Below are 55,614 nucleotides of genomic sequence, written 5' to 3'. Positions count from 1 at the left end.
TTGGTAAAATAAAGGTTTTTTATAAAAACGTTTTGAAATGATCTCTGGTAGCGTCGGCCCGATCTTTTCACATTGACGTCATATCCCAGTCAACCTTTGTAAGTGTCTCTTATCTTGGCTGTGTTCGAAAACACAAGAGAGAAAAGAACTCCACTCAAAACACAGGCTGTTGCAACGTGAACGGGCAGCTGTAGGCTGCACTATGTCCCAAACACGGTTTATGTCAGTGTACACATGAACATTTGGGTAACTGTTTGTGAAAAGTAATAATCATTCAAAACATACATGAAGACTTGCCTACAATATTTAAAAAGCTGTTTTATTTACATTTGTTATGAATATGGATTCCCTCTCTCTTTTCAGAAGTTAATACTTGAAATAAGTTTACATTAAACATAAGCATACATATTTATACATAAATTGCAATGCATGGGGCTAATTTCGTTCCCTCAAATACACTCACTTTGCACCTTATTAGGAACACTATACTAATACTGGGTAGGGCCTCCCTTTGCTCTCAAAACAGCCTCAATTCTTCGTGGCATTGATTCCACAAGATGTTGGAAACACTCCTTTGAGATTCTGGTCTATGATGACATGATTGCATCACGCAATTCCTGCAGATTTTTCAGGTCCACTTTCAAGCTGTGAATCTCCCGTTCTACCACATCCCAAAGGTGTTCTATTGGATGCATCTGGTGACTAGGAAGGCCAGTGAAGAACACTGTACTCATTGTCATGCTCAAGAAACCAGTTTGAGACAACTTTTGCTTTGTGACCTGGTGCATTATCATGCTGGAAGTAGCCATTAGAAGATGGGTAAATTGTGGCCATGAAGGGATGCACAACAATACTATTGGCTGTGGCATTCAAGCGATGATTGATTGGTAGTAACGGGCACAAAGTGTGCCAAGAAAACATTCCCCACACCATTACACCACCTACATTTACATATTACATTTATGGCATTTAGCAGACACCTTTATCCAAAGCAACTTACAACAAATACAGTTGTTTAAGTAAGTGAATCATCTATCTATCAGTCATCATAAGAAAAAGTAATCAATGCTCACACCAGCAGCCAAAGGCAGTCACAATGCTTGAAAAAGGAATTTTCTTTTTTCTTTTTTTATTAACAGGAGAGAAATTTGTACGTGGGGAAGTGGGGGTGAAGAGGTCTTTAGGAGAAGGTGTACAGGTGTTCTTAATAACGTGCTCGGTGAGTGTATATTGCGCGTTCAGCAGGTGAAGGATAAGAAGTTAAATTATTGTACATGAGAAGGTGTACAGGTGTTCTTAATAAAATGCTCAGTGAGTGTATATTACACGTTCAGCAAGTGAAGGATAAGAAGTTAAATCATTCTCAAAGTCAAACAGACTGTGCAGAAACATACTTATTGTCTCATGTGACTTTTGAAATAATTATAATTAGGCCTAAGAATATGCAATGTGAAAAGTGTCAAAATGTTTGAAGCTCGCAGGTCAAAGTGTAGAACGAGACTAGTAAAACAGTAACAGGTTTCAATCCAGCTGTTACATCATTCATTCAAAGTTGAAAAGATAAAAATTATATAAAAAGTTGAGGACCACTTCAAGTATTAAAGGTCGTTTGATATTATATATATTATATATATATATATATATATATATATATATATATATATATATATATATATATATATATATTATTATATTATTATATATGATATTATAATTGTAACAAACATTTGTGAGAAAGAAAGGAAATAGGATGAGAAGGGAAATGGTTTTTGCTTTTTGTTATATGACTTATAAACTAAATGTAATGGATGCTTGGCTTCCTTAGACCTGAAGTACTGTTGCCTTTGCCCAACCAGTGCCATAATATTGGTAGGGTGATGCTTAGTATGCTAGCTTCTACAGTACTCCTGGGTTCAAATAGTATTTTAAATGATTTCAAATATTTAGCTGTGCTTGATTGATTTGCCTGGCACAATGGAACCAAAGGAATAGTCTTTGTGCCAACCCTGCCTACCTGACGCTCCAGAAAGGCAAACGCAAACACTAAAATGTTTTTCAAATACTTTTGGGCCCAGGTCTTTTCTAGAGTATGTTGTGTCATATCACATGGGTTTAAAGGATCGACCCTGTTACATAAATCTATTCACAAATAATACACAAATAACCAACGTGTTAATAAAGGCAACCTCAGGGTTACTTATATTAACGTCAGGGTTGGGGTGAATTCCTTTTCAATTCAGGAAATTACTTTATTCCCATTTTCTTTTAATTGAAAATAAAAGTATTTTGTCAATTATTGAACTGAAATTTAATTTCACCCTGATTTTACAGTCGAAAAGGACACAAAGTCCCAGATCAAGTTTTTCAGTAGGTAATAACTAAACAGACAGCTAAACCATTGAACTGAAATCATTCTCACGTTGCTTTCAGGTCATAGTCCTTCTCATAACTGTTGGTCAGCGTTGTTTAATTCCATTTATTAAAAAAGCTGGGCAGTTTGCACTTGATGCTGCAAACGTCTAGTAAAGCTGACCATTAGGAGATAGCTGTGCATATGATATGGTAAAGATAACTTTCTGGGAGACCTGAAAAACAAGTGGGGAGAACCACACATTGCTTTCCAGGTATAAAAACAACCCCAGCCATGGACTGTTTGCCCTACTCCCATCCGGGAGTCTCTGTTGTGGAGCATAGGTTGTGGGTTTGATTCCTGCTGGGACCATATACAGTCATGAGAAGAAGTTAGGACACCCCCCAAAATATTAAGTTATTCTCTTAAAAATATGGACATATCAATATGTTATCTTCTTTCTAACAATGTCTATAGATAAAGGGGATGTAATTGAACAAAAAACTATGAAAATGTAACTTTGTAATCATTTATTTAACGAAAAATTAACAATAATGCCAATTCCTACTGAGGAAAAAGTTAGGACACCCTATGCCCTAATAGCTAGTATTGCCCCCCTTGGCTGAAATAACCTCAATTGGACGTTTCTTATAACTGTCTACAGGTCTCTGACATCAATTGGGAGAAGGTTTTTCCCACTCCTCCTTGCAGAATTCTTTCAGCTGTGTGATGTTCGAGGGGTGTCTTGCATGCACAGCCAGTTTCAAATCAATCCACAGCATCTCAATAAGATTAAGATCCGGGCTTTGACTTGACCATTCCAGAACTCTCAATTTATTTTTCTTGAGCCATTCCTTGGTAGATTTACTGGAATGTTTTGGGTCATTGTCATGTTGCATGGTCCACATCTGCTTCAGCTTCAACTTTCGAACAGATGGTCTCACATTTTCCTCAAGCACCCTCTGATACAATACAAAATTCATAGTGGATTCTATGATGGTGAGCTGACCAGGCCCTGCTGCAGAAAAGCAGCCCCAAACCATGACATTTCCACCCCCATGCTTCACAGTTGGTATGAGGTTCTTGTTCTCAAATGCTGTCTTGGTTTTGTGCCAAACATGTCTATTCTTACTGTGCCCAAATAGTTCAACTTTGGATTCATCTGTCCAAAGCACATTGTTCCAGAAGTTCTGGTCTTTCTCTAGGTGTTCTCTGGCAAACTTTAGTCTTGCCCTGATGTTTTTTTTTGACAGCAGGGGTTTCCTCCTTGCACACCTCCCATGTAATGCAAACTTGTTCAGTCTCTTTCTTATGGTGGATGCATGTACTTTGACATCAATTGTGGCAAGAGATACCTGTAGGTCTCGTGATGACATTCTGGGATTGTTGGAGACTTCTTTAAGCATCTTTCGGTCAGCTCTTAGGCTGAACTTGCTTGGGCGGCCTGACCTGGCCATGTTGGTGGTGATTTTAAATGTTCTCCACTTGTAAATTATTTTCCGGACAGTGGAATGGCCAATTTCGAATAGTTTGGAGATCTTTTTATATCCCTTCCCAGACTCATATGCATCTACAATTTTTCTTCTGAAGGCCTCAGAGAGCTCTTTTGATCTCGCCATGGTGATGCAACTCACTTCAACAATCAAGAGCAAACCAAACTAAATATCTGAGGCTTAAATAGGACAGGCTCCTCCAAAATCCTCTGTAACGATGTTCTAATCATTTGCACCTGATGTGGTGCTCTTTATTATAATTTTAGGCATTTTAAGTGGAACTAAATGTGGGGGTGTCCTAACTTTTTCCTCACAAGAAGATTGCATTTCTATTAATTACATTTTACCAATCATTTTTTAAATAATTTGTTTCAGTTGTATTTGTTTAGTTATATTACCTCAATTTTTCAATATTGTTCAAATGAATATCAAATGTCCATATGTTTGAATATGTTGAAGAAGACAAAGGTTTTCATAGGGTGTCCTAATTTTTTCTCATGACTGTATACTGAAATGTATGCATTCACTGCAATGTAAGTCGCTTTGGATAAAAGCGTTAGCTAAATGCCATATATTATTATATATTCAGTTCCCGCACCAGCAGGCTCAGGAACAGCTTCTTCCCTGCAGCTGTTACTCTGCTGAACTCAGGTGCACCGGGAACATCTTGTCAATATCTCATCTGGTATTTTCGCTGAAACAGGACTGTGACTAAATTGACAAAATGGAGCTCACAGTTAAAAAATGTTGTGAAAGGAATCTTTTTAGTCCATAGATAATGTGACTCAATCCTCCATTAATCTACTTTCTACTTTTCTCCTTACTCATAGACTACGGTCAATGTAAGGGAATGAGTTAGTATGAAGTATATATTTATAGTATTTTGGGTAAATTATAGAGATGTGAACGACGTCAGAAAATAGGGGTTTCAAGCTTGCTTTCTGTGATTCATTACCTCTGAAACCACAATAACACTTTACGTTTGGGTCCTGCCTTTTAGGCTGTGAGCTCTGTGGAATGTCTTGAGGTGTCAAAGTTGTGATGTCATCAGTTTAGATCGATCGATTGTGGTTGGCCTTATCAATACTGTGGTTTTTAGGGTGATATAAAAAGCAGAGGTCAGGGAAAAGCTCTCTCTCTTTCCTGTGTCCTGTTATGAGGTGATCGTCATGTGAGTAGCATTGTTTTTGAATGACCTGTGGCCATTTCTCTCTCTCTCTTTCTCTCAGTGTCTCTCTCTCTCTCACTGTCTGTCTCTCAGTGTCTCTCTCTCTCTGACCCAGTTACATATCAGCCGGAAACTCCTGCCCCACCAAAAGGCGTACTCCACCGTCGAAAAGGAAGCGCTGGCCATCAAGTGGGCGGTGGACAAGCTGCAGTACTACCTCCTGGGGAGAAACTTCCCCCTGGGGAGAAACAAAGAGAGAGAGACACTGAAAGAGACTGAGAGAGAGACACATGCCCTATTCCGTCTCTTTGTCTGTCTCAGTCTCTCTCTCTCTCTCTCTCTCTTTGTGTCTCTCTCTCTTTGTGTCTCTCTCTCTTTGTGTCTCTCTCTCTTTGTGTCTCTCTGTCTCTCTCTCTCTCTCTCTCTCTCTCTCTCAGTATCTCTCTGTGTGTGTGTCTCTCTCTCTCTATGAAGTATTCGGCTGTAATCGTTGTATAAGTATACAGTATTATTAAAGCCTCATTTGATTCATTCCATTTGACCTTTCTTGAACTAATTCAGTACAAATTCAACAATTCTTTGCATATTGTGATAATTCTACATTCTCAGAATGTTCCCTACAGCAGAAGTCACCACTTTCTACCTTTACACTATGCATACAGTGCATACGGTACAGTATCCATTTGCAGGGATGCACCACAACAGCAAATGGCATAAGGCAACATGGCAGACTTTGTTGTACAGGAAAGTAGAGCATTTATCTCAAGGTCATGTTCAGGAGGGCCACAACGTATTATGGATGCACTCATAACATACCGATTCTGAGTACCAATGCGATGTGAATGAGAAGGCTGAATACAACCTGCGTGGATGTGCTATACTTGGCATCATTCTTGACCATCAAAAAAACAGTAAACACCATGCTCAAGCTGGGAAATGTTAACTTATTGATTAAAGACCCCATTTCATTACTTTGCATAAAAATTAAATACATACAACATGACTGAATTATGCCACACAACTTTCTTTTATTTAATTCCAGATGGCTGACAGAGGCGGAGAGCAGTGGAAATTAGGATTCCCTCTACTACAATTTCTTACATTTTCTATGTATGAAATACATCTGTTAATGTATTTTGTCCCCTGATGCTAGTAAGCTACTCAGTTACTACCATAGAAGTGCCTACGAAGTTCGTTAGCATAATTGCCAATTGTAGCTGCTACCCTTCGCATCTCAATCAAATCACAATTTGGAGACAGAGAGGCAGACAGCTGCCTTTGGAATGAGGCACAGCCATGGTTGTAATTGTTGTTGCTTGTGTGTCACCTCTGCTGTGCTGCAGTCAGTTGACGACGCACGTCACAAGTTTTTACATCATGGCATCAGATCGGTAAATAACATTTCCCATTTTTGATTACCGAATCAGCATTTTAGGCCAATATCTGCCCGATGCCGATGCTCAGTATGGGATCGATGCATCTATACAACGTAGAAAAACATTTTGAAATGTAAAAACCAAAAAATAGTCCTTATCGGACAAGTTCATCTAGCACCACCTCAGTTTAAAATGACTTTCTCCTATTTCGTACCTACTGCACACAACCAGGGCTTACGAGGGGGGAGGACTTGGAGCGAGCGATACGGCTGAGTCTTTCTTAGGTGCACCTCCAATCTCCTCAATCTCTGGTAGCTGTTCCACCTCTATTACCTTTTCAGTGGTTTTATCATTCCTATTGTCCTCATCCTCCCCCACGACCTTATCCTTTTCAACAGCTGACTGAGGCATCACCTCATTCTCCTTCTCCTCATCGACCTTCCTTTCAATGTCCTTTGTGTCCTGTCCATTCTCTGGAACCAGCTCTGCAGGCAACTCTGGTTCCAGACCATCAGAGCCTAGTAGGGCCTCTCTGAGTGTTCTTAGCAGCTGAGATTGGGTCTCTGCAGGGGAAACAACCTTTTCCTGTCCAGGAAGAACACCGGTCAGTAGGAAGGACTGCTTCAGCAGTTCGGGCTGATCAGCCAGGCAGGCCAGAGCCTCCACCATCCAGGCCATCACCAGTTGCAGCAGAACTTTGTTCGAGGTTCCCACCACCTTGCCCTTGGACACCACCTGGGACCAGCGGGCCAGTAGGAAGCTTTGCAGCACAGGCCTCAGGCACATCTCTAGGGGCTGGAGGCGGCATGTGCAGCCTGCGGGGATCACGGCTGGCAAGGTGCCGGCTTTGCTGAGGGTGGCAAGGAAGCTGTCATGCACATGTCCACGGTGGCCATCCAAAATCAGCATACCTTTGTTGCTCCGGCTCTGGGCCGGCATGTGCTGTTGCCACACTCTGGATGCCCACAGTTCTAGTGCTTCTTGCCTCATGAAGCCCTCCTTCCGGGCCTCCAGCAGGACAGAGTCAGTCAGGACTGAGTCGGGTTGGTCCGCACACAGCCTGTCGGGAAGCTGTCCTTTGAACAGAACCAAGGTAGGCAGCATGGTACCGTCAGCTAGTGCTGCCAGGTAAATTGTGAGCAGGGGTTCTCCAGAGCCCACCAGCTGGAGGACTGCCTCTTTGTCCACTTTAGCTGGGTCTGCCAGCATCTTATAATCAATAAACACAGACAGCTCGTCCATGGCTGCTATAGCAGTGTGGGGAAGATCATGAGCATGGATGTGCTTGTGGGTGAACTCTGTGAGAAAGTGGGCGTTTTCCTCCATGTAGCGTGGCAGGCAGCACCCCACTGTGGCTGCCCGCCCCACTGCCCGACGGCCCAAGTCATGCTGCAGCATGAAGCCCACAGCCCAGTCGTAGGAGATGCGGATGGCGCTGCCGTAGCCGATCTGGTGGTGGATCTCTGAGGCCTTCAGAAAGAGGTTCTCCTCATTGAGCGGCAGCTGCTGCTCCCGCTGGGCCAGGACCCACTCTACCATACGTTCTGCCAACTCCGCTCTGATGGGTCCCAGGCCCTCGCACTCCAGCTGCCTGTTCTTCACCGCCAGCCAGGTACGGATCAGCTGGGGCTGAGTGGAGAGGTGCTCGGCTGCCTTAGGGATGCCGCAGCACAGTGCAAACAACACTATCCTCAGCTGGCGCGCTGACAGGGTGTCCTCACGCTCCTTGACCACCAGGGGCGTTGTAGGAGGACCAGTAGGGGAGTCAGGTTGGGCCGGCTGCGATGATTGAAGTTTAGACTCCACTTCATTTGTTGACTCCTCCTCGTTCCTGTCAGGATATTGAATTTCCATCTCCTCATCTTCTTCTTGCTCTGTGTCCTCTGAGTCCATGTCCTCCACTGGGGCCATTCCCTGGTCCATGTCATCATCATACTGGCTACTGCCAAAGTAATTTGCTCCCATGGTGTCTCTGCAGAAGTACAAAGGCAGAAAATAGAGTTAACAGGTATGCAAGAGCACAAGTGGTAATTGACGCATTTAACACATAATTCAAGATCCACTCAAGTGGTGGAAAGTGCTATTTTTGTTGTTTTGTTGAGTCACATTACAATCTTTAGCAAATTAGCTAGAAACCAAGGTTCAACTGAATTAGATGTTTGAAAAGTACCTCATATCCTCCATGATAAATCCAAGTTTTGGGGATTCTGTAAAAAAAACTTTTGTTTAGATTTGACGAGCAAACAAATGCAGCAACATAACTATAACATGTGTTGTTACAAACATACCTATAGATGTTTTTGTAAATATTGTACCATGTTGTCCAAAACAATGGACTTCTTAATGTCATTATGTACAATATAAATAGTTATTTATGCATTATGTGTTTGTTCTTATCCATTAAAATGGAAATCCCTAAATGACACTCATAGTAATGCCCTAACTCGTTTTTCATTTTAATGCTTGACTTTCAAGGGGCAATTTGACTCCAAAATAATTACACTCAAAGTAGTTAATGCTTCAAAGTTCACCACTGTAACCAAGTTGAGATGGTAAAACACACTTGTCAAGTTTAAATATGAATTGCTTGCTTTTCGATAGCATAGCTCAGTGGTTCCCAAACTTTGTTAATCAGGCCCCCCTTTGGTAGTTGAAATTAATTCAGGCCCCCCATACACGACACTGTCCCCATCTTTCTTGGTCAAACGAATTGTATTTGTTGCATCGTTGTACAAACTCTGACATAACAAAAGCATAAAAAAAATATTTTCAGTCTGACTTTAACTTTGTATAGTGTATAGATAGTGTATATCCTATGTGCAGCTAAGAGCTATTTTACATACTGGGCCACTAATGAATATCCATTTCACCATCAAGCAGTGTTCAGCATCATAAACATCATTAAGCAATGACTGACCTGGGTGTTTGGGGGAGAAGCCATGGTATTCCCAGAAGCAGCTAGCACGCTTACACAAGTTGACTCTGCAAATGTTACACCCGTACACGCTCTCATGGCGCAGATTCTTCAAGTTGCAGTTTCTGCATCTCTTGGTCTTGGCGGTGATTTTGACCCACCTATGTCGTAGCTTATTAGGGCTGCCTGCCTTCTCTCCCACTCCTGCTGTTTCCTCTTTGATCTCTGCGTGGATGCGAGCATATTTTTCGGCACACTTGGCCAACTGGTGACCTAGACGCTTGCGAAAATTTGCCTGAGAGAAGAGTCCATCCTGCACCCAAGGTGGTGGGTTGTCTTTGCGGCTCTCCCGGAGTACGATGAAGGAGTTGACAATGCTGAGGTTGAGCAGGAACCAGAAGAGGCTACGCCAGTGCTTGTCTGGCGGTAGGCCCCCCAGTGGGTTGCAGGCCAGCAGCTGCTTGCAGATGTCCACGCCCCGCATGTTCTCCTGGAGGAGCCGGAAGGCCAGTGGTCGCTCAATGGGGCTCAGCTCACCCACCTTGGTCTGGGACTTCCTCCACACAGTGTCTGGCTGTCCAGCTTCAGCATTGGTCGACAAGCAGCACATCTCCTTGGTGTCCTTCCAGCGGGTGGCCAGCAGGGGACCAAACTGCCTCTGCAGGAAGTCTCCAGGCTTCTCCAGCTGGCCTTTGTCCCAGAGTTCCTTTGGGAGGATTGGGCTTGGCGGGGGGAAGGAGCTGGAAGCGTAGACGTCCTGCTCCAGAAGCTTCTGCATGAGTGGGACTGATGTCAGGGAGCTGGCCAGGAAGAGTTGGTGGTGTTTCTTCTGGAGGCCCTCCACAAGGGGGGGAACTACACTGAACCCTAGCTCCCTCTCCTTCTCCTTCTCCTTGCCCATCTGGATGAGCAGCCGATGGCAGTAGCCTGATTTGGAGTCACACAGGAGCCACACCAGCGGTTGTGCCTTAGGGTTCCCTTGGGTTGAAACGGTGTCTGCTTCCAAGTTGGGCAGCAGTGCCCGGTCGATGGTCAGGCACCTGTTGGGAAAGTAGGCTTTCCACATGGAGTCACCCAAGATGCTCAGCATGGGCCTGAAGGCGTGGAGCCGATCGGTGCCACCATCACCACCGTACTCCTCAGTCCGTAGATTCCCCATGCGGATGTTGCTGGCGATCTGCTGGAAGCGCTTGAGGGACATGGCCCTGAAGAAGGTGTGGCAGTCTTCATAGTGCTGCCAGGACCAGAAGCTGGCCGGCTCAGGAAGGCTCTGGAGGCCCATGAGGATACAGAGGCCTATAAAGCCCTTGATCTCATGAGCGTTGACGGGGATCCAGTTCTGGTCACACTGGCCGAGGAAGCGGCAGGCCTTGGCGTGGGCGTTGGTCTCGTAGGCTATGAGCTCCATGAGCGTGTATGGGAAGAGCAGGTTAAAGTAGTCGATGGCGTCACTGTTCTTGGATAAGGAGTGGCTAGGTCCACAGTGGGCAGAGAAATCGGGAACTTTCACGATTGCGCCGTCGGGACTGCTCTGCATAGGTTCTGTCCAGTGCTCCACCAATGAACACTGAGGCTTCTGCACATTTTCATCCCTTCCTGGTTCCTCCTCTTCTTCTTCAAATTGGCAGAATTCAATGTCAGAATCCAGATGTTCTGTGGGTGAGGGATCACAAGAGCAACAGTCAGCCATGTTATCTCTTTTGCAACATCCTGAACCATTTTTTTTAAAGGTCATCTCAAGTCCACCACTACAACACAATGCAAATATATACAAAGTTATAAAACAAGAAGAGCTTCTCCACTGGCCAGAAGCCCTAAAGACAACAACGGCTAAAATAAACAGAATTGGTATGCAGTCTCCTTGATAAAACATTCATCATATGCATGTCATGTCTTGGGGATCCATTTTGTGTTTCTTGGACACCATTTGCGGCCTCCCTCTTCAAATTGATACTAAGCATGATTTAGAGTGGTTTTTCGTCCAAACATAATAGCTTGCCAGTTCATTAAGTGTGTGAACTAGCAAGATGGGAAGGAAGACTTTTCTGCAGGCTGACATGTAGAGTGCTTTTACAGCACACTATAATGAGAACGGTAGTGAGTGCTAGTGAACATCTACTCTTTGTGTGGTTGAGAATCATAATGTGCGATTCATCTTTGACAACAGAAGTTTCTGTAGAAATGTTCAGAAATTATACACACTCCCTTGCAATTAAGATTTGCGTATTGACATACAAACAAGTCACACAAGTGTTTTTAATATAGTACGGCTTCTACCTTAATTTATTTATCCAGGTAAGGCCCAGTGAGATATGAATCTTCCAGGGATATTACAATGAAGAGAACACCCCCATCCCAGAAGATTCTGGGCACACTTTTTGTTAGTTGCTAGAAAGCCAAACACTCACTAAAAAGAAGCAAATAATTATCCTGTTTTAATACATAAGACACCAGACTCCATGGCTTCTTAATTTTAAACCATGTTAATTAATTTGCAAATATGGAAAGTTGCAATTCAGTTGGCAGCTTGAAGACACCCACCCTTTGGTGCACAGGTGGTGTAGCCGTGGTCTGGGTGCTGGACCAGGTGCTTAGCCATGAGGTCACCGGTTGGAGAGATGAAGGCACAGCCAGCACACCTCAGCTTTAAATAGCTGGGGGAGAAAGACTGAGAATAAATGTTTGCAAGTGCTGGCTAAACAACAAAAACATGGCACATTGATAAAAACACTAAACTATGAATGAAGAGAAGTGTTTGGTATTACCAAGGTGGCGACCGCTTGTGCATGGGAATGTGTTTGGTTTTTGTGTGTGGAACGTGGCTGCTGCAATAAATACAATTAACAGGATCAAAATAATTATCACACCATCCATGAGCAATGAGCTATGCCTCCTTTGCAACTAAAACCTGTGTTGTCTAGATTTATTGATTTATTTTTTTTAAATCACGAGCGACCGCTAAAATCAATGACAAACATATTCACTATATATTGATCGACATATAAACAAATTCAGGAAAACATATGGTACTTGCAATAACCTAGAATACACAGTGCCTTGTACAAATATTCTCCCCCTGCTCAATGTTGCCTGAAATTTAAATACATTAATGTAAGACATTCCCACTGATTTACATGGCCCACTGGACTCAATGTGACGATGGCAGCGGGCACGGCTTGACTCACTTGATCATGTGGTCTGCGTAGGAGCGGGAGCAGCAGGTGCTGTAGGGACAGAGCAGACAGTGCACGTAGGTAGGGTAGTGGTTGGGGAAGTTGGGCACGTCCAGGCTGCACTCCATGCACCTCTGTTTGCCCAGGAACACACTGTTAGAGAGGTCAACAAGAGGTCAATCACCTAGTGCCCCAACCCCACCCGTAGGCTCTCTGCACTCCTGGAGATCTGAGAGAAGTGGATAGATACAGGTAATATGGCAATAGCTCCATCCTGCCCTGATTGGCCTAATACTGTTGTGGTGATGACCCAATCCCGGGTCTACTGCATACATAGTATTATGGTAAGGCACTTAAATTATTCAAAAGTGACTCACAAGGGCGAATATACACTCACCGAACACTTTATTAGGAACACCTGTACACCTTCTCATGGTGGAGGTGGTGTAATGGTGTGGGGAATGTTTTCTTGGCACACTTTGGGCCCGTTAATACCAAACAATCATCACTTGAATGCCACAGCCTATTTGAGTATTGTTGCTGACCATGTGCATCCCTTCATGGCCACAATTTACCCATCTTCTAATGGCTACTTCCAGCATGATAATGCACCATGTCACAAAGCAAAATTCATCTCAAACTGGTTTCATGAACATGCTCTTCAGTGGCCTTCCTAGTCATCAGATCCTCATCCAATAGAACACCTTTGGGATGTGGTAGAACGGGGGATTCACAGCTTGAAAGTGCACCTGAAAAATCTTTTTGCAAAGGAATTGCGTGATGCAATCATGTCATCATGGACCAGAATCTCAAAGGAATGTTTCCAACATCTTGTGGAATCAATGCCACAAAGAATTGAGGCTGTTTTGAGAGCAAAGGGAGGCCCTACCCAGTATTAGTATAGTGTTCCTAATAAAGTGTTAGGTGAGTGTATGTAAACCTACTATCACACTCTCCAGTCCTCACCATCTTACCTCTCTTCCTGGAACTTGGTCAGCAGTTCCATCATCTTTTTGACAGATTTCTTCACAACGGGCTTGGCAGCCTGTAGAGGTGGTTTAGGCAGTTGCAGTTTCTGCTCAATGGCTAATTTCAGTTCCCTCAGGACGCTAGTATGTATGACGGGGGCTAGGACTGTGTGAGGATCAAGGGTCGGTCTCTGGGGGGGCGTGGGGAGGGTCCTGCCGGGTACCTGGGCCTTGTTCTGGGCGTACGTCCTGATGGTCACCTGAATACACAGACAGGATTATATTCAATGCAGTTCATTAAGGGTATGCAGGTGCAACCAAGGACATTCGTGGGAGTGGGTGTTCTCATCTTGGGGAGAGTGGACAACATTTTCTCCTTTACAGAAAAATAAAATGGATAGATAGCAATGCTTATATTGACAGTCCACTAGCAAAATCTGCATGGGTGTCAATCCCTTTTCTTAATCTGAAAGGGGTAAAATGTTTCCATTCAATATCAATATTTTGTCCCCATGCACCATATGACTTCTGATATCAACACACAACCATTTAGACAGATATGATTAACATCCAAAATCTGTTTTTGTTTCCATAAAGAGGCATTTTCCACCATCTGTATTGTTCTGTCCAGCAAACATTTCATGAATCTTTGTAAAGTTAAGTCAGAGAGATGTGTGTTAAGCCCCATTTCAAGCGACAATCCTTAATTAGAAAAACAACAAAACATCATCCCTGCCACATTAAGCAGATAGATGGTGTTGGGAAAATGTTGCCACTCTCAAATTCATAGACAGAACTCTAGATGGATTGACAGTCTGTGACATCAACATGGGAGTTTTAAACATTTTGAAGCTGAACAGTGTTTGTTTACATTTCTATTGTGTGTAAACATTGGGGGGAAAACAGCCTTATATTTTGGGTTATGATAAGATAGGACAGTTGCATTAAGTTCATGAGCGGCTGCAAGTAATATTCAAGAGTCAATTGATATATATTTCATCAATTTACAGTTCCCTACATAAGTAGCTCTATACTCCCACAGTTTGAAATCAAGCAATTACTATGGGGAATACTAAAGGTAGAGATTCTCAGCTTTAATTCAGTTGGGTTCACCATCTATAAAGTACAACATTTTTTAAACATACTCCCTCTATTTCAGGGCTCCAAAAGTAGAAAATCATATAATGTTCAAATAAAGTACTCATGTTTAGCATTTGGTCAACAATCCTTTGCATGCAATAATTTGCCTGAAGTCTGCCACCCATTGACCACTCCAGATGCTTGGTGTTTTCTCTGGTGATGCTCTGCCAGGCCTGTACTGCAGCTTCAGTTTTGAGGTCTGTTTTGAGGTCTTTTGGCCTAAAATCTTAAAGAACTTTAAATTTTTTGCCCCCTGAAAAACTCCCTAGTTGCTATGCCAGTATGTTTGGGGTCATTGTCTTACTGTATGATGAGGCACCATCAAATGAATTTGGAGGCATTTGCTTGTACTCGAGCAGACAAGATGCTTCGGTACACTTCAGAATACATTCTTCTGCTGCGGTCAACAGTAACATCATCAATTAAGACAAGTAAGTCAGTTCTTGTGGCAGCTATACATGCCTGAACCATAGCCAATGTTAAGCCAATTTTAGAAAGGGTATAAAACGGGTTGTAATTGTTGAAAATGGTGAAACCAAATCGGGGAAAAATAAAACATTGAATTAAAGCTGAGAATCTCTACCTTAACCTCAGTGATTGTTAGTATCAGAACTCAGAGGCGGAAGCCACAATCCATATATACAGTACATTGAAATAAAACACTGTATGAGGCCATTTAGATAAATGAAGAAACCCTGACGGCAGCTTGCTAAAAACATTGGTTGAATAAAATAAAACATTGGTTGAATAAAATAATTGCATCTGAGCAAGAGTGTGTGGCTTTCTTTCATTTTCTGCCATTTAGATAAATAACATATTTGAAAAGGGCTTTTGTTTCTATTGACAGTTCTTTGAGCCAGTGTTGTTCAGTCCAGCTTGCATTGCATGAGTCTATGTAAAAATAAGGCAGAGATACAATTTCTCTGTGAGTGATCCCCCCTTGTGGCCCAATGCAGAGTGGGAGTAATCATGAATAGGGCGGGAGAAATTCTTGACCACCTGACCAGTCACATCATTAATATTTAATTCAAAACGTACAGTATTTTCAGGACACCACTACATGCACATTCACAGTCCTGACAATTTCCGTACGCTCATGCAGTGACCTAGAAAATCTGATCCAGGATGCAAAGTCATTCGTCCCTGCACTGAAGAGGGTGCAGTGGGACACAAGGGAGGGTTTTTCCTGACACATTAAATTGTTAAACTGACGTGAGTGTCCTGACTAAACCAAGTGTCTAGGGAGAATGGGCTAGGGGTTATTTCTGGACAGGGCCCATTTCACTCAAACGTGGCAACAAATGTTAAGGGAGCATTTCTGTCCAAGACACCCAAGGGCAATCACTTCATTTGGTCTCTATAAGAAAATAAATGGGCAGCATGTACTCACTTTAGTCCCGGGCGCCAGCCCCTCCAGCTGCTGGGGCTTGCGGAAGCTCCTGTGGTGCAGGGTCTTGTGCTCCTGCTTGTCCTTGATGAAGACAAACTGGAGGCGACACTTGTTGCAGTGGTGCGCCTTACTGTTCTGAAAGAAACAAGCACTGAGGGTTGAGCCAAAGGGCTGTATCAGCCATGACTGGGGCAAGTTGGTTAACGGTTTATTTACAGTCCTGTTTCGGCTTGTATTCACTAACTATTTACTAAGACATTATGTGGTGGTAACTACAACATGTGGTAACAAGGACTTTCTGGTAATTACCTCAATGAAGTCAGCACAAATGGTAACCGGTTCACTTATCCTCTATAATTTATACAGGTAGTCTCCAAGTCTCTTTTATAAGAGATTGGTAGATTGTGGTGCTTGTGTCAATGACTCTCAAAGAAACTGAAGTGTAATTCATGTGCATTATCAGCTAATAACAGTTTTACCAGGTACTTTCCACCTGCTTAATACCGGCAGTCAAAATAATACTGGGCTGTAAAATAAAGCAAACCACAAATTCCATTCCAAGCAGCCAATTCGAAACTGAAATATTCTAGAGAATAATAATTATTTTCTGGAAATTCTAAGCCTAATTGAATTGCAATGGAATGAGAATGGATGCAAGAGTGAAGACCTTGAGGTGCGCAGGTACGTTGTTTGAGAATCTTCTGTCGTTGTCTCAAACAATGTACCTGCTCACTGAGGAAGGCACCACGCTGACATCTGTGCATGATTCCCTGTTGCATTTATAAAAAAGACAATACAGATACTAAAATGAAGTCAGCGAATCCTAGCATTTTAGAATGCATGCGAACCATCTTTTTCTCTGTGGCACTGGGTCTGCTGTTTACCTGGTGGCGTAGATAGTGTTGCTGGTAGTTACTGGCTAGCCTGAACACCTTAAGACAGTAGACGCAGAGCAAGTGCCGTGAGTCCTCGTGCCAGATCCGAAAGTGGTTGTACACGTCAGAGTAGAATGAGGAGCGGTACTCGCACACCTTTAAAACAAGGGATGGGATGGACAAACATGGTGAGAGAGAAAGAAATGTTGGATGGTTAAGAGGTTGAGGTGGAAGGATAGGTGTCTGACATCTTTGTTATTAAGATTCATACTATAAAAATATTACTAAACTGACCTTAGTTATACTTATTTTCATTTATACATTGAAAAGCCAGACTCAAAATGATTAGTTACATAATATGTGCTCTGATCTCAAACTAGAGCTGGGCCCATCATGAATAAGTTGCTCAAGTAAAGAGTCATTTCTCAACAATGAGCAGGGGCGTTCATTTTCATTGTGTTACTGATGGCCAAAGGTCACCCACCTGGCATACGTAGGGCATCTCACCCGGTTTATGGGTGTTTTTCATGTGGTGCAGGAACACAGGCTCGCTCTCGAACGCCCACTCACAGATCTTGCACTTGGCTGCACAGACAGTTGCACATCCAGTACTCATCAAAATCAGCTTTGATTATAAATTGGGACATTATGGACAATTCCTTTAACAAGGCCAATTTAAAAGTAGAACGTGCAGTGATTCATCACTGCTCCATTCCTTAGAAATAATCAGGTGTGAGGACTATTTCCAATCTTACTGAGGATACTTTAAAAAGGTAGACTTCACAATAGGACATCAAACGCAACTGGGCAACTTCCTGCTTACAGAAATCAACAACAGGAGAATTCCAATCTGCCGAGGTTGCCAGTATTGGCTCCTCCCAAGAGAGTCATGCCTCTAAGGAGGCCACACATTTGGGAGATGTGTCATTGCAGATTTGAATTCTACTGTTGTTGACGTCAGGAAGTCACCACATTGTGTAGCCTTAGAAATACTACATACTAATACGATATGTTGTCATTTTTAAATTGTACATGTTCTCAATCTTTACAAAACTCAACAAGAGATGAAATATACATTTATAGGGTCAAATCCCAAATCCCAAAAAGGAAAAGAGAATGTAATCAATGAGAATGTATGAATGCATACTGGAGGACTCAATGGGTCCGTGGACGTTCTCCATATGGCACTGCAGCTGGAACAGCGTGGAAAACTGACGGAAGCATTCCTTGCAGGTGTTCGATGTGTTCACAAGGTGTCCCCTCCACTCGTCTACCTCTGTGTGGTACTTCATGTGGTTCATCATCCTGCCAGACACACACAAACACACAAATTTAGTGCACACATTAGTAGTATACTGCAATGTAGATTCACTGCCAACCAAGCTCAGGTGACGAGTAACACTGAGACCTCAAGACTTGTGTCAGCTCCCTGAGCCTCTGCCTAGGCTTAAAGCGATGCTCTACTACATTTCCATATTATACTTGTCTAGCAGTAGTTTTCAATGTGGTACCCCACCCCAGACACTTAATTGACATGCACTGATTGTATATTTAGATGTTCTCAATTACTGCAAGAATTGCATTTCTAATTCCAAAAAGTCCATAACACTCAAGTTCAACTTAAATACTTTACCATCTGTATTGTAAAATGTGTCCATTTTAGTTTCCAAACTTGCCTGTTAGATTGAACTTCTTTCAGTAACAAATGTTCAAAAGTGGGTTTATAAATTACTTATCAAATAAGTAATACAGACAAATTAGTCAGAAGCAACATTGTCGTAGTATATCCTTCATTTGTGTTTGGAGTCTGTTTTAGATAGTGTTAAGGAATTAATGGGCTTTGATGGACAAAACAAGCTGACTGAAGGCTGCATCTAAATAACTAATGGATATATGCACCAAAAAACACATGGTCACATCAAATCCTAAACAAAGCAACAAGAACATGTAGTAGAGCACCTCTTCAAGCACAGCAGGCTAATACAGTCTTTGTGCCACTTGGATATACCAGTTGGTTTATACCAGGGTGAAGCAGAAACCACAAACTAATGTCGAGGCTTTAGCCCAAGGGGATCAAACTAATGCCTAGGCTTTAGCCCAGGGGGATCAAACTAATGCCTAGGCTTTAGCCCAAGGGGATCAAACTAATGCCTAGGCTTTAGCCCAAGGGGATTAAGCTAATGCCTAGGCTTTAGCCCAAGGGGATTAAACTAATGCCTAGGCTTTAGCCCAAGGGGACTCATATTGTGGGTCATATCTTGCCTGATGTTGTCCTTGAGCTTTTTGTGACAGGTGAGGCACTTGAAGGAGACGCTCTCCCTGTGGTTCTGAGAGGTGGGGGTTCTGCGGTCACCCTCGTAGGTTCCATAGTAGAAGTCATTCACTGTCATCACCACCTTGGGAGGCTCTGCCAGCGGGCCGAGGGCCTGCGACGGGCTCCACGGGCCCGCACTGCTGGAAGACCCTCTGATGTTGACTAGGTCTAGACGGCAGAACTGAAAGCGGAATAATGGAACATTGGCATCAAGATGGCATTGTTACAGTCATCATTACATGAGGTGGCACAGTCAATACAACGGTTACCAGCCCAGCATTGAGGGACCACTGTGTATACACTCAAATTACATATCAGATGATTAAGTGTGAGGTTAGTCTCTGAAACCTAATAATCAGATCTGGGTCAAATATACAGACTCAGAGCTTAAAGACTTTGAGCTTGCAGTTTGCACTTTTTTGGGAACATTCCATTGGTTCCATCGGTTCCATCTTATCAGGAAAACTGAAGCTGTATTCAGACTAAGTTGTTCAGTTCAGTTCGATTCGTTTAAAATATGTTTGATTGTTCAGACTTCTAGAATTATAAAGTTATGAACATTACAGAATGTCTGGTGGGTCCTTCCCTCCCACGGGCTTGGAGTACCTAGACTACAGTTGCTACAGTAATGTTTCAGAAAATAAAGTTTAGCGTCTACTTCAAAATAGCTTACAAAACATAAAACGGGGTCGGTGAGTCAGTCAGAGTGGAACGCTGTTGCTAGGTAAAACATTCATTCCTTTATTACAAGGAAACAAACCAAGTCCACAAGCAGGATCAAATCCAATTGTGAGGCTTGTTTGGCAAAAACGCCAAGACATTCTCCTCAGGTGGACTGAGTTTGCTTTGTTTCAATTTAATTTGTTTTGCAAAATTGCTAATTTTTCAGACCACTTAAATGAAACGAACCACTCAAACTAATATTTCAGTTGAACATGCCCTAAATCAAGCGCAACTGCAGTATTTGACATATTGTATTTGACTAAGGTCTGGTCTGTATTGTAGTATTTTCTGTATTCCTTCTCCTTCAACACTCAGGTTGCGTTGTTTGACAACATTTCAGTGATGTCTAAGAGGAATAACAGCAAACAGACAAAGCACTCACTATATACAGTGAAACTCATGAAATCTGACAGACACTGAAATCAACATACTTTGACATAATACATTAACCCTTGTAGCAGATAGGATGAAGGTTCTTACACCCATATGTCCTTGGAGAGCTTCTTGCATCTTGAAGTGGGCTCCACATCGGGGGCAGGCTCTGGGGGCAGGAGAAGATGGACCTACTAACAGACAATATTAGTTCACCATTAGTGGTGGATAGTCCTGTGTTCAACTCCTGGGTCCATTACCACTCTAATTAATAGACAGAACTCTGGATGCCATTACTGACATTTTGTGACATCAACATGGGAGTTTTAAACATTTTGAAGCTATACCATGTTTGTAAACATTGCAGTAGAACAACCTATTTTGGGTTATGATGGGGTTATGATGGGGTGACGCTTGTGATCTCTCGCCTTGACTACTGCAACACACTCTTGGCCGGTCTCCCCGCCTCCACCATCAGGCCTCTGCAGCTCATTCAGAATGCTGCTGCCCGTCTGGTGTTCAATCTCCCCAAATTCTCCCATGTCACTCCCCTCCTCCGCACCCTTCACTGGCTCCCGGTAGCAGCTCGCATCACATTCAAGACCCTGGTGCTCGCCTACCGGGTGGCAAAGGGAACAGCCCTTCCCTACTTGCAAGCAATGGTCAGCCCCCAAACCCCTGCCCGATCACTCCGCTCTTCCACCTCGGCTGGCCGCCTGGCACCGCCGCCTCTAGGTGGATGCAGCAGTCACGCTACTCGGTCACAGCTTTTCACTGTCCTGGCGCCCCACTGGTAGAACACGCTTCCCACTGCTGTCATGACTGCAGAGTCACTACCAATCTTCCGCCGTAGATTGAAGACCCATCTCTTCAGGCTACATCTTAACTGCCCTCCTAAAGACCTCTTCATCCCCACTACCGCCCTGTACAAGTTTCTCTCCTGTTAAAATAGGAGTTGTTTTTTTTTTTAAAGAAATAATAATAATATATATATATATATATTTTTTAAATCTTCTTCTAGCATTGTGACTGCCAATGGCCCCTGGTCCAAGCATTGATTACTTTTTCTTATGATGACTGATGGATAGATGATTCACTTACTTAAACAAATCTATTCGTTGTAAGTCGCTTTGGATAAAGGCGTCTGCTAAATGCCATAAATGTAAATGTAAATAAAAACACTGGTGAGCTCAGCAATCGCAAACTCAAAATCATGTACCATAGTGATTGCAAGAGGGAAGTTCGAAGCAAAAAGGATCTGCCCAAGATTTACAGCATACCACCATCTGTGAAACATGATGGTTGGGGCAAGTACTGTTTAGGTGCCACTAGAACCGGCTAACTTGTCTTAATTTATGACAGCAGCAGCAGAATATATTGAAGTGTGCAGAAACATCTTGTCTACTCGAGTGCAAGCAAATGCCTCCAAATTCATTGGATGGCGCTACATCATATAGTAAAACAATGACCCAAAACATACTGCCAGAGCAACTAGGGAGTGTTTCAGGGCCAAAAAGTGGAAAAAAAAAGTCTTGACTGGTGAAGTCAATCTTCAGATGAAAGAAAAAAAAATGCTTCACTGTCCCATTACTTGCCAGTATGTTACCTTAGAATATATGTACACAATTATTTTTCCTCCCACACACTAGTATACATTCTCCATTTATCACTTAATTGTCAATGGTATGGACCTCCCCATCAGCGATAGCGAAGCATACCGTTCTTAGTTTTTTTATCCTTTTGCTAAATTTGTGGGGAAACAAAACATCACATGCACAATTTTTCCCCAATACACTACACTGAACTAATCAGTTCATTCAATATGACTTGATAGATGTCTGAGTACCTATGGTGTTGCCCTGGGACGGGGGTGTGGCCATGGTGCCCTGGGTCGGGGGTGTGGCCACGGTGGCGGCAGGCGGGAGTCCATTGGCCTGGCGTTTACTTGCGACAACCTGCAGGGCCTGTGATTGGCCTCTGACTGGAAGGGTGACAGGGGCTTGATTCATCGAGCCAATCGCCTTCTCTGGGCTCGTCCCGCTTGCCTTCGTTGCCAGGAAATTCACTACAACATACAGTAGGGCAAAGCAGAGGAATGTCATCACTGCAGAAAAAGAAAGACCTTCAAGTCCAGACTTGATTTTAGCTTCTTGTGTTGTTTTAACAGCATGAACCTACGTTTGAGAACGGGAAAAGCACACAGAAAACTATGTACAGGCTGAGTGACTGAATGTCATTTGTCACATTGAGCAATCACATAGAATGCCTGATATGTTGGACAAAAAATGGATGCAGCGCAAACCGTTACACCCCTAGTACCTTGACAAATGTCTGCAGAGTATCTAAGGAATTAAGTTAAGGTTAAGGCAATGAAAGACCATGATCATACATTACATAAAATAAGGACATACCTTGATAGCACTCGAGGGTAAAGAAATACCATCATACATTTTTGTAATTAGTAATAGTAGTAGCTGTAGTTGTAGAACGAGTAGTGTTACTAATCAAAACTCACCAATGGGAGTAGGTGAGGTGGAGGGGAGTACGGTGGTGGAGGGGGCAGGGGTGGGCCGGGTGCCCGTGCTGGTGGCTGTAGTGGTGAGGGTGGCAGCACTGGCACTGCCAGGCTGGCTGGTGCGGATGGTGAGGGTGGCAGGGATCTGGATGGTGGTGAAGGCGGTGCTGGCGGGGGGTCTGACTTGGGGGAGTCTGACCTGGGGGGGCTGGGTCACCACCTGGGGGGCCAGCTGGGCCGGCCGGAAGAACTGGCCACCGGGCCCTGTCACAGGACAGGGAGAGGAGGGGTGTAAAGCAGGGCCACCACATCACAGACTGAATCTCAACATCAGCTAACACACAAGGGCAGTGTTTCTCAACTTTTCCTTTTCTTTTTTTTGTTCTAGCCCAGCATTTACACACCTGATTCAACTCATTAACTGATTCTAGTTGCTGGACATCCTCTGCCCTCGTTTATAACCAATGTGCACGTATTGCACTAAATGCTGACATGGACTTAGCTGAATAAGTCTTTGATGCCAGCATTTCGCAGGTGAGCAGTGTGCTTTCAATTGTGTATTTGGGGAAAAAAAAGTTTAAAAAAAAAGTTAAAATCCCAGCCTCCATTTGAGGCACTCCTCTCTATTGGTTGGTAGAATCCATGTCGCTGGACAAATTCATGCAACTGCCTCCCAGCCCCACTTAGCGATGGATGCGTCGTCAGACTCTCCAATTAAATAGAGTCTGACTTCGTGAGATTACATCAGGTTTGTCAATGCTGGGCTGGAATTGAAAATGTAAGAACTGTGGGTCATTGGACTGGAGTTTGGAAACCCTGCCCTCCAGTGGCCATTTTTACCCCATAACCCTCTGAACCCCACAACCTGCCGACGGGTTTGAAAGACACGTTGTCTTCAAGAAAAAAATCACCAAAATTACACCATTTATCATAGCCAGAAACCGTATAAATAGAAATTATCGTTGGATTTTCAAATTTCCGACGGTACTTGAACTAATCATGTGCGCCGAACGCTTCTGTCAGGAAAAATAACCGAATCTAAGCTTAAAATAGTGATATTTCATCAAAATCACTTTATTCTACATGTCTCATTTAAAATTTCACCAAAAATAAACCGTTTGCATGATCCAGATCCTATAAAAAAATAATAATAATCTGTGCTCCTCAGTGGAACTGGGAAGCCTTTAATGAGACCAACAGCTGAGACCAACAGTGACATCATAAAAATTCTGCGAATATTCGACTGAACTGCAGGCTGGAACAGAGGACAGGACGGAGAGGACAGAGAGATATCGTTGAGAGAGATAGTAGAACAGAAAAAGAAAACATACTTCAGCAATAAAATAAATCCACACCTGCCCCACCATCCAGACCATCCACTCCTGCCCCACCATCCAGACCATTCACACCTGCCCCCACCATCAAGACCATCCACACCTGCCCAACCATCCAGACCATCCACACCTGCCCCACCATCCAGACCATCCAGACCATCCACACCTGCCCCACCATCCAGACCATCCACACCTGCCCCACCATCCAGACCATCCACACCTGCCCCACCATCCACACCTGCCCCACCATCCACACCTGCCCCACCATCCAGACCATCCACACCTGCCCCACCATCCAGACCTGCCCCACCATCCAGACCATCCACACCTGCCCCACCATCCAGACCATCCACACCTGCCCCACCATCCAGACCATCCACTCCTGCCCCACCATCCAGACCATCCACTCCTGCCCCACCATCCAGACCATCCACACCTGCCCCACCATCCAGACCATCCACTCCTGCCCCACCATCCAGACCATCCACTCCTGCCCCACCATCCAGACCATCCACACCTGCCCCACCATCCAGACCATCCACACCTGCCTCACCATCCAGACCATCCACACCTGCCCCACCATCCAGACCATCCACACCTGCCCCACCATCCAGACCATCCACACCTGCTCCACCTCCGCCACATTCATATCTGTACTCCCAACTCATCCATTACCCTCTAATAAACTGTCTGAATAAAGAAAAGATACTAAAGGGGTGTGGAGCTCCACCCTTTTTTTTAAAATCCAAATGTTAAAACAAAACCATTACCAGAGAGCAGTGTGATGGGTTGAAGCGTCTGACCCTGCAGCACAAAGCCCATGGGGTTGACTGTGTTCTGGCCAAGCCTCACATTCTGAACGGGGAAACCCTGTGAGAGAATAGGGGTGGAACATGGCCAACAATGACTCAATATAACTGTGAGGACACAAACACAAGAAAAGGGAATACTGTTTTTAAACCTCAGAGAGGGTCAAACTAAATATTACCAGAAAACATGAATAGCTGTAGCCAGGGGAGTAGGGGTAGGGAGTAGGGGTGTGAACATGCACTCAAGTACTCGTACCTCATAATCAATTAGTAAAAATCCCTACTCAATTTTTATTGGTTGACAAGCCCCGTCTAAGCTTTGTGTAGCACTACTTTGATCTGGTAGATGAGGAAGTACGTGAAATGTAAGCGTTTTTTTTCTCCTCAGTTGTGAGAGAGAGCAAGAGAGGAAGGGGAGCTCCCTCACACATACACACGCGGCACTGCACTGGAGAAGTGAGGAGAGAGATCTGTTCGTTTTCTATTTGTTCTTTAAATGTTGTTGTGGATGATAAAGTTAGTGAAGTGACTGAAGCCAAGATGGCACCAGTCACCTACATATAGCTTGCTATTTTTGTATCCATTTTTTTTTTTCTCTCCTATATTTTTTTTTTAACCCGCGAGCACAAGATAAGAAAATAGACGATTTTTCACTTCCCTAAGCCAGTGTTCTATAAGAGCGGTCCATAAGAGCTGCGCCAATGATGGGGTCCAGTTTCTATAGGCCAACTTGAAATAGTTAATTTACATTATACCAGCGGCACATGTTGTCAGGCGACCAGGTGTTAGTCCAATAACAAATAAATATTGCTTTAATCAGGGAGTTTAACTGGGAAGCTCATTGGCACCACTCTTCCAATACACCACTCTGGCTTTAGCACATCTGTGACATACAGTAAAGAGGTAATACTTCATCTCCAAGCAAGAGAATCATCTTCTACTTGAACCCTTGGCTGGACCTCAATAGAAGTAATGGACCAGAAAGGGCTGTACCTGGGTTGTTAAGAAGATGGGCTGGGCGTTGGACCCGCCAGTGCCAGGGGTGGGCAGCAGTATGGTGCCCAGGCCGGAAGGCGTCTGAGTCAGGATCAGCTGTTGGCCCTGTGCGAGACCCCTTGGCACCAGAGAGGGCACAGCAGGCACATGAGCAGTGGCCACCGTAGGGACGGTGATTTGAGGTAGAGTGGATGACGTCATGACCGGAGCTGAAAGACAAAAGGGAGTGCTTCAACTACAAAAGTTAAGTTCCAAGTGTACATCCTTGGTGTTGACGTGTTAAAAGGGCCCCAGGCCAGAAACAACCCTAGTCACTGTCCCTTTAGGCATTTGTGGATCTGAGATCGGTATTAGCACGATGACGAAACATTCCAACTGTCCTATCAGAGAGCAATATTAACATATTGCATAACACCTTAACAATTATTTGTTTCTGTGAAGCAGATTTACACACACACACACACACACACACACACACACACACACACACTCACGTGTTATAGTGGTGAGCCGTGAGACAACCGTATTCTTGCCACTGCCAGGCGAGGCGCTAGCATTAACAACGGTTGTCTGGGAATGCTGCACAGCTTGGGGAGCAGCGGGGAGTATGCTGGGAAGTGGAGTCTCACGAGAAGATGAGGAAGATGAGGAGGCTTTAAGCGCTGCTGGAAACACACATCCAGGCATGTTATAGAACACACATCCAGGCATGTTATAGAACACAGTTAGCAGTTAAGAGGGTGTGTCTCTCAGTCACCATGGTGATAGGTGGGCATGCTCACCGTTATCAGCATCAGCCTCCAGAAATTCCAAATCATCTTCCTCCACCTCGTCGTAAACCTGCTGCCAAGGCTCCAGCTCCTCCTCTTCACATTCCATGAACAGTTCTCCGTCCATGGCGCTGATTCAGAAAATGTCAAACTTTAAAGTGCATTTAAAAATGTCAGTACACTTTAAAGTAAACTAGCCATAAAAGATGCAAATATATCATATCAAATACATTTAGTTGCACTCTATTTGCATGGTTCCCTACAGATAATCTGTGGCCGCCCAGCCTATCAACACCCTAGGCCAAGAGATTAGGCGATTGGGCGATTATTGGGTGACGGACATTAATTATACTTTTGCAACTATTAGCCATCTTGTTCCATGCTGACTTTGAGCATCCAAAAACAAACATTGTAGCTCAAAATGGCCTTTATATCTTCCTCTGGTCACTGATGCCGTCTATGGGGTTTTCTTTTAAATAGGCCTGCGTGCATCACATCCTATGCACCTCTCACAAGAGGCCACCTTTGGAATGAGGCCATATTTTAATACATTTGCAATTAACCTAGGAATTTCCATGTGTGTACTATAACTACCCGTTGCTTACTGTGGACTGCATGGAGGTCTTGTCAATTTGTGATAATGTAGCGTATATTCCATGTCAGTATTCCTCAAACCTGGTCAACCAGCATGAGCAAAAATGACTGCACTACAGCGCAGAGAGAGTATGGCTGGTGTCTGGTGAAGTGCACTTATCTGGAGTTTTAAGCACTTTTACAGATTTTTCTCAGTAAGGGAACAAACAGTGTCACGATATGCTCCAAATACTACGCTATTTGATAATATCTCATATCTGCCCAACTGTAATGTGCAGGCTTCTGTTGCAGACTTGCACCTTATTCAGCTGGGGCTGTGTGGTGAGTTAGCACTGGGTTGGAACAAAAACTTGAACAACCTGTCAGTCCCCATGACCAGATTGAAGAAAACTGTTATGTGGCTACTTGTGTAAACACTCATTTGTCCAACCTATAAAAGTATTTCCTCCTCTAATTCACACACTTCATTTGGCTCCAGTAGCCCTGTTGATTGATAATTACACTTGTACTTCCTCTGTTGATTAGTGATCTTACTACTAATCAATGCTTCTTGCAAGATGCTATAAATAATAATAGTATCTATCATGATGGTGATGATAATATGGATTCATTTTGTACAATTATTATCATTACAGTGTGGACAGAGCTGTAAGACAATGCATTACTGTCACGATGAGTATTATTGTTAATGTCAGTAGAAGCTCCATTGAAGATGTATGTATACTGTCAATTTACATATCATTTTGTTCTAGAATGTAAGTCAACCAATAGTAATCTTACTTAGATAAACAATGCTCTTTATAGTGTTAAGACCAAGAGTTTGCAATCAAACAGTTTAACAAAAAAAATAACATTGTTCCTTTTAATAAAAGTCCTCGCAAAATTTCCCCTTGCAACCAGGCAATTTTCAAAGAGAAAAAAATAGATCCCTTCATGCAATTTAGACTGGATGCGTCTGTCTGCATTCAAACTCATGATACACCTATATTGTAGTAGACGTTCTGTAACTGCTGCATTCCAAAAGGCTGACAAGGCCTTCTTAAAAAAAAAAAGAATATTCTTAAAATTTGGAAAAATGTATAATGTAGGCGTAATGATACAACAGAGTCGCACAGCGTGTTGTGTCCTGTGCTGATGTCCCTGCCCTGCGATATTTCATGTTAAACATTGGACTTTCAACACAGAATAGTAACAATTCTATGTGAAATGTTCAAACTGCAAGTAGACGATAGAACATAAAAGTGACTTACCCTTTCTTTATGTGAAATTTACAGTCACTATTACAATAGTCTGAGAACACACAGAAAGTATGCGCGGGCTACAGTCACCCATTTAGAAACATATAACTGCGCTCGGAGGGAGTCGACGGTTCCCTTTTCAGCAGCCCTCATTGGTCGACACAAAGTTTTATCTCATTTCCGTTTTACAAACTGCACTCTGATTGGCAATGCATGCAAAGAAGGGGCGGAAAGAGACTTTCAGGAAATATAGCCATATTGTTTCAAAACTGCGGTGTTTTCAGAAATTGCATTGTAAACGTCAAGCGACCGTGTACAGTAACTGTCATCACGGTCATTTATTGTCATCACATCCAAAGGAATCATTTGAAACAATAGTTTTCTCAATACTTACTTCTTGAGACTTGATAAAGACACAATTATGGGGACTGCAAGCAGCCATTTTGTTGTGTTCAATAATTAGGCAGCAGCAGCCTACAATGCAGGTTTTACGTAATTTACAAAATGATGTAGGACAATGATTAGGTTAGATTAGATTAGGCCAACTAACGTCTGAAATGCACATTTGAAATTGGTGTGTGTGTGTGCGTGCGCACGCTTGTGTGTGTTTGAGAGTGTTTAGTAACCCCTGCCCCTATGCACTCCTGTAGATCTTAAATGATTGAATAGGTTTAACCCAGCATACCAGAAGGCAGGGTAAAGCAATTACCAATTTACTTAGAACTACCACACCCTAGATCTACAGGAGTAGGTATAGGGGCCATTTTGAATTCAGCACATCTTCATCAAAGGGATAGTTTTCCCAAAAATATGTTTTCTATGTTCGATTCTCCAAGAGAGTTTTGTATTTAGTTCCCTTATTGAAATGCTGAATAGGCACACACACACACACACACGCACACACACACACACACACACACACACACACACACACACACACACACCAGGGGAGGCTGTATGATGAAATCGCACTGGGGTATGTTCTGTAAAATTAAGTAAAATGTTGCTCACAAATAAATCCCTATGGAAACATCTGGCTTGGGTGAGGCTGAAACATCTCTGAGGTCATCCCAATAAATGTCACATCACTAAGTCTACTGTACCTTTGTTTGTTTTTAACAAAAAGGCAGTCCCCTTGTTTGTTTTGGTATAAAGTTGACAGATGGAGCAGGGGAAATGTGACCACTCTCAAATTCATAGGCAGAGCTCAGGATGCAAGGACTAATCCATGATATTGAAATGATAGCTTTAAACATATTTTGAGCAATACATTATTTGTTAAGAAGATTTGTTTTGACTAATAATCAAGTAAAATAACGTTATATTTGATGAGGTAAGACAGTTGTACAAAGCTCATTAAGAATGTATACAATGCCCTCAATAAGTACTGGAAAGAGGAAGCATTTTGTTTTAAGATTGGGCTCATCATATAATGTCAAAATAAAGTACTCATGTTTAACCGACAATACTTTGCATGCAATGACTGCCTGAAGTCTGCGACTAATTGACCCAACCAGAGGCTGAGGATCTTCTCTGGTGATGCTCTACCAGGCCTGTACTGCAGCCACCTTCAGTTGTTGTTTGTTTTGAGGTAAAAAATTAAATGCATTGGATTTAAATCTGAAGATTGACATGGCCAGTCAAAAACTTTCTGCTTTTTTGCCATGAAAAACTCCCTAGTTGCTATGGCAGTATGTTTGGGGTCATTGTCTTACTGTATGATGGAGCCCATCCAATGAATTTGGAGGCATTTGCTTGTACTCACCTGCATAGGCGGACTATGAATAAAAAGGGTTGCAATTTCTAAATGGTGAATTAAAGCTGAGAATATCTACTTTAACCTCATAGAGATTGTTTGATTTCAAACTGTTGAGTATAGAGCTAAAAGAACACAAAATGCTTCCTCTTTCCAATACTTATGGAGGACACTGTAAGTCATATCAACAATCAATAATTGAAATGAACATTGAACAAATCCCAGATTGTGCATTTAAGATTCTGCATGCATGAATATTATTTCTCTATGGTTTGCGATTTTTTTAAATTGTACAACATCAGCTGCAATAACGTCTAACTTCTTCAGATACAATTAATACGTAATGCTATATAAATTATAGTTAAGATGTTACTTCACTTGTCAAATAGTATCTATTTCTGTACAGTACGGATGAACGTTATAATTAATCATTAAAACTATCACTAGGTGCTATAAGAAGTCAACCTATTCGAATCGCATGAAACGGGTATGTCAGATAATGAATCAGGAATTGGAGTCGAATAAAATGCAATGCATGATCTTGGCATTGGTATATGTACACATCTGTCTGCAGCGTTTTCATTCGCTGAAGTGAGGTCAGGTTTAGGTTACCTAGAGCTGTAACACAACACTTGTATTGGCCACCACCGCGGCTCTCGACTGTCCATGATACACAGGAGAATAGCATCGTAATCGCCTGTAATCTGAAGACAAGCTAAAGCCTGGTTAAATTGCTAAATCTATTCATAGCCTCGCTGTTGAGCGAGAGCATCGACCATCATAACAATTCCTCGATGAGAGAGAGGGCTCTTCCAGGAAGGGTATTCGGTCAGCCGATGGTCTGGCAGGTCTGTGCCGACGGAGAAAATGTGGGATGAAGTTGTATCGTCTGCGCCGGTGATGTATGGCGCTGGCATAGCGGTGACAGGGATTTGTAAGTCATGGCCTTTGTGGCTCTTTGTTGTATCAATTTGAAGAATGTTCGTTTCAAGTGAAATACGTAGATGAAATAAATAACAGAGAATAAGAGAGCAGTGGAGTGAAAACAGTTGGTATTGCAGGAAAAAAAACTGAAATGATCAATTATAAAGACTCAATATTAAGAAATGAAATAAACAGTCAAAACAATCAAAAGGCTGTCTGGATAATTTTCATCTATTTAATCATTCTAGTTCTTTCACTATGTTTCATTATTTTGTTCTCGATCACTCACAGGAGAATATTCCACTTTGCTGTTAAATATTAATGATCAAACTATAACATACATTTTCAAACCTAATCTACCTTTTGAATGAAATGAGAACAGTATCTTGTGTTTCTTTATCCATTGTTTGCAACAATTACCATGTACATTATTTTATGACATTCCTTTTCTTTTCTGCATCATCAGTATTGTTTTGTTGTTGATATAATTCACAGAAACATATTTTCAACTAAATGTACCATGCATATTCCACAGGTGGAACAACACAAAAAATGTCAGAAATGAGACTTTAAAAACAGCATTGCCTCTTCTAAACATCCTAAACTCTGTTTAGCTTGTCTGCAAGAGATCCAGTCCATGTTCTTGTTGTACATACTGTATGTTATACTGAATACTGAAACACGCTGCACTCAAATGATTATGTGGGAGGAAATCGATTATTTTCTAACAGCGTGTTGTTTGTTTGTTGGACCCCCAGGCCTGGTCCTGCTAAGAAAATGGATAGCTGGCGGTGTGTGTCGATGTTCAGTTCGGTTGGAGGGCAAGACAGTGCTGATCACTGGAGCCAACACTGGCATTGGCAAGGAGACATCTCGTGACATGGCACACAGAGGTATGTTAACACACAGTATGTACAATCACACAGTGTTTACAGTATACCATAGTAGTTCATAATGGTGTGTGTGTGTCGTGTGTGTATGTGTATGTGTGTGTGTGTGTGTGTGTGTGTGTGTGTGTGTGTGTGTGTGTGTGTGTGTGTGTGTTTGTGTCGCACTGTATACTGTACATAGGAAGAGGTTTCTGCCTCTGTGTGTCAGGCTTGGTTTCAGAAGGACCCTTTACCAGTCAATACTTCCAGGAATCAGCAACATGGCTGCCATGGTGTTATGTCATCTGAGATCAGAATAATGCTCTATGGTTGAAACCACAATTGACAAACCCATTTCTCTTTAATCAGATTATCAGACTATATTTGTCAGACCAGATTACGGTGTGTTTGTGTGTGTCTTTGTATGTGTGTGTGTGTGACTTTTTATGTGTGTGTCTATGTACAGTATGTGTTTGGGTGGGTGTGTTAGATGTGTTTTTCTGTAATGTACAATATATGTGTGTACATTTTACATTTACATTTATGGCATTTAGCAGACGCCTTTATCCAAAGCGACTTACAACAATACATTTGTTTAAGTAAGTGAATCATCAATCCAACAGTCATCATAAGACACACACCAGGGGCCATAGGCAGTCGTAATGCCAGTAGGCTATTTTTTTTTTAAATGTATTTTATTAGCAGGAGAGAACTTGTACAGGGGGGGTAGCGGGGGTGAAGAGGTCTCTAGGGTTGGGGTTAGGGTTAGTATAGGGGGGGTAGTGAGGGTGAAGCGGTCTTTAGGAGGGACTGTTAAGATGTAGTCTGAAGAGATGGGTTTTCAATCTACGGCAGAAGATCGGAAGTGACTCTGCAGTCCTGACAGTAGTGGAAAGCTCATTCCACCAGCGGGGTGCCAGGACAGTGAAAAGCCGTGACCGAGTAGCACGGCCACTGCATCCACGAGCGGCAGCGTTCTGGATGGGCTGCAGAGGCCTGATGGAGGAGGCGGGGAGTCCGGCCAAGAGTGTATTGCAGTAGTCAAGGCAAGAGATTACAAGTGTTTGGACCAAAAGTTGTGCTGCTTCTCTGGTGAGGAATGGACGTATCCTTCTGATGTTGTAGAGGAAGAATCTACAGGAGCGTGCTGTCACTGTGATGTTCGCCACACAGGATAAGCGGTTGTCAAGGATCACCCCATGGTTCTTGGCTGTATGAGAGGAGGTCACAGTAGAGTTTTCTACTGTGATGGAGAAGTCTTGGAGAGGGCAGGCTTTCCCTGGGAGGAAGAGCAGCTCAGTCTTGTCAAGGTTGAGGTTGAGGTGGTGGGCTGACATCCCAGCAGAAATGTCTGCAAGACATGCCGAGACACGCGTTGCCACCTGTGAGTCAGAAGGGGGGAAAGAGAGAAAAAGTTGAGTGTCATCTGCGTAGATGTGGTAGGAGAAACCATGTGAAGAAATTACAGAGCCGAGAGATTTGGTATAGAGAGAGAACAGTAAAGGCCCAAGGACAGAGCCCTGGGGGACACCAGTGGTGAGGGGTCATGGAGAGGACAGCGATCCTCTCCATGTCACCTGGTAGGAGCGACCGGCCAGGTAGGATGTAAACCAGGAGAGTGCAGAGCCAGAGATGCCCAATTCTGAGAGGGTGGAGAGAAGGATTGGGTGGTTTACTGTGTCAAATGCAGCAGACAGGTCCAGAAGAATGAGAACAGAGGAGAGGGAGGAAGCTTGAGCGGAGTGCAGAGCCTCTGTGACAGCGAGGAGAGCAGTTTCAGTAGAGTGCCCAGCTTTAAAGACAGATTGGTGAGGGTCAAGGAAGTTGTTTTGATGGAGGTAGTTAGACAGTTGGTTAGAGACAGCACGTTCAAGGGTGTTAGACAGAAGGAGGGAAGGGATACCGGTCTGTAGTTATGGACAGCAGACGGGTCAAGAGTTGGTTTCTTGGGAAGAGGCTTGACTCTGGCTGTCTTGAAGGCAGCTGGGACAGATCCTGTAGATAGAGAGGAATTGATTGAGGTGGTAAGGAATGGAAGGAGGTCTTTGGAGATGGATTGGAGAAAGGGGGAGGGGATAGGATCGAGGGGGCAGGTGGTTGCCCGCTTGTATGTGATCAGTGTGTACAGTGGGATAAGGGGTAAGCGTGTGGCCTCTTGTTGTGGGGTGTTTCAGGGGTGTGGGTGTGGGTGGTTTGTGGCCTCTTTTTTTGGGGGTGCTGCAGGGGCGCGGGTGGTGATGGCGTGTTCTCTTGTTTCGGGGTGTTTGGGGTGTTTCAGGGGCGAGGGTGGTCATGGCGTGTCGGGACCTGACGCGGGCAGAGAGGGCTGCAGAGGAGATCAGACGGACCACAGGGAATGGGAATGTCGTGGTCCGCCACCTGGATTTAGCCTCTCTCTACTCTGTCAGGGAGTTTGCCAAAGAGTACACTGCCACCGAGGACCGCCTGGACATACTTGTTAACAATGCTGGTAAGTAGAACATAGTGCTGCTGTGTCACAAATACATTATTACATGCTGGAAGTGGGTAAATGCTGCCAGTTCTATGTGTCATTGAAACAAAGCAAACAATACAGTATCTATTTTACATTTTGTGCAATGTCATTGTAAAATCTTCCATCCATCCCACCGTAAAATGATGACAGGTGAAGGTGGTTCTGCATTGTTGGAGCAATGTTAGATAATGAGCATCAAATGACAACCTTAAGTCTACATTGAAAAATAACCATCAAATAACAATGTCAGTCCAACATTGTAAAAGCTACAGAGCTCCAGCGTTTATATAAAACAATTGACTTGTGCCCCACCTGTCTAGTCCATCAATGTCCAAACAGCACTTGTTAGTCTCCAGGCCAAACTAGAAATACCAACGAAGAGACTTGGTCGAGAAATGGTAGAGAGAAAGCAGGGGCCATGCCCCTCTCAGACAGATAAATATCTAGATGCTGAAGATGGTGTTGTCAGACACATGACAATTAAATCACCAGATCTTCATATTCATGGTTGTCCATCAGGTGTGATGATGTGTCCAAAGTGGATAACAGAAGATGGCTTTGAGACACAACTGGCTGTCAATCACCTGGGACACTTCCTGCTGACAAACCTCCTCCTGGAGAAGCTGAAGAGCTCCGCCCCCAGCCGGGTGGTGAACGTGGCCAGTATCGCACACAGAGGCGGTAATGTGGCTGTCCCCCTAGTGTTTACCATTGGTTTTTGGTTACAAATGCTATCAGTTAGCGGTTAGTGACAGTGCCCAGATAAACAGAACCAAAGTAGATGGTTCTGTTTTAAAGACTCTATAGACTTTCAGGGTAAGGAACCAAATATGTGATTTTGTAATTGAGTGAACTATTCCTTTAAGTGCATTAAGTTACTGTACTGTGACTAGGGCTCTTCCTTACAAGATGACAAATAAGAGACTGTATTGTACTATATTACACTACTATACTACACTAGACTACAGCAACTATACTGTGCTGTACTACACCAATGTTATAATGATGCTGCTTATTATTGATAACTTTCAAATGAGTGAGCTTGCGATCAGGCAGTCTTGATAAGTGTATACTAAATGATTAAATGTGAAACTGTCTCTTTTTAAAAAAATTTTTTTTTTACTTCAGGCAAGATCCAGTTTGACGATCTGTTCTTTGCCAAGAGGCCATACAACTCCCTGGTCAGCTACAGCCAGAGCAAGCTGGCCAATGTTCTGTTCTCCCGGGAGCTGTCCCGCAGAACCAAAGGTGAGACAGGGGAAACATCTATCAGAGGGACTCTTTTATGAGTGAAATGAAGGGCCCTATTCCATCTAAAGCGGTATCCGGCAGTCTAATGACCTATAGCTATGACCATTAGCTGTCCAATCTCGCTGCAGACTAGATTATAACGAGGACCACAATGGAAATAAATCAGTAGACTTCATTGTGTTTTTAATCCTCATGTGTGTATTATTGTATTCCAACGGCTGAGGCAACTCTGTGTGTTTTACATTTGTGAAATAAAGTAATTCATTTCTTCACCAACGCGGTCGGTCACAGACACAGGGGTGACGTCCTTCAGCCTGCACCCCGGCGTGATCAGGACAGAGTTGAGTCGGCACGTGGAGAGCTGGTTCCCCATGCTGAGGGCCATCCTGACGGCCCCCTCGCTGCTCCTGATGAAGACCCCCACCCAGGGCGCCCAGACCTCCATCTACTGTGCCGTCCTCCCAGGGCTGGAGCCCCAGTCTGGCTGCTACTTCAGGTCAGGACTGTGGGCTTGAACCCTTATTGCACCAGAAGGACCAAATGCAGGAAAAATGTTACATTTATCCATCATAAATTCTAGTAATTTCTACTTTTGTAAAATATGTACGTAAAAACAGACGCAATGGACTTCATACATTTTTGACGGACAAGAACATCCTGTCTGAATGACCCCCAACTTGAGGTATTGGGCAGAACAGCACTTAGCTGTGCAAACAATAAACATCATATCAGAATGTAAACATCACTGGAGACACTTGTCACTTTTGAACACAGGCCAGCCAGACTGGTAAGTCCAGACTTAACAGCAAATATGTGGATTGTTTCGCCCCAAGGTTACCTATGTTTTCAGCTAAAGGAAAAAGAGTAATTTACTTGTAGTTATCATTAATCAGAAACCGCTTCGACTCTCTGCTGGTAACCGTTACTTCCTGTCTCCAAAAACGACGAGTGCCTCCAGTTATGTTTACATTCTGCAGTTTAAGATGTACGCTTCATTGCGTATTCAGAACACTCTACAAATAGCATGTTTTTTTAAATGGTAGTTTGTCTTTAACAGTGTGTTAAAGAGAAACCAATGATTATTCAACTGTAAGTAAACAGAGCAAAGAGTTGCCGTCTGGTGTTGAAGTAAACAGAACAAAAATGAGTTCCATGCCATGATATCACTAGCAGCAATATTCCAAACTCCCATTGGATTATGCCCCATCCTGTCTATTTGAAATATAATGGTTATTTTGGGCAACCTTGCCCACTTCTTGGGAGTGTTTTGCACATGCAAAGGAGGCCCATTATGTGAGTAGATCGAAGAGAGTAGATTGTTCCAGCATTGTTGTGGTGATGATATTGTGACCCTTCCTATAGACTTGGTATAGTGAAGCCTGAGGACATGCTCTCATGGGGATTATGTTGCACTGTCAGTCGCTGTTTGCTGCAGTACAATATTGTAATAGGCTATGTATGATTTGGTCTTCATGTCTCTTTGTTTGTGCATGTCTGCATGTCTATGTGTGTGTGTGTGTGTGTGTGTGTGTGTGTGTGTGTGTGTGTGTGTTGCAGTGACTGTGCTGTGAAGGAGCCCGCCCCAGAGGGAAGAGACGATGCAGTGGCCAGGAGGCTCTGGGAGGAGAGCGCTTGTCTGGTGGGTTACACCCAGAAAGACTGAAACCTCCCCCTCCATCTTGAATCTAGGAACTCAGGACATCCCCAAAACCTTTAACACCAATATCATCTGGACAACTAGACCCAGGACTCCCCAACCATTCTCTGACCCCTAAATACCCCCACACTCTGAGAAACAGTCTTTAAAATGGCAAACATGGATCAGGATTGGTGGTATTATTTACTATTATGATAAGTGATGAGGTATTTTTTCATCCCACTGTTGTAAGATGTGAGTAAGGATGTAGTAATACAGAAACAGGAAAACGCTGGAGTAAATGCTGGATGCTGGTGGATGCAGGTTAAATCTCTAGTTCAGTGTAAAAGGCTATTCACCATTACAAAAGGTGTGTTTATGTGTGTTTAACTTCCATTAGATCCCTGACACATCTATGCTGTATGTATCTAATGAAAGGGTTAAAATCAGGTGTTTTTTCCCCATAAATGACATATGCTCCTAGCTATGTCTGACCAGCAACTGAGTTCTGTGTACTACAGATAGAAGGGACATGCACACACAGCAAATCCGGCTATTGTTATTCCTCTGAGCCTCCTCTATTTATTCTTATCCCTGCCTACCCAAACTCCTCTGATTCCTCCTATTCATCCTTAGCCCCACCTCCCCAAACTTGTCATTTGTCAGGAGAGGTGTCTGTCTGTAGAAGACCATCCTCAGAAGACTTCTCTTTTCTATAAGTTCTCAAAAACCTTTTAAAACGATTAATTACCTAGTACAGATGTCTCAAAGCTACTGAAAGGGGGCAACAGGCTGAATCCCATCTTGAGATTTGGGTGTGTAAATTCGATGTGTGCCTAAGTGATTCATTTATGTTATTGGGAGATTTATGCAAAAAGTGAGTAATCCATCAAGATCTCAAGTTTGCCCTTATGTGGTTGGAACTCTAAGCATGTTGTCCAATTTTAGTCATGATATGGAATTCAGACCGGAGTGAAAAGTCAGGAGAAGATTTTGTGTACTTGAATAGCATAGTAACACCCCAGCAAGCATGTCGAAGTGGATTGGCCGTTGAAATCGCGTCCATCTCCAATATCGGAGGACCGTCCAATAAAGGGCCCGTAAGAGAAATTGTTCTCTTTACCTGCATAGCAAGTAGTTAGACAATCGTATATATATTTCGTTGCGCTTCATATTTGAAAGATGCGAGTCGCGTGTTCACTTCTCATTACAATAACACACTTCAGCAAAGTTGCGCCACCTAATGCGCCAAGCATGTTGAAGTAGTTCCCACTAGACAGGTCCATTAAATACGTTTAAACCTCTTTGGGGCTATATGTTTGTATCTAATTACAGCATGTGTCTAAATAGATCGATATTCGATATATTGTTTACATTGTTAAAATTCAATGTTTTTGTAAGTAGAGCCCTTTCAGGTTTTTTCGAAGACGCATTATGAATGTAGACATTAGGGCCAAAAAGGAGTTCGGCCAGCACGGACACATATTGCACGATATTTCGACGCCCACAATCCGTCAGCAAAGTTGCGCCACCTGACATGAAGTTATAATGCGCCAAGCATGTTGATAAGTAGTTCCCTAAATAAAGTATTAGGCCAAAATATGTTGGCAAGGGAATGTTTAATATAGAAATAATAGCCAACGGTATACCGTAACTCTGTTAGGTATGCTACTTAAACCTTGATTTTGGAAACCTAAATTACGGAAGATAACATGTCGCCAGGTGTAGTTCAACCGTGAGCAGGTGTATCAAATGAAGCCATGTGTCAGCTAATTGGACGTTGCAACTGAGTTTAGACTTAAGACTAAACTTTCTGCGCATTGCCTGGATAATGAAATCGGTTTGTTACCATTATTAATCATACCTTGCGAGAGGCTCAAGGACTTACCCTTAGTGGTGTACACATGTTGTTTTTATTCCTTTCTGGCAAAACTGCAAGATTCTTTTATGAACATATATATAAATATAATTTGCCGATGATCTGATTATTTGATGGGAGACACTCTGTGTTTTAGACCAAGAATGTTATGGAGGAAAAACATTTTTTACATTTAAATTTGAATAATAAATGTGTTTGTGGTGGATTTGACTCTTTTATTCCATGTGTATTCCAACAGTGTCCTATGTGACATGCATATTATGGTTTCAGTCACTACTAATACTATTCACCAGCCAACAGCAGGGTGCCATTCATAATTCAGCCACTAGAGAGCAGAAGAGTCTAGCAATACATACAGAGTGAATGCAACGTACAGTAGTACTACATTCTTTCCAGGATTTCAAGCACTACAATTAAACAGAATTGAGATGTACATACTTGTCATTTAGCAGATGTTCTTATCCAGAGAAACTTATAATGGCTCTCAAATAGGGAAGCTGCAACAACCATATATTAATGCTATAATGATCTCCACTGTGTGTTTTAGTGCTTGCAATTATGTAAAGGAACAGTAATATGCTCAAAGTAATACAAAATAAGTGATAACAAAAAGACAGATGTTTTCAGACTTCAAAAATGGTCTAATGTCAACATGAGTCCCCGTGCCACATCATTAGTTAGATCTTCAACCCAAAGTGAATGGTAAATATACAGTAAGTTTACAGTAGGCACCAAATGAACTGAGGAAATGGTGACAAACATTGGACCCCAGTTATTGCTGCTGATGTCAAGAGATTACCAGAATGAATTCGGATGTATTGCAAAGAAGCATATGTGGCAATGTCAAGACCCTTGCCTAGGTAGGGCTGTTAGGACCTCAGATAAATTGGATATCCCTATTTAATGCAGGAGAGAGCAATCTTGCCTATAGGCTAGAGGACCTCAGGTTCAAGACTGTCACCATTCTCTACATCAGCGTCAGCAGGGGGATAGTGACTGTGAGGCCATTGGAGTAATAATCAAGGGGAGAAGATTGTAGAGGAGAAGATAGTATAATGATCCAGAAGAGAGAAATGCACACAACTTAAATGTATTTACGTTACGTTAAACACACATACACACAAACACCTAAGCATGTGACTGTCACACACACACAGATGCACACACACACAGAGAGGTGCAGTGGTAATGTAGAAGTTCAAAGGAGGCCACACCTCACTTGCATACAATGAGAGAATCTTATGTAGACCAAATGAAGACTAAAGATTCTCACAGCCCCTCAGTTCAACTCCTGGAAAGTCGTAAACACTGCTTTTCCTGGGTGTCAAGGAAGAGATAATCAGGTGAGCTTTGCAGTGTGATACAGTTTTCCTTCAATACTAGTCTGGAAAACACTAAATATCTCTGACAATCTGCAGAGTCTGCTAGTTCCTCACTGCATAACCGAGTTGAGATGGTAAACTCCCTCATCAAGTTGAAATACCCAAACGCCATTGAATTGGTTGCTTTTCTGTGGCTTAATTGGTTTACATCGGGTGTTTCTGTGGGTCACGTGTGTTGACAATATAGAGGATGGAGGTTCCAGACTCTTGTGAGCTTGTGTGCGAGAAAGCAATACTGTTTGTGCCAGTGTGACGTCTTTTACACATACTTCCAAACACATGGCCTGTTGAATGCTACAGGAGACGTTACTGTACAAAAGCCCATATGTTGTGCCAGTGTCGAGGCTTAGCCAGGCACAGTGTCGAGGCTTGCCGGGTCCAGCAGTCTCCACTGTCTCCCACTCTGTTTCCCCGCTCTACTTTCCTGCTATCTATATTATGGTTAATAAAGACCATGTGTGATGTGGAGCCCCACTCTCCTTTTACAATAAATAAAGTCTTTTTTGCTGCATCAATGACTGACTATTAGGGTAGACACACGCACACACACACACACACATTAGCATACACATGCACACACGCACGCACGCATGCACGCACGCACGCACGCACGCACGCACGCACGCACGCACGCACGCACGCACACACACACACACACACACACACTCTGGTGCCTCTCACAGCCCCAGAAGGCCTATGCTTCTGGGCTAATGCAGTCTGGTGGTGTAGGAACATTGATCAATCCTGTCGCTCTGGGCATTAGTGGAGGTAATGGGGATGGCACCAGCTTTTCCTCTTACTGCTACACTTATCGGTTCATTTTATAGGCCTCCCCCTGTCTCTGCCTTTTCTCATTCCTGACCTTTGTCTTGTTTTAGTAGATACACAATTCAGTAAGGGCTCAATGTAGTTGAATGTTAATAGGCATCATTGTGTATAACAGACATGCCTCTCTCACATGTAGAGTATATGAGTCATATCAGCCCTATTCATGACATGTCTCTCTGCATGGTTCTGTACACTCTTCTGAAGCTGCTGCAGTTATCTGTAGCTGGGGCAACGCCATATGTAGATAAAGGTGGAAAAGCTATATATAGTGTCACTTTTAAACACATTTTATTCGTTGTAAGTTTATTTCTTATTGTTATTGTATTTGATTTTGTCTGCTTAAAGCACATTTGCAGTTTGAAGTCAGTGCTGTCCTCATAGTTATTTATTCATACTGACCTTTCCTTTCATAATCATCTTTTTTGTATGTACCTGTAGTACGTCTATGGTACAAATTAATTTCTCAATATGGACGCACACTAATAAAAAGCGTCCCTGTAATTGGACCTCATTGGACATAATTATGCTCTTCAAGGGACACCTATCCACAGCCAAGCATAAATCCCAAAAAGTGATTTGTTTTGTTTGGTAACATAAAACTGAGAATTAAGTGGTTTAATAAGGTAAGATATTAATTCAAATGATACAGTATGTATCTTAAAGAAGAGCCTTGGATTTTGCCTTGGATGATGAAATAAAGTAGTAAGTAAAAAAAAAACCTGAAAACAAAACTCTGCTTTCATGTATAAGTGAATAGATATTGATTGTCAGTTAGATGGTATTCTGGGACACATCATTTACTGATTTTGGGAAGTTAGGAATGTGCCGTCATACACTTTAAGCACAATGACTCTGCAGTCTAAGCAGCTTTCCCTTGGTGATAAGTCTAAGAGCACCACAGTCTGCCTGCCTAGCTCCCAGCATCCCCTGCACTGTTCTGTCTCTCCGGGGAGTGTCAACAACAACACAGGGAGGAGCTCCATGCAACATCCCAATAGTCTCACCTCTATTCCTCCGATCCTATCTGCTTGCTTCCTTCTCAAAAGCATTAGAGAGGAAGATCCTAGGTTCCTCCTCTTAGATATTCTCCTCCAATACGTTTTGAGAAGGAGAGAGTAGATAGGAGAGGAGGAATAGAAGAGTGACCATTGGGACGCAACCTCTGTTGACAGCTGTAAAGCACTCCTTAGACTAATTGGCTAATTAGCTGGCACAGCTGTCTAGACGAAGACAAAGGGTTCTGACGACATACCTCCTCTACTAATGGTCTCCATATTATTCTTCATTTATCTTGAATGTGTTTCAAAATGATAATGCTAACTTTATCACTTTATGATAACTGACAACACTGCTGATGAAAGCATTTGCCAACACTGTTTGTGGTTATACAAACCTACTGGACAATGGTACAGTACATTTTCAATTAAGTTTAAGCATATGAAACATAAGAAGTACATTTGTATTGTATGGCAGAAAATACAGTAAACAATTCAAGAAAATATCTCTATATTTTCATAAATGAATATGTCCATATGTTTTACAATGTACTCATACTCATACTGTATACTGTATACTGTACATTATATACTTTAAATCTTTGACAAAAAAGCCATGTATTTCTTCTTTATCATTCAATCAACAATGTTAGTGTTATTTATTTTATTTATAGTGTACATGCCCCATAACCATTTCACAGCCTCTGCTCTTTTTTGTAAATTTGTGAAGTTGTTATTGCTATTTTGTTAATATTTTGCTATTTTGTAAATTTCTTGTCAATATTTGCTATTTGTTTTTTATGTCCATGCACCAACCTCACCAGGTCAATTTCCTGTATGTGCAAATATACTTGACCAAATAAAAGAATTCTGATTCTGATTCTGATTCTGATTTGGAATAAGTGTACAAAACCCAATGTTGTCAAACATGCATTTTATGACTTAATAACATTCTATTAAATGCATGTCACTTTTTAGGAGCCTATTCAACTCCCTAGCAAAGCAAATGAATGGTAACAAAAGGCCTTAGTATGAGTCTGAGGGAGCACTTCATAGAGAGACAAAGAGAGAGGTCAAGAGTGACTACAGAACACAGTGAACCAGGCTGTGACGGAGGAATGTGAGATTATGGCTTAACAGGATGTTAATGGTGGCTAGTGATGCAATTAACCCCACCAGAGGAGAGAGCACTGGGGATTGAGTCAGGGGCTGCTGAATGGGAGACATATTCATGGTTGACCCTACTTGTTATGTTGACCCTAGAGGTCCCTAATGGTCACGACAACATCTTCCTTCACACAGACGCACACGCACCCACATGCACGCACGCACACACACACACACATACACACGCACATACACACATACACAGATGTGTGCACGCACACATAGACAGAGAAACAGACATACACTCACACACCTGTACAGAGACACATCCAAACAGACACACCTGTGCACACAGGCAGATTGATAGACACGCTCACAGACACGGACAGACTCATAAACAACACCTTGATAGGCCACTGGGCACTCTGTACATCCGCCACCCCTTCCCAATCCTGAGTGGTTATTATAAGTGTAGGCTCGGGGGAGGCTAAGATGCTAGATCTGTTTCTGAAGGAAAACGCCCCTACCCAGAGCATGCAGCAGAAGTGGTAGTATGAGGGGCTCTATACAACTCCAGTCTACACACTATCTCCTCAAGAGGTTTCATTGACTTGCTTTCTACGCAACGCTGACTCACTCCATCTCAGAGACTTCTATTTGTTTCATCGGTAAGCTTTTGGAATCTTGCTCTGAAATGTACTCTTTCAATGTACTTTGTCATTGTCAACATTCCAGTTATCAAGATATCAGACTGATCATAGATACCTCAACCCCCACAAGGCATTGCTCGCTTTCTGGGCAGAGTTGCATGTTGAGTGGGCTCTTTGCCTTCTGGGAATCGTGTGACTGTAGGAGCAGGGAGGGGATCTACTCTTGACACTTTATGACGCATCGTGGATCTAAATAAACAGGGAGAGACCAGTGTGATATCTAAAGTGCTTGGGTATGTAAAAAAAACGGGACGTCCCCTCTCCCCTTTCTCCCCTCTCTTTCGCACCCTTCAAATGTTTTCACTCCCCTCTGAAAATAAATTCAGCCCCGCCCCGTGCTCCTTTCCTCCTTCCTATCTTCCTCCCCCCCATGGCCCTCTGTTTGCCCCCTAAATCCCTTGTCTCCCAGCGGTGGGTCCTGGCCAGCCAGACGATGGGAATCCCCCTGGGCAGAGTGCCAGGGGCCCAGAGAGAGAAAAGGCTAAAGACGTAGTGATACTGTACAATGCTGGACAGCTGTAGGGAGCCTTGATACACACACACACACACACACACACACACACACACACACACACACACACACACACACACACACACACACACACACATTTCTTGTCTAGACCAGGTCAGAGGGGCAAAGCTTACCAACTGCCATCTCTCTGGTGGCCTTTCGCTATCCCACTCTATGTGTAGTGGAGATGGGTCTTCCTGCGGAGGGGGGGGGGGTGAATGTAGCGGAGGGGGTTTGGTAATACACTCTCGTGATGAGTAGCCTTGTCTGACATATGTAAACTCAAGGCCTTGATGATGTCCTCTTGGCCTAATGGTAGATGCATTCAAATCCAGCATGTCATATATGCACTATAATTCTCCTCTCCTCTTTCTATAATCTCCCCCTCTCTCCTCTCCACACGCTTTCACCTCCCTTTCATTCCATCATTTCAATTTCTCCCGTTTTCACTTTATTTTTTAATCGATTACTTTCTAAAATGTGCACAATGCGCACAAAGAGACATAACATTTTGAAATACTGACACTCTTTATTGTTCTCTGGTTTTTGCCTTCTCTCTTATAAGATGCCATTTCTGATCGAAACTGACTGAGTGATTGAGTGCCACCAAATAGGGGAGGAAGAGGAGGAGGGATGGATAAAGAGATAGAGCTGGAGATCATGTCTGGTGTGTAATCAACGCCAGGCTCAGAATCACAGCTTATTGTTGTGTGTGTGTGTGTGTGTGTGTGTGTGTGTGTGTGTGTGTGTGTGTGTGTGTGTGTGTGTGTGAGTGTGAGTGTGTGTGTGTGAGTGTGTGTGTGTGTGTGTGTGTGCGTGTGTGTGTGTATGGGGGGGGGGGTAATCTCACCACTGCTGTTCTAAGCTTTACTGCAGTATTGGAGTGCTCTGAAAAAAATAACTGCTTTGCGATCAGAAACCTATTAAAGGAACAGTGCCAGCAATGAGGCTGCTCACTCAGATACACACAGATTATGAACATGTTATCTTATATATGCCATTTAGCTGACGCTTTTATCCAAAGCGACTTACATTGCAGTGAGTGCATACATTTTTCAGTATATATGGTCCCAGCGGGAAACCCAGAACCAAAGCATTGTTAGTGCCATGCTCTACCAACTGAGCCGCAGAGGACCATCTTATGAACATAATAACAACTCAATAAAATGATGTTTGCTATACACACAGGCTCAATGGATATTCATCAGATGGGGTTTGTTGTTTTTTGAGAGGTGGTGTGTGTGACACTGCTTACAGCCGATATCAGCTCATATCCCTAGAGCCAGAGTCACAAAGGTGTTCCTCTCGTTCTCTTTACCATCTGTCGGTTCCCCAGCAGCTCCTACCTTGGTCCATGCTGTGTGTATGAAGCTTAATGTAAAATTTCAGCTTTAAAAAGCTCTAAATGCCCATGATAAATTGGTAGCAAGAAGAGAAGGAGATTTGGTGGGAGAAATGGAACATGTAGTTTTGGTCTCTAAAATATCAAAACATGGTGTCACGGTTATTCTATCCTTTACGTTCCAATAAGTCATTATGTCTGTATGATACGGTATCATTTTGATCTCATGAATGTTTCAGTCCTTCCATCCATAACTCTGTCAATTAATTTAAGAGTAGTAATATTTCCCCAGCCTCATCCCTCAGCTATTTACCAAAAAAGTGGCGGGGTCTTGTTGTTTGAATCCCAGATTGCCCCTTTAAAGAGATGCTACAGGATTTTTGTATAATTTCAGCCATTAGTTCTAAAATGAGTGCTCACGAGCCAAAAATGGCTCAGCGTCTCATGCACACCACACACATGTGGTGTATGTGTAAAATATTGCAACCTCATTGGACAACACTGCAGTCTGTAGTGCACAGCATAGACCATGTACCAAAACCTACATTTAGGTTTCGAAAACCGCGACTGCCACATAGAGGTGGCGGTCAGCCGAGGTGGAAGAGCGGAGTGATCGGGCAGGGGTTTGGGGGCTGACCATTGCTTGCAAGTAGGGAGAGGCTGTTCCCTTTGCCGCCCAGTAGGCGAGCACCAGGGTCTTGAATCTGATGTGAGCTGCTACCGGGAGCCAGTGAAGGGTGGGGGTGACATGGGATAATTTGGGGAGATTGAACACCAGACGGGCGGCAGCATTCTGGATGAGCTGCAGAGGTCTGATGGCAGAGTCGGGGAGCCCGACCAAGAGTGCAGTAGTCAAGGAGATAACGTGTCTGGACCAAGAGTTGTGCTGCTTCTCTCGTGAGAAATGGACGTATCCTTCTGATGTTGTAGAGGAGGAATCTACAGGAGCGTGCTGTCACTGTGATGTTCGCTGCACAGGATAAGTGGTTGTCAAGGATCACCCCAAGATTCTTGGCTGTCTGGGAGGTGGTCACAGTACAGTTCTCTACTGTGATGGAGAGGTTTTGGAGAGGGCAGGCTTTCCAAGGGATAAAGAGCAGCTCAGTATTGTTGAAGTTGAGCTTGAGGTGGTGGGCTGGCATCCAAGCAGAAATGTCAAGACACACAGAGACACGTGTTGCCACCTGTGAGACAGAGGCGGGGAAAGAGAGAAAGAGTTGAGTGTCATCTGCGTAGCAGTGGTAGGAGAAACCATGTGAGGAAATTACTGAGCCAAGAGATTTGGTTTAGAGGGAGAACAGTAAAGGCCCTAGGATGGAGCCCTGGGGGACCCCAGCGGTGAGGGCTCATGGAGAGGACAGCGATCCTCAGGTAGGATGCAAACCAGGAGAGTGCAAAGCCAGAGATGCGCAGTTCTGAGAGGGTAGGGAGAAAGATCAGGTGGTTTACTGTGTCGCATGAAACAGACAGGTCCAGAAGAATGAGAACAGAGGAGAGGGAGGAAGCTCGAGCAGAGTGGAGGGCCTCAGTGACAGCAAGGAGAGCAGTCTCAGTAGAGTGCCCAGCCTTAAAGCCGGATCGGTGAGGGTCAAGGAGGTTGTTCTGAAGGAGATAGTGAGACAGTTGGTTAGAGACAGCATGTTCAAGGGTTTTTAGATAAGATAGAGAGAAGGTCTGTAGTTATGGACAGAAGACGGGTTAAGAATTGGTTTCTTGAGAAGAGGCTTGACTCTGGCTGTCTTAAAGGCAGCTGGGCCAGATCCTGTGGATAGAGAGGAATTGATTAAGGTGATAAGGAACGGAAGGAGGTCTTTGGAAATGGATTGGAGAAAGGGGGAGGAGATAGGATCGAGAGGGCAGGTGGTTGCCCACTTGGATGTGACCAGTTTTAGAATCTCGTCAGGGGAGAGGGGGGAAAGAGCTGATAAACCAGAGACTGAGTGTAGCACAGTGGGTTTGGGAGGAGTGGTAGCAGTGTTGGAGAGAAAGAGGAAGAGAGAGCGGTGAGGGAGAGGGTACGCAGGTTGCGACGAGAGGATACAGTGTGGGTAGAGTCTGACTGGGAGGGGGTGGATTTGAGGCGAAGAGAGAAGGATACAAAATGATGATCAGAAACAGTAAGGTTGGAGGTATGGGAGGATCTGGTGAAGACAAGGTCGAGCTGATTGCCCTCTGATCACCTTACGACAGGGTGAGGTAGAAGGAGGAGAGAAAGTCAAGTACTCTAGATCAGGGGTTCTCAACCTTTTGCAAGCTGGGCCCCCCCAAAGGTGGTTCATTGCAGTTGGGGCCCCCCCTCCTCCTGGCGCCACCCCCACTACACCACCTTGCATAGATAGATAGATAGATAGATAGATAGATAGCCCTAGGCTAGGCTATTATTGTTAGGCCCACACTATTATTATTATTATTATTATTATCATCATCAGTAGCGGTAGGTAGGCCTATTATCATTACTATTGATAATAGCCTATTACTATAGGCTATTGTTATAATTGGCAGTAGCACCAGACTTCTAATGTGAGCTTGCAGGCATTATTATTATTATTATTATTATTATAGAGTAGTGGTAGGCCTATTATCATTACTAGGCTATTGCTATATAATTATATGAGGTTACATGCTTTATTGTTGTTGTTATTATAATTATTATTATTATCATTATCATCATCAGTAGGCCTATTATCATTACTAGGCTATTGCTATAATTGGGAATTGGCACCAGACCTCTGATATGAATTTATGCTTTATTATTGTTATTATTACTAGGCCTAATAGTAGGCATATCATCTGCATTTTTTACAGAAGCTTGCAGGTAGGCGATGTTAATGTGAGACCTGAGCCTGCTTTGCCTTGCAAAGATCCTCAATTCTTGGCGCAATGTCTGATAAACATAGCCTCAAATCATCCTCGATTTGTGCACGATTGCGTTTTGAGTGCAGTAATTTTTGAGAATCCTGCCTCACACAAATATGTCGACGCGAAAGGGAGGAGAATCTTCAAGGCGACGTCACAGAGTTGAGGGTATTCCTGCATCAATGCTGCCCAGAATGGCGAAAGAGGGCAGGAGGTAAAGAGTTCCTTCAGCCTACTGTCACTCTTCAGCTCAATAAGCTGTTCCTGCATATCAATTGACAGCTCGTTTGCTGTGCACACAAATGGATCTCGAACCCACGCAAAAGAGCGATAATCCTCTTTCAAGTACGTCGCAAATTGTTTTCTCATTGCTGACAGGTGCTCAGACGCTGATTGAAATAGAGAGGAGAAATCGTGTGACGTGCCTGCATCAGTGATAAAGTCTGCAAGGCTGGGGAACATGTCGCAGTTCCCTCGACTGATGCGGCCATGCCAGAGGTCAAGTTTTTGTGTGAAGGCGTCCACTCTGTCTGCGAGGAGCAAAATATGAGTTTTACAAAGACAGGTTGAGGCCAGTCAAGCGGTCAAATATATCGATCAAATAGGACAGAGACGCAAGCCACATAGTGTCATCCAGATGCTTTGCCAGATCTGATTTGATTTCTGTCAAAAACCACTTCACCTCCTCTCGCAGCTCATACAACCGCTGTAACACCAGCCCCCTGGAGAGCCAGCGAACTTCAGAGTGCAGAAGCAGCTGTTCGTGCCCTGAAAAAAAAAAAAAAAGGTTGCTAGCTAGTTAGCTAAGTGCACGCCTAGCAGTTAAAAAATTACTGGCTAGGGCTGAGATGGGGATAATCTTTAAAAAGACTGTTTGTGGGGTTAGTCTTTAAAAAGACTGTTTGGGTTTTGAAGTATAGGCCTAAGTAAATCGATATCGAGATTGATTGAACAGAGACTAGCGAGAGCTGGCACAAGCGAACTTGGCAAGAGACTAGACTAGAGTGAATGGAGCTACGACGCGTGTGCGGACGCTTATATAGTAGCACTTACGTGACGTCGCGTCACAGGCTCAAAATACTACCCCCTGTATTGGTAGATTTGAAATGAAACTGTGTGGTTGATTTGTTTGTGTGTTATAATAGTCCAACACTTTCATTTCGACATGGGGGGAATTTGTTGCATCTCCTTTGTAGGTCTACTAATAGCCAATGAGTCCGTGATTTTTCGTGTTTTTTTTTCCCTCCCATCCTGTAGCCTACTCGCGCCCCCCCGGGAGAGTGCCTCAACACTGGTTGAGAACCACTGCTCTAGAGTCTAGATGAATGAAGCTTCTCTGACTGGATGTTGAAGTCACCCAGTAGTGAGAGCGGTGTGCCGTCCTCAGGGAAGAAGCTGAGAAGGACATCCGTGTCTTCTAAGAAGTCGCCAAGCTGACCTGGGGGATGATAGATAACAACAATGTGAAGTTTGACAGGGGAGGTGACAGAAACAGCATGGAATTTGAAGTTGGATATAGACAGATGTGACAGGGGAAGGACATTATGTGACCACTTAGGTGAGATGAGGAGTCCTGTGCCTCCCCCTCGACCAGAGAGTCTAGAGGAATAAGAAAAGGAGTAGGCATCAGAGAGGGCTGCCGGAGTAGCTGTGTTTTCCGGTGTAATGAACGTCTCTGTGAGAGCAAGGAAGTGGAGGGACATGAAGCAGGCGTAAGCTGAGATAGCCTCTGCTTTCTGGACCCCCGCGACAGTGAGGTCGTGGTCAGTTGAGCATGGTGGGTAGACTAGATTTGATGGGTTGCGAGGCGAGGTGTAGCGTCTATGTGTCCTCCTGAGGGACAAAATAACAGGAACAGGGAAAAAGCACATTGTGATATTTGCCGGAATAGAGATAGAGGGTTTGTGGGCAATACAAGATATAGGTAGCGCTAAATACACTCAGAGTAGTGAAAAGATAATCATATAGAATAAAAATACTTAGTAGATTGGCCTTCCTCTCAGGCCTTCCTCGATGGACTCCACAGATTGACTCCTTCGTCTTTGTGTCAGGAGGCTGTCGCTCTTGGACCATCAGGATAGAAGTGCAGATTCTGTAATTGCTGATGACTTAGCAGGGTTGCAGCCCCTCCCACCTAACGATCAGTTAACGATCAGACAGACTTCACCACTCAGTCCAAATGTATTTAGTTCTAGTCAAAGCTGAGTAGGGACTTAAATACCTTGCAGAGAAGTTTCTGCCTCTCCCACTGGAGATTGACAGCAATTGGCTTCAAGGACATCTGTTTAAATGTTCTGTCGCATCCAAAGTTATGCATGGAAAAATTCTGAATTCGGTTGAGAATTGCTGGTAAAGGATTTGAATTCTATGAAATTCACTATTATAAAGACATCTGGAAAAAATCACTTATACTCACTCATTGGTTTTAAGGGGAACAGTTATCTTCTGATATTTTTCTTATTATTTGTTTCCAATCACTTCTATTTTGTTTGATATCAGACAATATTCTTGTGATTCAGGAATAGAATTAAAGCCAATTCCAACATTTTTAATTCAATTTTTAATTCAGCACTACAGAAATATTGACTACAACAACCAGTATGGGGGAGGGGAGTTAGTGTAAACAGACAATGGCACTACAGTCAGGTCACATACAGATCATGGGAATTACGCATTATTGACTTGCATTATGAACAATTTACAAATCTGTTCACACTACAATGTCAGAGAAAATCTGTGAGGTCAGCTCTATCCATGCCAGTGCTGGTGGACATTACATTGTTTTAAAGTAATGCACACCCATATCAGTGTTTCTCAACAGGGGTGCCGCGGCACCCTTGGGTGCCGTCTGGCATCCTTAGGGGTGCCGCAGAAACGTGGCTGACACTAGGCTAATATAGTGAAATTGAAATAAATGAATGCATCATTTTGGAATCTTTCTTTTAGCTGTATCATACAGTTAAGTAAATCGAGGCACACATCAGAGAAAATAGTTCGGATTAATTTTCTAGTAGCCTACCGACGCTGCAATCAGTGTTTGGAAAGTAGGCTGCATGACGTAGGCAAATACTTTTATTTACAGCGCGCGATATCGGATGAGTTGTCATAGCGTTGTGCAGCGGTTAATTAGCCAGCAGCATGGACAAGTTTTTGAAAAGAAAAGCTCCACAGTCTGATATATCTGAATCTGAGCCCTCAACATCGTCATCGTGTGGTCAGTCAGTGAAGGAGGTAGGCACCTCCAGCAAGATGAAGAAAGGACAGTATGATGACAATTACCTCACGTTTGGATTCATCTTCACTGGAGAGCTGTCATGTCCTCTCCCCCTGTGCCTGTTATGTGGTATGAAATTGTCCAACCAGGCAATGGTACCCAGCAAGTTGAAAAGACATCTGACAACCAATCACCCATCACATGCCAACCAAAGTAGGGAATACTTTGTTCGTTTGAAAAGCGAACACAGCCGACAGGAGCAGGTGATGTTCAAGTGTGCGAAAGTCTCAAACAATGCACTGGAGGCTAGCTATCTGGTAGCCGAAATAATAGCTAAGGCTAAAAAGCCTCACACCATTGCCAAATCAGTAATAATGCCAGCCTGCACGGCTATTGTAAACAAAATGATAGGCCCACAAGCAGCTAAAGAGATCGCAAAGGTACCACTTTCGAACTCTACCATTGGAAGGCGTATAAATGACATGTCGGCAGACATAGAAGACGTGGTCTTAGAGAAAATAAGGCTATGTGGGAAATTCTCTCTGCAAGTTGATGAATCAACAGACATGAGTGGCCACGCACAACTTTTGGGATTTGTGAGATTTATTGATGGAGGAGAAATTCGTGAGAATTTTTTATTTTGCGAGTGTTTGCCGCACAAAACAACGGGAGAGGAAATATACCGTGTCACAACAGAGTACCTTGAACAGGGAGGTCTAAGTTGGAAAAATGGTATCAGTGTCTGCACCGATGGCGCTGCTGCGATGACTGGCAATGTCAAAGGTTTCATCAGCAGGATCAGAGCGCAAAACCAAAATGTTCGCACAACGCATTAGAGAATATAGTATACACATTGTGTCAAAAAGTGATGACGTCACATAATTTATGAGGCTGTGGCCCCTCCCACAGGATGTAGATCCGTGAGAATGGAAGGTATGGGTTAGGAGGGAGGGGTGGGTAGGGGATGTGGAGGGGGCCCCCCCTGGGGGGCCCTGAACTGCCTGAAGAACCATAGGGGGGTCAGCTAAAGTTTGTCACAGATAAGGGGTGTTGGGAAGGGGGGTTTATTGCCCTATGAGACGTGGGTGAGAGTCTAAGGTGTTCTGGGTTTGTCGGAACATGACATTTTTATGAGGATATGGTCACCCTCGGGCGCTGTAGAACCGCGAGAATGGATTGGATGGAATAGGGGTGAGGGGTGGGGGCCCCCATGGGGGGCCCTGAACTGTCTGAAGAACCATAGGGGGTTCAGCTAAAGTTTGTCACTGATAAGGGGTGTTGGGAGGGGTGGTGATGACTTTATGTGGCATACAGGCATCTATGTCAAAATTGCATATGAGGCTTAAAATAAAACTTCAATACAGGGGGTTAAAATGGGCAATTAAAAAATGGTTAGGCTGCTACTCTAGTGCTAGTATTGTGTTCAATAATGAAGGGTTAGGGTTAATAAAAGGGGGTTTAAAAAAAAAAAGGTTCATTTTTAAAAAAATGTTTAGTTTCAAACGAGGGGTCTGCCACAGTGGCACGGACGTGACGTTGATAAGATCATGTGTTTCCAGGGTAAAAGGTGTATATATATATATATATATATATATATATATATATATATGATCCTGTGTGAGAGCTGTAGTAGTGGTTGTGGCTGTATGACTGTGTCTAAAATGGCTTCTACAAGGAGGATGGGGGAAATGGAAGGGTGTTTAATGATCCATGAGACATGGGTGTGAGGCTAAGGTGTTCTGTTGTTTGTAAAATTAGTTGTAGCATCTTGACATTTTTATGAGGCTGTGGTCACCCCCGTAGGATGTAGATCCGTGAGAATGGATTGGTTGGATTAGGGGGGAATCACTGGGCCCTGAACTGTCTGAAGACCGACCGACCGAGGTCCTGCTAAAGTTTGCCTCTGATAAGAGCATGTGTTTCCCTGACAAAAAGATGTATATATATGTGACCCTGAGAGCTGGTCACAAAGGCCCAAAGACTTGTGACAGCGGCATCTGATCAATCTCTCTCCACCATGGAGGTGCAATTGTGTGGAAATGGCTGTGTGTTCTACCTCTTGTTACCTGTTCAAGTGTTAGGGTAACATCACACTGCTGGTCATTTCCTCATAATTACACGTGATATATCTATCTGATAGGCATCGCTTGAGTCTTGTATTGAGGTTCAACGTTTTTCAACGTTTGCCATGTGGGACAGTGAACCGGCATTCTGTAATCCTAGTTTTTGTAAGCTATCCTGAAGCATGTTCTAAATGTTTTTTCAAGAAAAAAGTGGCTTGAAAGTCTTGGGATCTTTAGCATTGAGCTGCAAGACCCAAATTGTTAGGAAAGTATTTGTTGGTCGTACAAAGCTTTTGGCTTTTTCCTTTTTTTCTACATGACAATGGAACAGCATTTTTAGCACCTTTTTTTTTTATTTGAGATGGATATGGGAAGTTTAGAAACCAATGATGGATAACAATACAATCTGACTTAAAGAAGCGTATTGCATATCTTTGAATATAGACATGTTGCATATGTAGGTATGTTCGCAAGTAACATGTCAGTAAAGAAAAGGGTAATGAAAGTCATAGCAGCTCACCACCAAAAATCTGAATTTGACTATGGGTATTGTCTCTTATTTTAACCCTTGGCTTGACATTTTAAATGTACAACATGTACCGCTATATTCCCATAGAGCCATATAGAGTTCATGAAAAGTATCACTAATTTGGTTCGTTATCTCACAATTTGTTATTTAGGTCGATTTTTAGGATAGAACTTGAGTTGATGGTATTATTGTGGGAACTCAAATCAGTCACTCAGCTTTTTCTATAGGATACCCTCATCAATGCAGAATATGTGCTTGTCCAATGAAATGTGAATGTTCTCGTTTCAGTACGCTGAACGCTTCATCTTTCACTCCACCGTTTCCTAAATCATTTTACCTCATATCCTTTGTTCATCCTAAATTTGTTTCTAATACTGCTTATTCATGTTTTAAGTTACCTATTTATGCCAGCACCTTAGATTACCAGACCTGTACAACATTTGATAACAATGTTATTTTTGCACTAAAATAAAATGACTTTTGGAGCTATTGCTTGAGTTGAGTCTAGTGTGTTTCAGATGGTTGGACGTTCAGATTGTTCTGTTTTAGAGAGGAGAGGTGATGAGGGCAGGTGGATGTTCATCATGAAGCTTACTTTGTTTAATACCAGGCTAGTTTGTCTGGTGAGACCACACCAACTCATTGCATAGCTTGTTAACCAACTGGTCCCGGATACACGTAATGTACGTGCACTACTAATTCAGAAATTCATTTTTACACCCAATGGTCGAGAGGGATACTAACTAGCCAAATAGC

At 43.2% G+C, this 55,614-nt stretch overlaps 2 protein-coding genes across 5 annotated transcripts; one reads left to right on the top strand and one right to left on the bottom strand.

Annotated features, from left to right (window-relative positions):
• Positions 1–6,015: 6,015 nt before the first annotated feature.
• Positions 6,016–28,598, bottom strand: pogzb (pogo transposable element derived with ZNF domain b). 4 transcript variants are annotated; one of them, XM_083679510.1, is made up of 20 exons: positions 28,525–28,598; positions 26,693–26,831; positions 26,405–26,575; positions 25,908–26,119; positions 24,876–24,975; positions 22,772–23,035; positions 22,103–22,321; positions 20,365–20,450; positions 19,110–19,342; positions 17,995–18,152; positions 17,332–17,432; positions 16,857–17,003; positions 15,973–16,107; positions 13,449–13,702; positions 12,487–12,627; positions 12,067–12,126; positions 11,843–11,955; positions 9,305–10,954; positions 8,558–8,594; positions 6,016–8,359 (listed from the first exon to the last, which is right to left on the bottom strand). In XM_083679510.1, exons 2-20 carry the CDS (start codon positions 26,805–26,807, stop codon positions 6,622–6,624), a joined length of 5,934 nt encoding a protein of 1,977 aa, XP_083535636.1. In that variant the 5' UTR covers positions 26,808–26,831; positions 28,525–28,598; the 3' UTR covers positions 6,016–6,621. The 4 variants fall into 4 exon arrangements, with proteins under 4 accessions (XP_083535636.1, XP_083535639.1, XP_083535638.1 ...); XM_083679513.1 differs by having other exon boundaries at positions 20,365–20,447; XM_083679512.1 differs by having other exon boundaries at positions 26,405–26,572.
• Positions 28,599–31,135: 2,537 nt separating this feature from the next.
• LOC310810967 (retinol dehydrogenase 12) lies at positions 31,136–37,469 on the top strand (the record flags this gene model as incomplete). The annotated part of the gene is made up of 7 exons (XM_083678913.1): positions 31,136–31,202; positions 31,951–32,085; positions 34,340–34,531; positions 35,075–35,236; positions 35,684–35,803; positions 36,098–36,302; positions 37,364–37,469. 7 exons carry the CDS (start codon positions 31,136–31,138, stop codon positions 37,467–37,469), a joined length of 987 nt encoding a protein of 328 aa, XP_083535039.1.
• Positions 37,470–55,614: the final 18,145 nt, after the last annotated feature.

The sequence above is a fragment of the Argentina silus genome (assembly GCF_951799395.1).
Source record: "Argentina silus genome assembly, chromosome: 10".
Lineage (NCBI taxonomy): Eukaryota > Metazoa > Chordata > Actinopteri > Argentiniformes > Argentinidae > Argentina > Argentina silus.
This window is presented reverse-complemented; position numbering and strand designations above follow the sequence as displayed.

Bases quoted from the DNA above. Each gene is read 5' to 3' on its own strand.
- pogzb (XM_083679510.1), bottom strand. From the start codon at position 26,807: ATGGACGGAGAACTGTTCATGGAATGTGAAGAGGAGGAGCTGGAGCCT. The intron at 11,956-12,066 runs GTAATACCAAAC...TTTCTCCCCCAG, and splicing joins CACAAGCGGTCGCCACCTTG to CTATTTAAAGCTGAGGTGTG. The intron at 8,595-9,304 runs GTCAGTCATTGC...TTTTTTTTACAG, and splicing joins CTTCTCCCCCAAACACCCAG to AATCCCCAAAACTTGGATTT.